Genomic DNA, 72,089 nt, shown 5'->3' on the forward strand with positions numbered 1-72,089 from the left:
AATACTGAACTTCTTATAATACCTGGAAAGACACAGAGAGGATGTGATGATTCCTTCAAGATAAAAAAAAATCAATGTATTGCCAACAGTGCCATCTATAGGAGAGACACAAATACTGCAAGCGCCTTACATTTTCATAGCAACTTGGTAAAAAAAAAGGAAAGAGAAAATTTTCCATGCATGTTTTCCATTCAATGGAGAATTAGAAGTTTGAAGTTAATTAGAAGAATTAGTTCACTATTACTTTACTATATTCTATATACTATATTATTACTATATTCACATAAAGGAATTTTACTTGCATTGCTTTATTGTAAAAAGAAGCAGCAAAAAACAAAAACAAGGGACATTCTTTAATTAAATATAAGAGTAAGGTATATACAAGTTCAAATGTAAGTATAAAACTAAGAATAGGAAGTAAAAGTAAAAACTGCAAGATGGTGTATTGGAAGTACAGAGGATGACACTGGCAAGATTAAATCCAGGTAGATAGATAGATGAGAGTATAAAAGAGAGGCCTTAAACCAGATCCGTCAACAGGCACAATCAACATACTTTTTGTTTGAGGTCTTTATGATGCAGCATCTTTCAGCAGGCTCCACAGAAACATCGAAGACTTCTTTAGGATAGGGAAGATTCCGGATTCTCCACTGAAAACTCGTATTTGTGTCTTTACGCGAGAATGTAGGCTAGATGTGAGGCAAATATAGCATATTCAGTAGACACATGATCAACCTCTATCTCCAGAAAAATAAAATTGAGCTAAAAGTCAAAAATTATATATATTTTTTGATCCAAAGAAATAAAATAAGAAATGGTACTACAAAACATACATTAGCACAGTTCTCCTTGATCCCTTCAGATTCCAAAGCGGCAACAGTGGCCGTGTGAGGCTCTCCGACCTCTGTCTGCCATTGGCCCTGAGCTCCCAGTGAGTTTTTAGACTTCCACTTTCTCACTGAAAAAGTGTGAAACATGAGGTATATGAACATAATATATTAAATAAAATTCAACTTTTGCTGTAAATCCACTGTACACAAGTGTACTTACAGTGTCATGTTTTTTCTACAACATAAATTACAACCATCAATACCTCAACCCTGAATTTTGATGCCGTATTGTGCTTTTATTTTACTAAGGCCTATTAATTGCATGTGTGGTTCAGATATTTCAAATAACAGTGTGTTTGATTTTTTGATTTGTGGAGATTATCTTACTGAATAAGACCTATGAATATCATCATAACTAAAAGAATGGAATGAGCCACACACTCATTGGCCCTCATTTATCAATGGAGCCCAGGAATCATCTTACGTCGAGGCTCACGTGTGATTTATCAATAAGGTGTATGTACCCTGTCAATCACAGCGTAAGAATGGTCGGCTGTTGATAAATGTGACGGAGCCTCACCCCGCAGGTTTTTCTCAAAGAAGCGGAATACTTTTTCCCATATGCCTACGTTGTTGAATGATACCAATCACATCGTCATGATTGCTATACATTAGCTATACATTTTTGGAGTGGATACATGTGTTCAGAAGCCTGTCAGATAGTCAAGACTATGCTGCACCGCAAGTCTGAGATGTAAAACATTTGCATACACGAGCTGAGAGCAGACGTGAAATTTGAGCGCACCGTACGCCCAAGTCAAAGTGATGATAGAATGATAAATCCCGATGAGGGCCATAGTCTCCTCTCCTCGCAAAAATATTGTTTTCTTAGGCCAAGGTTTTGACCCGGAGATCTTCATCAAGGCATAACCCAATATCATAAGCCTTTGCTCGCAACAGAGCTTATCTTCTTAATTTATCCAAAACCCAACGCCGTTCAAACACTGCAATATGAACCATAGTAGTATAAAGTGCATAATGCATAGTAAATCAAACGATATTTACTCATTCTGTGGATTAAAATGTAGAGAATTGTACAGAAGGCAAGTACAGATACAAGAACAGTCTACACACCGATATGTTTTATCTCACCACAAAGCATATGACATTTTGACCTACATGCTCTTCATCAGAGCAGTCTGAATAATGAGAGCTAAAGAGTGTGTGGACTCTGTTCTTGTTTCATGTATGAACTTTGTCTGGCACCTACGTTTTAGTTTAGGGTTTTCAGTAACAGACACAAACCCATAAACAAAGACATAATCCTCCACTCCAGCTTACCAATGAGCTCATCTGTTTGTAGGTCATACTCCTCTGCCATTTCTTTCCCATCTGTAAAGAGATAGTGGACCTTCCTTTTCCCTTGAGAAACAGATGAGAAAGACGGTTACACATGATTATAGATGAACCATCAAGCCATGACAAATAAACGCATGAATGTGTTTATTTTAAAGCAACAAAGAGTACAGGAATAAAAATGACATCGCAACTACAGAGCTTAGATTTAATAATTTGGCATATTAGTACATAATTAGCCAAGCCATGTTAAACATAGTGCATGTATTGTATGTCTTGTTGATGATGAATTGAGTACAATGGACCAGAGTGGAAACAATAATAATTGTCTTATGCTTTTAGCATAGATGTTTTGAATGTACTGCCATACTGTTAGAAAATTTGTAAATAGAGTATTCAATCAATCAATCAATCAATCAATCAATCAATCAATCAATCAAACAAACAATGTGGCCAATTAATATCTCCTGTTTCCATAGCATGAGACAGCTTGATCTAGTAGGCCTTCAACTCCAACAATAGTGGTGTAGCCATATTTATATGCTACACCAATATGCCAAATATATATATATATGTATATATATTTGTATTTATTTACACACACACACACACACACACACACACACACACACACACACACACACACACACACACACACACACACACACACACACACAGTTCTCTTGCAAACACCTGGAGGAGATGATCTCATTAAGTTTTAGGACCATACTTTGGCTTAGCCTCATCAGTTAATTAATCTATTGGAGTAGCTCAGTATGGGTGAGGTCACAGCTGGGGCTAACTGTATAGTCAGTAGTTGATAGCCCCAACCAGCGAATATTAGCTCTCAAAGGCAATTATGTCTACGTAAATAAGTAGATAGGTTTGTTACACTCAGTGACTCACCATCTTGTACCAAAGTTGTTTTCTTTGATGATGTTAGAAGATCAGTCCAGCACTGCACAGCCATGATGCTGTTGTAAAGAGACACTTCCTGAAACACTACGTAGCCAAGGTAACGGAATTAATTATTTTTATTTTCATTATTTTAACATGATGAAATAAATGTCAAACACGTGTAAGTAATGGTGGTAATATTGATATAGGTTAAATGGATACAACAAACGTGAACAGAACTTTTAAGTTTTCAAAGGAGAAATAAACAAGAAAAACATAGAGGGGTTGACCCGGATGTTAAACAATGATTACAGCTACACACCAGTGTTGCCAGATGTTGCGAGAGAAATAAGCAACATATGACATTCATTGGCTATTTGAAAATAGCCGATACTACGAGCTCACAGCGCGTCGCGGTGCAACGCCTTGTGAGCTTGTACATCTGCTATTTTATATTTTATATATATTTAAAATTTGACAAAATGTGGACTATTTCAACAACACATTAATGTGGTACACGGGTCCCTGGCACAACATATTTTCAGTCCGCTGACAAATGCATGTTAATTTGGGGATCCTTGACATGAAAATATTTGAGAACCACTGGTTTAGACAACATTTAGGAAACAAGCCCAAATAAGAGACTACACTTTAGAAATGAGACCCCAAAAAACGCAACCACTAAAAACAAGGCCAAAGTAGCTTATAAAAACGTACATGGCAACACTGCTACACACGTCACACTTGACCCCGCACAGTCGCCACAGTACACACGTGTATGTAGTGTGAGGCTTGTGGAGAGTAATGGTTATATGTTAAGTTTGTTCGTCTTAATATTTATCTGTCATTCCGCGTGGTTTAACCGTCTACAACACTATTTGAATACACTGTCTATATATTAGACACTGTCTATTTGAATTAGACAGCATGTCGGCCGAAGAAGAAGCTTTGCTGAATGAAAACACTGCGTCCGAAGCGGCGGCACAAGAACAGGAGGCCGACATTATTATCATAGAGCCCGACTCTCCTCCGCCGGTCGTCACACGGACCCGCAGCGGACGGGTGGTCCGGACCCCCTCTGCTCTCCTGGGCTCCCACACCCCCGCGAAGACCCCCGCCCGGCGTGCTGCCAGGAGGTCTACGGTCAAGGAGTTACCGGAGCCGGAGGAAAGCACAGTGATAGACCTAGAGGAAGATAAGTGCGTGGTGATACAGGCGGTGGAAAACAACGAGTCCACGCCGGAGACCAAGTCGGTAGCACCAAGCACAGAGTCCGAGTTAACGGAGGTACCGTTATGTCCAGAACCTGCTGCAGGTAGGACTGTCACTATAGTCACCATTATATAATAGCAATTATCCGAGATGGTAACAGGATAGGTGGGCACTATGTGGACATCTGGGCACCTCCAATGTAAAATTGGTTATTTTGTCCCAAATGTTTTTGTTTTTTTAATATTTGAAAAATGTTTTAACTATACATGTTAGAAGAACAAGCGTAAACATTCGACAAATAAGGTCTAATATTTCTAGAATTGCTGCAAATGGCTACAAAACCACTATCCTGTCATTTTGGGGCATAAACAAGAAGTTGAAGGATACAATTAAGTCTGATAATGATGTACCATGCATGTTCATTGTTCACATCACAGCATGTATACTTTACGACCATTTTCTACAAAATAGGCAATTTTGCATCTAGGTGCCCAGATGTTCCTAGTGCCCACCTATCCTGTATCCTTTGAGATAATCGCAATTATTTTGCATAATCGTTTCCATGTAGCAAAATGTTATTACATTTTCCAAAAAATGCAGAAATAGCAGATCAACAAGCTTAGCTTGTAGATAGGCTATTTCTGTTATTTTTTTAATTTATTTTTTCAAAGTATAAAATTATGAAATATGTCTAATTTCATTGTATATTCAAGTTATTTGTCATTCTCTTCCCTGTGTAACTTTTGATTTCAAAGCCTAAAAGGCCAACTGAAATTACGTTTTTATTCATAATGTTCAATGCCAAAAAACACGTTAATCGCAATTATTTGTGTGACAATTAATCGTCAACTTCAATTTGTAATCGTTAACAGCCCTAGCTGCAGGTACAGACGAACCTAACGGAAACAACAGAGAGACTGATCGATCTCCTACGCCGATGGAAACGGTTGAATCTCCTTCTACACCGATGGAAACAGTTCGATCTCCCTCTACACCGATGGAAACCGTTCGGTCTCCTTCTACACCGATGGAAACGCCACCTGCATGTCCAGATAAAGCCACTGCCAAGAAGAGGAAGCATTCAGAGTCCGAGGTGAAACACCAGAACCCGGTTATTCCGCTGGGGAAACCCAAGTCCGGACGGGTGTGGAAGGACCGCAATAAACAAAGGTGAGCGGGTCCATTTGGTTGCAGAGTAACAGACTATGTTACTGTAGCTGTGGTGTTTGTGTTGTGTGTTAATACACAGGACCTTAATGGAAACCAGTCCTGAGGGCTTATGTGGGTTGTCCTTTTAGCATTCTTTTGTATAAATATGTGCCACCCTGCCTGTTTTTTTGCAAACTGTTAAAGTATTCAATCAATGTGTGACATGGTATAGTTTTTGTAACGTTGCCACAAAATGGCGTCGCCCCGGTCTAATCAGCTGTCTAGGACTTTTTAACAAGACCTTCACAGTTTAACTTTATGATTATAGCTGGGAAAGCGACCACAGATTTTAAGATAATTCTATTTCTTAAGCTCCGGTGCTGTTGTGTTTTCATTTCAGGAGCACATGTGCTCTACTGAAAGAAATGCCACCATAGAGCTGTGCTGTTTGTTTGGCCTGATTAAATGTTGTTTAATTGAACAGGTTCTCTGCGATGGTTCAAGATAAGCCATTGCGTACTTCTTGGGAAAAGAAGATGGCAGCAAAACGAGATAGAGACCTGGTGAAAAAGTTTGCTCTGCAGCTTAAAGAAGACCAAGCCAAAGAGAAGACGGTAGGATGTTCAGAATTTATGCTGTATGCTGAACATTGCTTTGACCCCTTCAACATGCAATCACATGTGGTGTTCGCTCATTCTGTATTTCCTTCCACTGTAGGACAAGAGGAAAAGGCGCGAGGAGAACTTGAAACGACGTGCTGAGAATGAGCGCAAAGCAGAGATTGTGCAAGTGGTACGTCAACCCTCTGTATAAAACACATACACAGAAAAGCATGAAGTCAGATGCCACTGTCACAAACCACCAGGGCCATTGCTAGGAAATCTGGGACCCATGAAAAGATATAATGGCTACTGGGCCCCTTATAAAGCATAATCTAATGGGGTGCCTGCCTGGTGGCGCAATGCATTGACCACATGGTTCTTGTGAGTCGTGACCCGAGTTTGAATTAGACCGATATTGGCATTTTTGGACCATATCTGTAGTCAAGGTCTCTCTCTCTTCCCCCCTCCATTCTAATACTGATTTTATTTCTTGTATATAAACGAAACAACACAACAAATTTAGTAGATTTTTTATAATCGACTAAATCTATTAGTTTAATTAACCACAAGTATTATACTTTGTTGTCCAATTGTCGCATGCAAAAATAGCGAGCCCATAATATTTACAGTACTGATCTTGTCAGAGAACTTTGAGAGCAGTGTAGAAAAAAGTGCATAAAAGTTTGAACCTAGACTTAGCCATCTTGTCTACCTGTGTTGATGCTGAGGACGTCATCTTCTGTCTTTTTTTGTGGTTTCTCATTCACTCATTCAGTGTTTGTCATACTTCTGACTATATGATGTATTTTTTATCTCAGATCCAGAATACAACGAAGATTAAAAGGATGAAGAAGAAGCAGCTGAGGAAAATTGAGAAGAGGGACACACTGGCACTGTTACAGAAGTCGCAGCCTAAAGGACCCAATCGAAAGGAGAGACGGAGCCAAACAAAAAGCCAAACAAAAGTGGAGACCATTAGTGACCTTAGTTGAGCAGATTGTCTGTGATGTAAAGATTGTCCAAGACCAGTAATGTCTTACAGTATTTCTCCCTCTACTCCTCAATACACAAACACGGTTTCAGGTCTTACAGTTATAACTTGATTAAAAGTGCATACCTAGGATGCTGGATCAAAAACATGTTTGCCATGTAAGACAAATAAATAAAATCTACAACAAAATGACTCCCGTTTTGCAGATCTTTATTTTGAGTGACGTTTTGAGCCACCAGGCCCTTCCTCAGACTTCCTCTGAAGTGGTGGCTCAAAACGTCACTCACAAGAAAGGTATGAAAAAGGGAGTTATTTTGGTTGCAGATATGATCTATTTTGCTTATTTAAAATTATACCCATGAAGACTTTATGCTACTATATTTGACTTACTGCCAATAATGTTGTGTTAGAGGAATACATGGTGCAAAGATTACTCTGAATTTATGAATAAAACGATTTCTCCTATTGCTTGAATTATTAGTGCATTTGACTATTTCAGTGGTATCATATTTTAAAGTACCACCATTACACATTTTAAGTAGCATGGTTTCATCAGAGGCAAAATCTTTTATACTATGCCTTTAGCCACTAGAGGGATCTGATTCAGTCATGCTAATGGTATTACAAATAAACTAATACAACTAACACTATACATATATGTAAGTATGTACTTCTTATAAGGAATGAAGCTACTTGCTACTAGAAGTGTAAAGAAGTTTGAAGTGGACCATTACTGATTTTCTTTGTATTTAAAAAAAATCAAACGCAGGATTAGCATGTAACATGAGTGGCGTTCTGCTTAAAAAGACTGCCTAGATAGAACCATTAGGATAGTTAGATTGAGGCGTATGTGACCGGAAGGTGAATGAGCGTGGGATCAGCTTGACGTCCATGCCTGCCTGAACTATTGCGATGCTCCATTTTTGCACTTGTAAGTTATTCTGGATGAGAGTGTCTGCTAAATGCCTAATTATAAATGGTAAAACCCTGTCAGCAGCCCCTAGACCAGACTGCTGCTCCTTACAACCAAATGGAAATTGTTGAGGGTTCAGCCTGGAATCTGCCCAATAGACTGAGATATAGCCTACTGTGTGAAAAGCTTGATAGGTTGTGGGGTCACTCAAATTGTCATATAAGGGTTCATCTTCCAGAGAGAATGAAGTACACTCAATTCAATAAGGTTTCTAGTATTCCGCACATTATATTTGCAGATAACTAATTTATAAACTAATAAAGTAATTATTGAGTCAATCAAAAACTCAGAGGTTTCTAATAACACTGAGGGCACTGTACCTGATACTCTTATCAGCAAGGGATATTGGAATTAAATACAATGCTGCCCTCTTGTGGTTATGACATCAAAGTACAGGATTATAATAAACCACAATTGAGCTTAATTTCGTCTCATGACGCTCAAGTGAGTTAGGATTGATTGTCTCATCATGTGCTTGTTGATTCTGTGTAGCGCCATCATTAGTTCTGACTCTAATTTTGTTGGTGTAATGCATAAACCGAATGACTCTTGGGTCACTATTACTAACTAGGTTAGTAATAGCTAACTCATTTAATGTCTCCATGAATTGAGTACATGAGGACCCCCATTTGAAACAAGCCATTGCGGCTTTTCTGGGATTTTTCAATCCTATTTAGTTGACCTTGTATTGTGAACTGTACTTCCATGTGCTTTTTCTCTGCAAACTTCTAAGTATTCAATCAATCAATCAATCAATCAATCAAACTTACTTTTATTTATCCTTGGTCTGACTGAAATGCTTGGTAAAATTCATGGCACTGAAATAGCCTAGTTATGCTCATATAGTAGATACCGCTTTGGCCGCAGCTGTTCATTGGAGCAATACGTCATCGCGGCCTCCATATTTTGCAGGTGCAGCCAGGTGCATGTATGCCCCATGTATTTCTGCTGATTTCACGTGGTTTGGTTTGTTACAAATGTCAGCCATGTAGCTGTGTTATGTCCATATTCACATGGTGGCCAGTTTGGGAACTATATTCTTTGCAGTCCATGCAAATATAGATGTATTGTCTTATAGCTTGAACACTAGGACTGGAGGATGACTAAGCTTTAATAAGAGGTAATTTGTCTTCTCAGTGTTTGGCATTTGAATTTGCACAGCATTCTAAAAACAAATCTTTCACCTGATACACTTTGCTTTCAAACCACTTGCATTGTTTATGTACTGTATGGTTTTGGCATGCTCAACTGATGTGGAAGATAGACATAGGTACAACTAACTAAACTTCTAATGACATCCAAGACACAAATGTATGCAATGCAGACATGTAGGCCTAATGATTCAGAACACTTATTTTGAACTTCTCCAAATATGACATATGATATAGCTGATAGCTATATATATATATAGATATAGCTTAACACAATCTATCCAACCATTTGATGGTTTTTGTGAACTTACATGATGATGTGTGGACGATGTGTTTTCATCACATAACATAATTTAATCCGCTGGTCGAATTCTCGTCCTCATGTCGAGACAATTTTCCCTGCAAGGTCAGAAATTAGTTTTCCTAAAATCTACCAATGTCCTACTCTCAATTGCGTGACTATGAGAATAGGGTCAACATGTTAGGCTTCTTTTACACAACATTTACATTATTTCATACAGGATGATGGTGTACCTGCTAGGCCTTGGCCTGTCGCACCTCCAACGGTGCCGATGGAAGACTATGCATGGCAGGGGCGTCCGCTTCCCTGAGCCAGGCCTAAACCTGACCGCATACCAAAACAGTTGAGCTGCAGGGTCTTCAGCTGGGGACCACCTTTCATTGATGTTTCGCCCCTTACCCAGAACATCTCCTGGTGGCGGGGCAGTGAACAGGGACATCTCCCTGACACCCCCTGCAGCTCAACTTATTTTGATGTTCCCCCCCAAGTCTTGTCTCGTCGTCTCAGCCAGAGCCAGTGGCTTGCTTTCTCTGCTTCCTCTGATAGCTCTTTGGTGGCTTTGCTCAGTCTGGCTCCCCGTAGCCCCACGTCTCTGAGCAGACGTGACGTGGAACTGCCAACGAAGCCCCTGGCTCCCACCTCCACCGGGTACGTCCTCGCAGTCCATCCGCTTTCCCTGCACTCCGCAACCAGGTCTGCATATTTTGCCATCTTCCTTTCGTAGGCAGCTTCCAGACCCTCCTCCCATGGCACTGTCAACTCAGCCAGCAGTACTGACTTCACCGCTGCTGACCACAGCACCACGTCGGGTCTTAAAGTGGTGGTACAGATTTCCTGTGGGAACTGGAGCTGTCTCCAGCACCTCCTCCTCAGCCCTCCATTTCCTTCCAGTCGCAACTCTAACATTTGCTTCTGCCACTGACCTGTCTGTCGGAGGGTGATGGATTTCAGGGGTAGTTGTAGTGAGTTCCGACCGTATAGGCTAGCTGCTGAGAAACACCGTGGCAGCCCGAGCCATTTGCGGATGAAGGAGTTGGCTTTTGCGTCCATCCTGCTTACAGCTGATGAGGTGACTTCACACAGTTTCAGAGGCCACATCACTCTCGGGTACAGGGTGAAGTGATAGCACCACACCTTGTGCTTTCCGGGTAGCTGGCTTGAGTCGATCTTTGCCAGGCCTTCTGACAGCTGCTGAAGAATGGTTTTCCCCATGTCCTTGTCTGAGAGACCTGATGTATATAGTCTTCCCAGGCTTCGGATGGGCTGGTCCACGATGAGAGGGATGTCTTCCCCGCCTATGGTGAAGGCGACTCTATCATTCCTCTCCCCTTTCCGCAACGAGAGGCTCCTGGACTTCTGAGGCTTGAACTTCATCCTTGCCCAGGCGATCAGCTCGTCCAGCCTCTTTAGCAGCCTGGATGTGCATGGGGCAGTTCGTAGCAGGCAAGTGATGTCATCCATATAGCTCCTTAGGGGGGGAAGCCTCTGACCTGCAGGCAGTCGGACACCACCCACCACCTGCCTGGCCCCGATCAGGATGACCTCGGAGGCCGCCACGAAGAGGATGGGGGAGATGGAGCATCCCATTGCAATCCCTACTTCTAGTTGTTGCCAACCAGTAGTGACCTTTTTCAGTGCAAAGCACATGTACATGTCCTGAAAATAGTTCATGATCATGGTCTTGATGTTGTTTGGGATGTAGAAGAAATCAAGGGCATATGCTATCAGCTGGTGTGGCACTGACCCATAAGCATTGGCTAGGTCCAGCCATATGACATGCAGATCTTTCTTCTCCCTCTTAGTGGTCTGAATCTGTTCCCAAATCATTGAAGCATGCTCTACGCAGCCAGGGAAACCCGGAACTCCGGCTTTCTGGCAGCTGGTATCAATGTAGCTGTTTTCCATTAGGTAGGTGGTCATTCTTCTTGCCATCACAGAGAAGAATATTTTCCCCTCCACATTCAGTAGGGCTATGCTTCTGAACTGCTCGATGGTCTTGGCATTCTGTTGTTTGGGAATAGAGACTGCCACTGCCCTTTGCCACTCGGATGGTATGCTCTTCTTAGTCCATGTGACTCTTATCAGGGTCCATAGGAGCCTCAGCACTTCTGGGCAGTTCTTATATAGCTTGTACGGTGTTCCGTTTGGGCCTGGTGCTGATGCAGATCTTGCCCGCTGGACCACCTGTTTGACCTCACAGAGTTTGGGTGGTGATGTGTCAAACAAGGCTGATGGTTCTGTCGGTCTAGGCACATACCCTGGTGAGCCATTACTGCATCAAATGTAATCAACAAACTATACTAAAAATAGTCAAACATTGGCCAAATTGTCAAATAATATAAGAAAGAGGCAAATATTTTGATAATAGCCAATTTCACAATATTTATCTGTGGAACTGAAAATGGAATGCCTCGACTCCTACATTCCAAGTGCTTATCAGGGTGGGGGTGTCCCCAGTTTAAATATGATTATTGTGGGGGGTCACGGCCTGAAAAGGTTGAGAATCACTGACCTATACAGTAGTGATTCCGTGTAAGGGTTAAAGGGTATCTGGTGCATAGAAGGAATGTTCTTATGGAAGTTCTATTCAAGGTTGGCATGGCCTTTATAGGCCTATTAACAGCGATGACTGCATCCGTGCATTTTACACTGTCTATAATTATATGATTATATGGAAAGTTTCCAAGTTGCATACATACTTGGTATGTATGACACATCTACATGTAAATCAATTCCCGCTCACCAAGCACATAGTCATTTTGTGGACTATTCTCTTTGTGTGTCTTATTCTGTCTCAGAATTGCTGTAGTTGACCACATCAATATTTATTGCTATTTGCACTATACTGTTTTGTAGTGGTAAAAGCCCCCTGGATCCTGGCTATTTCAAGACTGTCAAACATCACCACTAGAGGTCGGTGTTGAAGCACATTGAGGTGTTAAATATACCGTTAACACTTGTGTACAGTTGTGTACAACAAAGATTCTCAGGAAACTTGCCTGCTTCAAAACTGTTAACTTATTGTAATACCATGTCTCTTGTACACAAGCAACTCCTTAAAATAGCATAATTTGTTACCAAAAATTCCTGTTGTTGAACCCACACTACTAGTGGTTCTTGCTGTGCCCACATCCAGGGTTGCCATCTCCTCTTATTATAAGCGACTTTGGGCTTGTTTTTCTGTAAAGTCGCTTGTAAATATTAGTAGTTGCGGGTTGCGTTTTTTGGGGCTTGTTTCTTAAGTGTAGTTGCTTATTTGGGCTTGTTTCCAAATGTTGTTTAAATCAGTGGTTCTCAAACATTTCCCTGTCAAGGAATGTAATTTTCCACGTATCCCCATCTGAAAACATCTTGTGCCAGTGACTCCCATACCAGATTTGTGTTGTTAAAATGTTTCAAAAAATATGTCAAATGTTTTTGAAAATAGCAGATCTACAAGCTCACAGCTTGTATATCGCCTATTTTCAAATAGCCAATGCATATAGGTTTAAAGTGCTCATGTGGCCTAGTCGCTTCTTTTGGGCTTGTAACCCACAGCCTGCCCACAGCCTGCACAGCCCCTCTCTTGGTTATCTATGTTATACTTGTATAACAATACAATTATCAAAACATAATGAGAAACGAATAAACTAATACTACTACTAGAAAATATACCGGAGATTTGGCAGAACCCATCGTCACTGACATCTATTGAAGTATTGCTGGGAGGGCCTGCAGCGTTCAACAACTTTGTTAAAGAGGGATTGACTGCTGTAAAGGTATTATGAGAAACCAAACACACAGTCCACAATTCCAAACCAACGTCCCAGGCCCAGGCTTGCACTGTGTAAACAGAAACTGTGCTCATGATCACTGGTTCTCATCCTTTTCAGGCCGCGACCCCCCAAAATAATCATATTTGAAGTGGGGTCATGCCCTTCTTTGACACTATCTCAGAGAGTCTCGAGATCTCATTTGAACCAACTGCACTGATGGCTATTTTTGGAATTTCTCTCCCTACTCTATCACTACCGAAGCACAAACCACTCTCTTAGCTAGGCGTTTAATTTTGATGAAGTGGAGGTCCTCTGCTCCCCCATCTCATCTTCAGTGGATTAGAGATGTACTCCACTTTATTAAATTAGAGAGAATGAGAAGTACCTTAAGAGGCTCTGTATCTCAGTTTGGGAAAACCTGCGGTCCCTTCCTTGCACTGGTAAACAACTTACAGTTCCAGATTGAGTATAAGCCTGAATTTGAGTATATTAAGACATGATCTCTGACACAGATGGGTTGTTTTAGTATGTCTATTATGGGGAACTATGTGTGGGTGTATTGTTATGTTCATTATATGTTTTGCTTTGTGGGGTGATCAAGCCATGTTTTGTTTTGTTTTGTTGTGTTGTGTTATGTGGAATATTGCTATTATTCTTAATTTATTTATTCTATCTGGAGTAGGATTGTACGATTGTTTTTAAACTATTGATACTGGGTTAATCTGCATATTTTTGTAGCAGTATATACTTCTGAATCCTGAAATAAACAAAACTGTAAAAAAAAAAAAAAAAAAGGCCAACGTTTGACTAGTTTTTATAGTATAGTTTTGATGCAGTAATGGTCTTTTTTCATTCCATTTCTTTTTTTATTAAAAAGGTCTAAAACGTCCTTAAATTGCCACTTAACTGTCATCTGGGGAACCCACCTAAATCCTGTGGGGACCTCCCTGGGGGTCCCAACCCACAGGTTGAGACCGTAAAAAATATGTTGAGAACCACTGCTCATGATGACTGATATTGTGTAGTTGTCGCAGAGGACCGACCGGTAGTTATTGTCTGCCGGTGATTCTAACATTTAAAATGACAGCAAGATTTACGGATTGGGCCTTTAAATGCTATTTTTGTCGATTTTTTTCGGGGGCCAAATAGAACCCTGGGGAGACAACAAAGTATTAGTACGTAGTGGTAATGTATGGCAAATTAAAATTATGATAGGGAAACATACATTATAAATTGTGCAGCGCAAATCCACAAATTGTCTTAATTTGTGGATGCCACAGACTGAAACATCTGTATGCTTGTCAACCCTTCATTCTGTAAAAACAACTTATAACACCTCCTCAGCTTCCAATCTCATCCTTGTGTAGTGTGAACCTGCTTTGTGTTTTGACCCAAAAATCTATATATCACACAACACAACATTTCATATTACTTCCAAAACTTGGAAACTTTATTTACAGTTCAAGTCAGTCACATGCAAGTTTTTTTAATGAATAAACGTGAAATTAGGCAAAAAAAGGCATTTTATTTTCTCCAAAATAGCAATTAAATATACAAAAATAGAGCTTACAAATACTGTACAGCAAATTGTCTCCAAAAATATTCTGCTGCAGAATTCTTAAAAGTTTTATAAACAATGTCTGTGGGGGTCCACAAACGGCATCAGTGTTACGAAAAGGGGGTCAGGGTAACATTGTGGGATGGGGGGGTGTTTATGGGACCCAAGAGAGAGGGATGTGTTGGTACAAGTGGGAAAGGTACTGTATGTTCATTGAAACATTCAGGGAGAAGTTATTTGAGGCTCAGGGATTGTAGGGCACTACACAGGGAATAAATACACACAATACAACAAGATACTTCAGTTTAGTGAGGCAGTGATAAAACCCAAAGACCCTCACTTAAGAAGGGGTGTGTACCAATGTGGAATTACCTCCTTTAAATGTAGTGACTTTCACAATTTTATACTTCCATCTTAAAACGTCAATTCCAAAGACCATAATACCAACTCATGCTCTAGTATTACTTGCTGGCTGTCACTTCAGAGTCTGTCTCATTCTACTAACAGAGTCAGTGAATTATTGGCCTCTTTCTGGTGTGGAGCGGGAACTCTGGATTTCCTTGTAGTGGTATTCCAGCCTGAGTTGGATTTCCTTAGTATTTCAGCCTGAGTGTGCCTATTCATCTATTTATGAAACGCTTTTAACACAGAACTAGCACTGATGTCACTGGTGATTGATAACAATTGGGAATAGATGACCATTTGTCATGAAAGCACATTTTCATTCAAGTTTTTGGCTGCAATCTGGCACTGACTATTCATTTAAAAGTGTAAAAGTTGATTTCTTTTAGCTAACACAACCCACAAGATAAAGTTAAAACCAATTCAGCCCCAATTAATACTTTCAAAAATGACCGAAAGTTTTTAAAAAAACAGCTGATCTACAAGCTCACAACACGTCACATTGTGACATGTTTTGAGCCTGTACATATTTTTATACATTTTGATATTTATTTTAAATTTAAATTTGGATATTTAAGTATATCAATGTAAATTAACCAATTAACTGGAGTAAGGAAATTGCAAAGTATTCAGAATTTGTTTGACTCAAAACATTGTCAGGGTTGTTGAGATCGTCAGCTAATTAATTTTAATTCCTTTGTTGGCACTTTGTCTTTATCCAGACTAGGACGGCACACTCGGACAAGGAATTCAAGGAGACGTCAACGATTAAATACAATACATTGTTGGGCAAATGGCAGGAAGTACTGAGCTGCAATGTCACCTCTGGGAAGGAGGCACCTTCCATTATATATAAATACACTATTCTCATTACTACTCTCTATTTACATTTAATAATGGTGTATTTCAGTGGCAATTTGCCTACACAAACTGTCATGCTTTCACATTCAGTCTCCGTTCATCTACATTTTTAATTATCCCACAAGCTAGACATAAATTCAAAGACAAACCTGCAAACACAACACCAAGCTTTAAAACTTGTGTTACCATTAGCCGTGTTTAGGCTCTAAAAGTTGCCATCTCCTGGGATAGTAGCAGGGCACTGCTCAGAAAATACTCAAGGGAGGAATAATGAAACCAGGTTTTAATATGCCTTTTTTTTTACCAGGTTCTACTATGACTTTTATTTTTTTTAATATACTCTTGATACCATTGTAAACAAGGTTCATTCCCCAATGGTTTCTTGAGGTGAAATAAGGGTTGATGATAACCTTTTTTTTGTTTAAAAAAGTTCCTCAGGAATAAGGAAATCAAATTCAGGAACATTTTTAAAAAAAGGAAGAAAATGTTGAGAATGCCTGCCCTGATTTAAAATCTCAATTTGCACATGCTACTTTCTTAGTAAGCTTGGATATATTTTAGGAGCACGCGTAGCAGAAATGTCTAATAAATCAAAGAATCAATGATGTTCTCAGATTGGTATCTCACTGCCTCTGCAAAGCTACAGACCAAGAAGCAATACGATCCCAAAATACCTAATATACTTAAAGATGGCCAGGCGCACAAGGTGTTTTCCTCTCGTTCAACTGTAAATCAACCCTTAACTACTGCAGTACGAACACAAAGGGAAATGGTGATAGAAAATCATCTCCTCCGTGTCTTGTCCCCCAGAAGCGCTGAACCACTCTCCAGCACGATTCTTTTTAAGGGTTACCACTCTACCTCTATGGGACAGAGTTGAGTGTCTCTATGGTTTAATTATCAGTGGGAGCCATTTGAACATCTTCAATTCACTTACATAATCATACAACCTCTGCAATTCAACCTCTTAATGTTTGGCTTTATAGCATACAAGCTCAATACTTCAATATACAGTAGCAAGGTGGTGTACTTTCCATTCTGTCCGTGTCCTTGAGAAAGACACTGAACCTCTCCTTGCTCATTTTGATATTCTCTGACACAACTATACACACCGGTCATGTAAATAATTTCATTTCTATCCTTTGTAAAAAAAAAAAAAAAAAGATTTGTGTTTCACATGGGTTTTACTCATTTGGGACACTTTTCTCTGCTTATTTCTATACTCAAACAGCATTTTAAACCACTGACTCAAAGAACGTACACAATGGCAAGGTTCATAGGGATCTGTGTGTTAGTGAACAAAACCACAATGTGTCGTATAGAGGAACACAGTGAAATAGAGGGGGGGAGAAAGCACCAGAATAAGGGCACTAAAGAGCAGGGCTGTGTGGAGATGAATAAAAATGCTGCCTCACCTTAACTTGCTGACCACTGCCTCTCTGTCAGCATAGCAAGGGGACTAGTATGCACTCATGTCCACTTATGTGCACAGTAGAATCCTCTGTGTTAATTCAACCTGGAGAGTACAGATGTAATCAAATTGACCCATATCCACTAGCTAGCCAAATATGTGTAGGTCCAGCAAGGTAGTTTTGTGTGAATAGCACCTTTTTAGGAGTTGAATTGCAAAGGAAGCAAAAGTGTCATTGGTTCCTGTCAAACTGATTTGCAAGCTATTTTCTGGCATGATGGGTAGTAGGCCTACATGGTTTAAGAGATTTGTGTTAGTTTGTAACCCTTAGACAGTCTAGAGAGATTATCTTTCATCTGAAGCATGTGACCACAAATTCACCACCACAGCTCAGCATTACATTTAAAATAATAAAACCAATAACTGTTCAGTTACTGCACATACTGAATCAATGTTAAATTTAACACTATAGCTAACAGGTTTTTGTTTAGTTAAACATAATTAAATGAGGTTCTGGGGAGATTTGGCAGATAGAGATTGGCTGTAGACATACTGTAGTCATGGATGTTTTTGTCTAATCTGATTCATGATTAGACTCATCCCCACTGGACTCCTGGATTGCGTGCTTAACTGTATAAAACCAAAACAACTCACTCAACTGTGTATTTTTACAAGACTGTTTTGATAGCATCATGACTAATGACTGTTAAGGAGGGGCAATGTTAAAGAAGGCCAAAAACTTATGTAACACAAATAATGTCTGATTGGCTGTCCCAAGGATTCATAGGAACAGCTGATTGGTTGTTTCAGGGAGCCATAAGAATGTGTGATTGGTTGTCATAATCATAGGAAGGACCCTTCAGGTCAGGTTTCTCCATTTCCTGCTCTCCACAACACAGGAAGTGACTACAGCCTGTGGTGTGTGTGTGTGTGTGTGTGTGTGTGTGTGTGTGTGTGTGTGTGTGTGTGTGTGTGTGTGTGTGTGTGTGTGTGTGTGTGTGTGTGTGTGTGTGTGTGTGTGTGTGTGTGTGTCTTCAGTCAATAATGTCCTCCCGAGACAAATAATTAGTTCTTCATTGTGTTTCTTTCTATATTCACAGTACTTTCCTAAGCATTGTTGCAATATGCCACTGCATTCTAGCATAATCCACACAACCAGTGATGATTAGTTGATTTGTTTGAAATGACAGACAGTGGCCATACTGTAAAAAAAAAAAAGAAGACTTGTGTAGCCTTTTATATCAAGTTATAAAGTCTTCATATGAGTGTGTGTGTGGGGAGCATGGCCCAAAAAAAGAAAAACATCTGGGTTACAACACATTCAGGCCTTCAACAGTAATTCACATTTAGTTGGACGTTGTGTCCCGAGGTTCTATGAGCTTTTTTCTGATGAGTATGTGATTGTGTATTTTCCTGTGTAATCAGACCACAAAACTTTGACCACATTTTCTAACATTTACACTGAATTGGATATAGTTGTCCCTTTAAGATAGATCTTTGTCCTTTAAAACCAAAGTTCACTCAGTAAAAAAAGAAGAAAAAAACCCTAAAAAATAACACGTGGCTCTGTACATATAAAGAAATAATAGTTAATAAAATATAAAATAGGACCTTGCTACTACGCTCACAAGCAATTAAGTTTGAGTTCTCATAAAGTGCTTGTTATAAAGAAAACAATAATAATAAAAGCTGAAGAAAATAATGCAACCTTTTTACATTTCAAATATTTGTAGTTCTTGGCTTTTGTGTCTCATTTTCTTCTTGTCTTCCGCTGGTGTCCCCAGAAAAGTGCTTTGGTTGTGAAACAATTGTTGCCCAGGCTTGGCAGAGGAGAAAACTAAGAGAACTCCTATTCTCCACTTGTCCATGAAAAGAATCAAAATGAAAAAAGGAGAAATAGAATAGCACTGTAGATGTATCAGCCAGAGCTGATGGCCATAAATCCTGTAATGAATCCATCAAGGCCAAAAGAGAGAAGAGAGGAAAGCAGAGGAGCAGATAAGATTCACTCCCTTGTGAGTCTCTGCATAGCAGCTCTACTTTCTCCTGTCTATCTGTTCTCATGCTCAGATACAAAGATGTGCAGATGTCCTCAGATGCAAATGTGACTGTACAGGTGGGTGACCAGGTGTTTTTTGGCTGTGTCTGTAGTGTGCAATGGTAACCGTGTATGTGTTTGTGTGTGTGAGTGTGTATTTGCTACACCAGATTCTCCACGCCAGGCAAAGGTTGCTGTATTGGCACTGGGGCTGGCACAGGATCCATGGGGCTGCCAGCTTGCTGGGCCAGCTGTAAGACTGGCATGTTGCACAGCGGGCACACCTTCCTCACCTCTAACCACTTAATCAGGCACCTGGACACAGAGACAGAGCGAGAGAAAGAGATGGAGAGGCAGGACTTTCAGCTGACATTGATATTTCATGACTTGGTGACTTATACCCTTTTTCAAATACATTGCTGAGTTGGGCTGAGAATCCGTTTCCATAAATAATACCTGCTTGGGCACAGATTCCAGTCATGAAATGTCAGCCCTTCTTCTCACCTGGTGCTGGGCTGTTTACAACGGGGTTGCGGAATCATATACAATAATTTATATAGTGCCTTTCATGAACCCAAGGGCGCTTTACATCAAAAACAATGAACAACCAAAAAACAAACAACCAAAACAACTATTTGCCATAAGCCTGAGAGAATAGGTGTCTTTTCAAGGCAGCCACTTGCCCATGATAGGACTGTCAGGTGTTACTCAAGCCATTCAACTGAAAGAAATGCTGATGTGAGTCACATCGACACTCGTTTGTTTTCCGTTGAGCGACACTGTAGTACTAACATCTGGATAAGTGATTAAATTCAGGCCCTCTTGTTAATTTGGGCTGACGCAGTGCAGGTATCCGGAAACAGCTGGACTCCAGCATTAGGAACACAGGCTACATTACTGTTAGTGTTAGCCGACTAGCATAACAGAAAACAGCTGACTACAGCATTGAGTTACTACAGCAGCAATGCATCATAGCAAAGAACATGGCCCCACTGGCCCCAATTGTAATGAAAAGACAACCGGTCTCAGCCGTGCTCAGCCCCTCACAGCCCTGCATGGCCCGTCACTTCATGATGGAAATGAGGTACTGTAATGGTGAGCATGACAGAAACATTTCTTAAATGACCAACATTATTAAGAGTGTGCTTCTAATCTTACATCTGAGTCCTACACAAGAGATTCACTTTCTATTCCTGAAATTAAGTGAAATAAGCCATTCGGTGGACAATTTAAAACAAAGCACCTCACAGTACATTCCATTAGCTAAACAGAGAGCTTCATCTACTCTGCGCCCCACGTCTCTATACAGTATGTCTGTCTGTCTGTTTATCTATCATATCATGTATGCAGCTGTGAAGCTAACGCAGAGAATGAAGGCAGTACCAGCGAAGTGTGACTAAGAGCAGCTTGCATGCTGATGAATTATTTACTGCGACTCCAGGATTGTGTATTTTTAGGCACAAAAGTCCCAAAGCAGCAGCACTAACTGAAAAATGGGACATGGGGACGTTGTGGAGTAATGTAACATCACTACCTGACCAAGGCGCTTGCTTTGGAAAACCACTAAGGTGTGTGTGTGTGTGTGTGTGTGTGTGTGTGTGTGTGTGTGTGTGTGTGTGTGTGTGTGTGTGTGTGTGTGTGTGTGTGTGTGTGTGTGTGTGTGTGTGAGAGAATAGCAGTGAGTTGTAATTGAGTGAGAGGGGTCCCAACCACAGTGTGGAACAAAACTAGGTCATAGGAGTGAGGTCCTTCACTCAGGTCAACAGCTGAGTGACCAGCTGTGTATGTGAAAACATGGGGAGAAAAAAAGCTCTCATTGACAAACTGTGAGTGTATGTGTGTGTGTGTGTGTGTGTGTGTGTGTGTGTGTGTGGTCCTAAACCGTGCTGAAAAACGAACATTTGACTATTGTGTGTATCTTTCTGTGTCCATGCTTATGTTGAGTGGACAAACTACCATAAAATCACATAGTAAATCCGAAGCATTAAAATAGTGTGTGTGGTGGAAGATAGCACTGGTTCAAACGGCTAGCGGCTAATCGCCTATTATTTTTGTTTCCCATAACCTAGACTAATAATCATGATTAATAATCATTAACACTATATTATCTACTCAACGTCCAAAAGCCACAAAAAAAGGCCTGTATGTATGGACTTCGCAATTTGGACTTAAATGTCTACGGAGTAGTGTGTGTGTGTGTGTGCGTATACGTACTTCCTGTGAAAGGCATGTTTGCACGGACAAATCCCCAGCTCATCTTTTTGTTTGAACTCCTCCAAGCACACTGCACATATCTGTTAGAGAGAGGGGTGGAGAGAAGGTAACAATCAGTTTCAAATACTGCATTGACAACCAAAGAGACACTATGTTACTGTGCCAATGAAGCTTCTTGGTTTGATCGTTGCGGTGTTCTAAACACCCACTGACTGAGGCAGGATGACAAAAAATCATATGGCCCATTAAGTATACAAACTTACAGAGTTTACTGCTACCAATCAACCACTGGCAGCAATGTATCAAGGTTGGCAGATTCTGTTGAATGGCAACGTCCTGGTTGGAGTTGATGTACCACAAAGGGGTTCACAACATGATGTGCTTGGTCTAATGTGCCTACGTAATGCACGGCCGGTTTATTTGTAAAGCACATTTTAACAACAAGGCGGAAAGGCTTCAAAGTGCTTTACAGAACACATTGTACACACACACACACACACACACACACACACACACACACACACACACACACACACACACACACACACACACACACACACACACACACACACACACACACACAGTACTGTACAGCCCCCTACATGCTTCAAAATAATTAATCCGACATAATAATAATCGCATTTTATAATGCCATTTTAAGGCTTCACAACACTCGTTATAAATGTTTATGAAGTGCTGGTCAAAATGCATTATAGGCTCAGTGGAACAGCTAATTATAACTACCACACATAGTCAGTTATAAAGTGTCTTTATACATAAAGAACCCATGTCTTTGACTGTACCAAAATAAATTGCCAGGGAAATAACAAAGAGTCATTCAAGCAAGCAAGTTAATAATGGGATGCAGCTTGAAGTCAAGCTCCATGGGGTAGACAGTGGTCAGGGTGCTGACAATGAGTGGGGCTGTGAATTACAGGCTGTGACAGTAATGACCAAACATTAAGCCTACTGTCAAAGCAAACTAGCGCAGTGCCAACCGAGTCAATCTACACTCTTTGATAGTAACACAGTGATACAGACATTACCATCAGCAACAGCTCCCTCTTCCCATGCAAGGAAGAACACACAGGTGACTCTTGTCACATTAAATCAACCAGTCACACGCCCTCGCCCAAGCCACCAGCAGGCGTCACTTTGCATGCTTTTGCATTCGGTCCTTTTCTTTTTGGCTGTTGTCTAACATTGCCAAAAAGCTTCCTTCAGGGACAATGGACGTACTTCTCTTTTGTCCTCTTCCTCTCTCTATCTCTCTCACCTTTTTCTCCTCTTCTCCTTTTGAATAGCAGGAGGTTCAGAAGGTTCAGGATGAAAGGAGCGGTGCCGGCCGTCTAACGTTTCTCTCCGGGGATTTTTTGTTTTGGGATGAGGAGAACAAGTCTTTCTATAGAGGGCTGCTTTGCTCTCATTCTCAATGCTAGATCAATGTCTCGGTTCTTTTCCATGGCTTGGCTCATGGGAGACGAATGGCGGCACTAGCCAACATTTTAGTTTTCACACAGTCTATCTCTCATCTGTCTTTCTTCATCTCTCCATCCCTTTCATTCACGGTCTTCTTTTCTGTGTTTTTCTATCCCTCTCCCTCTCTGTCCATCTCTTTCTGTGTCTTGCTCTCTATCTCGTTCTCTCTCTCTGAGAGTTTCTTTGATGTCCCTCCGGCAGATCTGAAACTAGAGCCAGTCAAATTCCTCTGTGATGGGAAGAAAACGTTGTGAACACTCCAGCCACCGCGTAGCCGGCAAGATACATCACCTGGATTGATTCAGTGTAATTTTTATTTAAAATCTGGGGCTAATTTGATCATACAGTGAACCCCTAAGGTGTGTTCCTTGTCTAATGACTTACTTAGTGGAGAATTCAAATACTGTCCAAATAAGGTACTCATTTGTCAAAATTTAAGCTTGTGTTTTGTGCTATACTGTAGCTTTTTGAACCGAACCAAACCTATTCTAGTCTGGATCTCTTTAGCTAAGCTACCAACTGCAAAAGACTTATGCAGATTTGACAGCAATGATGTATGCTTGGCCAACTAACAGTCAGTATTCAAATCATACAAAGTATTATGTCAATATTTAGACATGTGGGAGCCAGCCAGCTTTACGAAATATGAATCTGCCTCTGGCTCATATCTATTCCCCTGATATAGCATACGGACACAGTCAACACAGAGTCATAACAGCTCTACTGTTGATCATTTCTAGGCTCCTTTGCTATGTGAAATGTATAGTTATTCACTTGACTGTACAAGTTAAAATTGAAAAAATTAAGAAACCCCCCCCCCCAGCTGATTAATGCACCTTATAGTGCCAGATGAAATATAACAATGTTTAAGATAAAGAACAGTAAGCTCCCACCTGGGAAATATGGGAAGTTGAACACACACATTTTTAGATATACAACGTTACCAGGCCTTATATTAAAGATAAGGTAATTGCAGTTATTTACATACACGTTTACTCAAACGTGTGACACATTTACTCAAACGTGTGAGTGTTCAACTACTCCACTCAGAACAGATATCATGTGAGCTGATACTGCAGTGCGTCACAGGAGACACTTGGAATAATCCCACTGAGGCAGGGCTATCTGATGCACAGCAACTCCTTCAGCCCGGCGGCCCACAAAACATCAAAGGAGAAAATGGTATGAGGCTTGGCACCAAGACCTGAGGCTGATTCTACAAATGTCTTCTTTTCAAACAAAAAGAAGAACGTTTCTATGTTAGTGGTGCTCACACTTTTTCATGTCAAGGACCCCCAAAATTATATGTATTTGGCCGCCAACCATCTCCAGATATGTTGTTCCAGGGAGCAAAGATTTGAGTTAAAAATGTTAGCTTTAAGAAAATTAAATATTTAAAGATTTGCACACATTTTCACGATTTTTCAAAAATAGCAGATCTACAAGCTCATCTATGAGCTTGTATATCTGCTATTTTTTAATAGCCAAAATAATGGTTTAAGTGGTTACACAGATGCGTTCCCGGTTTGAATGGGTCATTGAACATAATACTGCTGTGTGCGGATGTGAACAGTGCTGCATGACAGCCTCTCCTAGTGTAGATGAACAACATAACATACTATAAAAGAAATTAGAGATGAAATATCCAGTGCATACTAGGATTATAGAACTTGACTTAAAGCTGAAATCTATAACCTCCATGTGACATATACACGGGATACAGACCTGGGTCTCCTGCATGAGAGACAGAATTTCTACCTCTCTTCCGAATAAGACATCCCGCTTGTTCAGAGGAGATATTGCGCTATGAGCTTCAGGCAGTATTAGTTGTCAACCAGTAGGTGTCTAAATGTGTCAATAAACAGTAGGGAAACCACCTCCAACCACTGCATACGTACAAATTATATTGTATTAACATACTCTACCATACATATTGGTTAAAATCAAGTTTTATTCATTAAAACACATTGGATTGCAACTTTAAACAGAGTGAACTTAGACTTGAAACTGTAATTTCATGTCTACGTTCACTCTGTTTTAGACCTAATACAAAAAAAAAGGTTTCTGAGGTGTGCTGGAATATTCATTCATGGTTCTTGCTCTAGTTGGCTCCCAGGTTGAGCACAGCAGTGTACAGGGTATTTATATTGTGGTGATACTATGAAAATGTTTTGACTGGCAGGGATGACTGCAGGCTCTTGGAAGCTTGTATCGCCAAATTTCCAATGGGGCATGAACTATATTACACTGCCTACTAGGGCTGGGCAATGTTACCATGTTGTTATATAATAGAACATTATATCAATATCGTCATATGAGACTAGATATCATCTGGGATTTGGGTTAGGGTTATAATATCTTAATAAAAGCGTTGCTTTTTCCTGGTTTCAAAGACCGCATTACAGTAGTGTGTGTAGACAGAGTGATGTAATACTGTGAACTTACCTGACTTCACTGTTCTAGCTGTTCTATTCTTTGCCTTAACCCACTTATTGGCTGTTATTATACAGGCATTACTGATTATTTATCAAACATCTCATTGCGTAATTATTTTGTGAAAGCACCAATAGTTATCCCCACAAATTATCGTCACAATATCTATAGAGAAATTTGGTTTTGTTCATATTGCCCAATTTGCCCAACCCTACTGCCTACACACAAGTTGTCTGGAACTGGAATTGGAATCAAGCTGCACTATAAAACCAAATTGGTTAATTAATGTATCTGTATAAAATACAGCAGCTACTGTATATCAGGTTTAGAATAAAGATGGTAAACTATACAGGACCTTACATTACATTACAGTCATTTAGCAGTCATTTACAGTCATTAGACCTTGTTACATATTGAGTCAGAGGTTGTTTTCTTACTTAAGTCTTGTGAGATTGCATGGTCCTACTAACCTACAGTACACTCGAAAGGTAAATTGATGAGCCCTACTATTCCTAGTTATGTTATTAATATATCTGCCCATATTTCTTTCAAGGAACTCAGTCTGTCATGTTTTACCGGTTTTCCTCTGCCTTGGTGGCTTCCAAAAACTGGGTCAACCCCCCTTAGGCTTGCTTGTGTGAGTGTTATTATTTTAAATGATGCCAAACAGTGTGGCTCCTTCTGTCCCACCCTGTCATCCATGTGACATTCGGTAGCAGTCTCTCACTTTCCAATGATAATAATAATAATATAAAAACAAAAAACAAAACAAAACATAGCAGAGCATAGCAGAGAAACTCGAGCTACAATGACAACATGTGGTGATCAATCGGGTGGCATAGTGCAGACCGCCACGCATACAGGCGCTATCTGCTAGTATTTCATTAACACAGTTGTGCTAGAGGGAGACTGTCCATGGCGGGGTGGCCTGAACACTACAGCGAAGATGTGTTAACACTGTTTTCACTCAAAGTGGGGAGTTAGACTTAATGGTTAACTCTTTAACTGCCAGAGTTAAAACATTGTCTATAGCTGGCCTTGCCAGCGAATCCGAGCGATTTTACTAACCTTTGAAAAATCATGGAATATGTTCCGTGATCGCCGTCCTCACGGCAATCGCCTCAATTACACGCACGGAGGTCTTGTAGAATCGAGAACTAAAATGTGTCCGGTCGTGGTAATCCGCTGCATAGTTGTGGCCAGTTGAATGTGGCTTGTTTTTGCCAAAAAGAAACAGAAACGGAGATGAAGCTATTTTTCCACAACGAATAAACAGAAAGTAACAGCGCCAGCTGGTGGAAAACCACTGAAAACCCCAAACTCGTCAAAGTCGTCCTTGGCACTATGGGCCGAACATGCTCGGTCAGGTTCCGACAGCTAGAGCCCGTCGATAGCCGCGGGGTGGTGCAGAGGGAGGAGAGAGGGGGGTAAACTACCGTACTGTAGATACCATATTCTCAACTCTCAATTCCTATACCGATTAACTCCAAAGCAAAGCAGTACTACGTCTCGTCTACGACTACAACAATGCTCTGTGTTGTTGAGCGCTGCAGGGTCCTGCAGACTACTGCCACCTGTTATTTCATGTGATCTCCTCTGACGCATGCGCACAACAATGTGCCGTCGGCCGACAGTTTGCAAATTCTACGCTGAACATTTTTACTTCCGAATACAACAGACTGCCAGTCTGTTGTAGTCTGAAGTAGTCTGTTTGGTGGTCTCCGTAGTCACCGTAAGACACTGGTCTTGTGTCCTCTCCCTAAGCAAGATACTGAACTCCTGCTTTTGTAGGTTAATCATCTACAAAAGACCATTGTCAAAAAAAGAAATATTGACTCACAGGAGTTAAGTAACAGAATCACAAAACAAGCACTATGTATGGTTTCAACAACCTCACAAAAAATGAGAAAACCTGCTAAACCCCTAACCAAGACACAAACCATATTCACTGACGCTATAACAATGGGTGAGCAGAACTGTGTTCATTGTCTGTCTTGCTCAAGAAGGGCAGTTTGACAAAAACTGAACTTGAGACTAGAACTGGACTTGAACCTGTGCCCTTTCCAGCTACAATGAGTCTCTCCATCCACTAGTTCCTAGTAGTATACCACCCATTCACCCTATCCGCACAATCGGCACATGCTTGCAGTATATGCCAAGTGTGCTTATTCGGACAGACACCCCAAACCCCAGCAGCTGGTCACAGGAGCTGGAACATGGAGCACTCGGCTGCTCTGGTTACATATTGCATAACAGCAATCTTGGTGCCCTTAGGAGGATCATTTCATTGGTCATCTATTAGCAGGGGTTGTGACTCATGTTGATACTGTGCCTTTAATAGAGTCACGACCTTTCAATCGACTATGTCAATGGTTTTCAACCTTTTTTGCGACAAGGACCCCCAAATTGACACATAGTATTAGCCCACAGACCCCTATTTGAAAAGACATGCCAGGGACTCAACCATTTTGATTTCTTGGGGGACCCCATCTACACTGTTATATCATCATCATCATCAGTGTTCATTTAACTCTGAGAGTTAAATGAACGTCGTTGTGTGAGTGTCTGTAACTGTGTAGATATGAAGTAGAGGTTTTGTAAAAAAAAAAGAGGAGATTTACATGTATAAATAACTGTTCAACACCCATGGCAATGTACAGTTAACAAGGGACTGGGAGGTGAAATAAGGGAGGAAAAGAGACTGAACACAAACCCTTTTCATGCAAACGGCAGACATTGAGATTAGTGCGAGCGTGACACCCATTTATGGCTGGTTAATCCAAAATGTGCAAAGACAGCAGCACACTATGTGCCAGTGTGACTACAGGTACAGAATGTTCCTGACCGCTAGGTCTGACTAAGTGGTGGTGGTGGTGGTGGTCATTCAACAGCTGATGATAGGAAACATGATGTGAGAGAGAGGATGATGTGTACTTACCTCATGTAAGTTTAGTTCTTTGACTTTTTCCTTCTGTATAACCTGAAGGGATACAGTGAAAGGTTAGATGAGAACAGAACAAACTTTCTGACAAAAATAACCACTTAACCCTGGCGTGCAGATTTTGGGCATGTCATCACCAAGACGGAACTATTCGACAATTTGATGATTTTTGTAAATGGCAGATCTGCAAGCTCACAATGTGACAATGTTATTTAAAAATGAAAATGATGCCCAATAATTAAAAAAACAAACAATAGAATGTCATTATGCATATCGTAGTGAGTTAGTGTATTACTGATAAGATGCTGTAAAGCATTATTCATTTGTTTAAAATGTATAGAGGACCACCATATTGAACAGCAGATCACATCAGTTACATCAGAACATGGCCACGTTGTAGTTAACATACAGTTTCTAATGTCAAGGACTTTGTGTGTGTGTGTGTGTGTGTGTGTGTGTGTGTGTGTGTGTGTGTGTGTGTGTGTGTGTGTGTGTGTGTGTGTGTGTGTGTGTGTGTGTGTGTGTGTGTGTGTGTGTGTGTGTGTGTGCGTGCGTGCGTGCGTGCGTGCGTGCGTGCGTGCGTGCGTGCGTGCGTGCGTGCGTGCGTGCGTGCGTGCGTGCGTGCGTGCGTGCGTGTGTGAAAGAAATCCGTCGTATCCCTTGAGGATCTGCTTGGAAATAATGCTTGTGTGAGGTAACCTGGTGGTCTTACATAACCAGCTCAGTAGCAACCCATGTTAAATTCACAGCTTTTCTAATTGGCCCGCGAGGTGGAGCGAGAAGGATGAGGGAATGTGAACGTGGGTGTGACTTAGCATCTCTATGCAAATGAAAGTTCACACAGAGAGAGAGAGAGAGAGAGAGAGAACACCAGATATTTGCCTAGCTTGCCAGGAAAATAGATGAAAATGTATACTTTTTCTTTTTTTATATACAGAGCCTTCCATAGCCCGTCACCTATCATATTAATATGCATAATAACACAATAATTATAGTGGTGAATAAAAACGGTGGTCAGAGCAGATTGTTAAGTCGGGGTAAAAATTAAAATTAGACTAAATAATTAAAACAAGCCTACTTGTAAGATGCATTGCAAGCATCACATTTCTTTTTCGGTTCCGTAAAAAAAAAGACGTCCAGGAAGTTAAAGGATAATTCATACCTGTAGATATTCTATTTTCGGTGTGCGACACAGCATGCAACCAAGTATAAATTAGGCGTAAGTGTTACAATGGCGGTTTTGTGCTGTGTTATTAACTGTCTATTAAATGTCTAAACGTTTATGTGCACATGCAAGCACAGTTAAAGTAGACAAGTGATGGATTATGGTGGAACACCATTAGTGGAACACTAAGACATTACTGGGATGTTGATGAGAACAATCTAGTGTGTCACCAAGTTCATTCACTTTTGTGCTGTCATGAGGCACCAAGGCTGATATTTTGTTTAAAATCTTACTGGCGCTGACTCTGAGCCATTAGTCAATATTGCATTGCAAAAAAGTCACCCGTGTTATGAGCCACCAAGGCTGATTCTTTATAGTGTGGTTGCCCTAACAGGGCAACCAGACTATAGTAATCTTCCCACTTTATTCTTTCATATTATTATTGTAGATAAACTTTATTTTGGACCGGATCTCCTCCCACAGTTTATTTAAAAAATAATAATAATAACTTTTTTTCCCTGGGTTCCTTGGGTCATGACGCAACTCCCCATATAGGCCACGCCCATTTGCGTCAGGATAGATTTTCCACCATTTTGAATTTTCTTCAAAACACACTTTTAGCTCCTCCTCCCACATATTTTGTCCAAATTTCACAAAAATCGGTACAGATGATCTCTGGACCCATGCGATAAACATCTCCAAGCGGAATTTTGATAGTCATTACCGTTCGTCCGAAAGTTAGCGGAAGGGGCCTGTTTTACAAAAAAGGCCAAAACTCACGAACGAAACGTCCAGTCAATCCCAAATTTGAATCACATGTCAAGGGTGGTTTACTCAACAAATCCCCAAAAGCATTTCCACTTTGATCCATAGGCGCCACAAATGCGCAAAATGTAGCCGTTTGATGCAAAAACATTATTTTAGGGGGGATCAATCCTCTCAAAATGAAACGCAAGTGATCTCAGGAGTGACGTGAGAATGTAATTTGCACAGCCTCCGACGGTATTCCTCCCGGCGTATTCCTCGAGTCCCGGCGGCCGCGACCCGCGTCGCCGCAATCACACTTTGCAATTGCCCAGAATTGCGAATATTCTAGTTACAAATCTTACCCCTGCTGAACCATCAGTGCTGATATTTTATTGTAAAAAAAAAGTTGCCCGTGCTCTTAGCCACCAAGGCTGTTTTTTACAAATCTTTGTCTTACTGAACCATCAATGCTGATCTGTTGTTACCAAAAATGTCACCCATCAAAAGTGTTGGGTGGCTTCTGAAATTGAAGGTAGCTCTCCGTCAAACAGACTACTATAGATTACTACAGGCTGGCAGTCGAATGAAGTTGGGAGATCAGTCAGTTGGAGGGTGTGAAAAAACGTTGCTGTGTTTGTTTGTTTGTTGGTCCCATATGGTCACATCTATTTGTCTTTAGGCTCATAAACAGGTCCACATACTGGTATTACATAAAAGCGCAGGTGTGTTGTTGATGCTCTCGGTCACTCTGCCATTTAAGGTCACTGTGACAATAACAAGATCAGTGACATTCACATTGTGGCCATTTTGCTCCTGTGACACACTCAGTGGGACTAATCTTAGAGGGGAGAGTGTAGAGTGGCTTTATCTACAGTATCCTCGTTCTCTTATTCTCCCACACTTATTCTTCGACGCTTTGTCATTGAACAGTATTTGAACAAAAAAGCCATTGCATGAAACCTTCCATGGCTGCCTTAAGAGCCGATGGGCTGCATGTGTGTGTGTCGGTCAAGGGGTTATTTACCTGTTTGTATGCATACAGCTCTTTGTGTGCCTGATGCCGTAACCTGGGGAGATGAAGAGAAAGAAAACATTTCTTTGATTAGTAGATTAACCACTTCAACAGGATCCAGCACTCACAGACAAACTGACAGATCAGAACATCCTGTAAAGGGTAGGGATGGGCATTAAGAGTCTACTAGTTGAATAGCTGGTGTGGAAAGGGTGTCGAGTCGACAACCAGTTTACGATGAATGGTATTGGTGATAGAAACACGTGCCTTTTATAAGAATTAGAAACATTGCATGTTAGGACTGGTATTTTTCTCATCTTAGACCCTTCATATCTGCTGTTTAGATTAAGATGAAATGTCTGTCTATTGGCCAATATAGCTGGTGTGGCTGGTTCATAATGATCGCATGAAGTCATTTTGCTCGAATTACAGCACATTGTCTAGGGGAGGAAAACGTTTGCAAAAATGTAATGATTGCTGTGTGAATAAATTAATCATGTCCTGACGAGGACCTCCGGATCATTAAACATGTATACTGTATGTTTGCATTGGAACTATGAGTGCGTGGCACATTCCTCTCTTCTGCCTCCTCCTTTCGCTCTCATACGGCACATGTTGGCACTTGTTTATTTATGTTCGGCGCCCTAAAAATAAACCAGGAAGATTCGTGTGACTAATCAACTCTGTGTGAAACTTTTCTTTACGACTCCACTCTGAAACAAAACTTAAAATGCCCATGCCTAGTAAAAGGAGAAGCTTTTTAAAAGACTGCATTTCCTTAGCACGTACTCATAACCTGATGCCTGTCTGTTCATCTACTGTATAAACATAATGATGTACTGTATAATGGTATGATATTTCAGTTATTACTGTGTGTTTTGTAGGACCTCAGACTTGTGACCCTCCATGACATTGGCTGCCTCTGTCCTAAATGGGAATCCTTTCACCTAATGGGGGAACCTCGAGCAATCCTGTTCTTTTGAATAGACTTTGTATGTACCTAGATTAAGGAACTACTCCAAGGCAGCTTATCTACCAAACATTTACTACTCATACTCATAATACATGAATTGGATGCTACTTTAATTCAAAACATTCAGGGGTGTTATATAAATATTGATTTGGATTTCTCATTTGGGATGAATGTCATATGCATGGGACAGCCCAAGGCCAAAATAAAAGCTTGTCCCAGACCCAAATAAATAACTTTTGTTCCTATATTTAGTGCCATTCCACTACATTATATGTCTTCTCCAAATCCCTACACACAGACCCAGCAATTGCAAATTGCACTATGACTGTGGTTTAGACTCATTTGAGTTGCAACAATTTTTAAAACGATATATCTATAGTTATAGTGCTTGGCCCTTTAGGTCTCATCCTCACTAGGATCCCTTTGCTGTGCATTGTTACAATGTTTGCTGAGACCAATCAATATAAATGATTTCCTTTAGTTTCTGTGGATTATGCTTAATTTTACAAGGGATTTCTCTCTAGGCTTGGAGGAGCATGGTTTATGTGACATTCAGCTCTTCTTTATTGTTAACTAATAAGACTACTACTCTACAAAGCCAAAGGAAAGTAACTTTAGGGTCTATTTTATGACCGCTTGTTGACATGGTTGCTCAACAGAATATAAATGCTATTTTTGTCAGGTAACACAGTCATCCTAACGCAGCCAGTCTGAGGCACTCTAGCCTACTGTATATAGCCACTGGGGCCATAATAATAAACAGAGAGATGACGTAAACGTAACACATGGAGAGAGAGAGTGAGGCATACTTCAGGGATAAATTCTCCAAGAGGCAGCCAAGCATGGTGAAGTACATCCACACTCTGTGTGTGTGTGTGTGTGTGTGTGTGTGTGTGTGTGTGTGTGTGTGTGTGTGTGTGTGTGTGTGTGTGTGTGTGTGTGTGTGTGTGTGTGTGTGTAAAAAAGTATGCTTCTATCATATCATATATCCATATCAGACTTGAGAAAGACTGACAGACATGAATTGAATGCGGTAATCTGAAATCTGACACCACACTTCCATTGTCTTCAGCTCTGTCAAATACTTCACTCAAGAGGTTTAGTGTAAAAATTGTAATGCATCTTAGGTATCATTAACAAGCCCTTCAGTCTTAAAGCCTTTAAGCCTATGATTTGTCACATCAAAGAAATGTTGACTGAGCTGTCAAACTCAAATGTCATCATCACAAAAAAAGAAAATAGTATAATACATTGTGGATAAGAAACCCATTCATGTGGGGTACTTAGGTACTCTTACCTCAGACAAAACACTCCTTACAAATTCAAAAGGAGAATACATATATTATACAGGTACAAAGCCACAGTTTGTATTATGTTTAGACCATGCTCTTTGGCACGAAGACAAGCAAAAACAAAATAACTCAGTGACTAGGAAGAGAATAGGTTGGAGGACAGGAGGAGCAACGATGTACTAGAAGCAGAGAACGAGTGTTGGGACAGGAAGGAAGAAGGTGAGAAATTATGATTGAGAACGAGGGAGAAAGAACGAGAAAGAACGAGAGGAGATAAAGAGAATATTGGTAGGTGTTGTGAGATTTACCTCCATTACTAGTAACCTTAACCTCTCGCAGCAGAGTGAGAGGGATCTGTAAAACAGGCAGCACAGTCTAGGAGACAAACTGACATTCTGAAAGACACCAGCAGGTAAAGGTGCAGAGACTCCCATGGGACAGGGGGTAAGGGTGTGGGATGGGGGCGGGTGGTTTAGGGGTCATTAAGTGGCCCATTTAGCACAGCGGTGAGAAGAAGCGAGTGGACCTCCCATCTGAAGAACACAGGAATCCAACTCGCTCCTCCTCTTGCTGCAAGAGTGTGACCAGGGTTCCATTGCAATTGCATTGTGTGTGCTAGAACATGTGTACACAATTCCTAACTCTGAGGTCAGATTGCTCCCAGGTACTAGATAGATGTTGGTAAGTAGAGCGTTGACCATGGAGGTTGGGGTGTAGTAATGGTCCTGGAGGTTGGGTAATGGGTATAGCACAGCATAATCCAGAGTTAAATTAACACTCAGAATTCTAATGTGTATAATTCAGCAAAACCTCAACTCAACGCTCAAACCTCTATGTCAGTGTGCTTATGAATTGACCATTCAAGACTTTGTTCGTTCGTTTCCCCTTACCGCCCATGCTCGATAACTATTTCCTAATACCTGTGTGAAAGTGTGTCTTTGCCAAGCCAGTGCATATTTCACGGGCCTGCGAGGACTCTGGGCCTGACAGAGGTACTGTGATGTTCAGTCTTACATCAATCTCTAGGTGTGTGTGTGTGTGTGTGTGTGTGGGTGTTTATCTTTGTCAGTGGGGCGTGTATTCACACGTCAACTCCAACGCACGACTCACTCGTACCTCACGTCCGCCAATCTACTCAGCACAGTAGCTGGACGGATAAAGACCTTGAAACAAACTGATTTAAAAGTGTAACTGGATGGATACAAAGTCAAATCATCCTGAGTGTTAATTTAACTCGGTGTTCAAATAACAGTTCATTGTATGAACACTGAGGACTTTACTGTGTAGTGAGTGACCTTGAAGGATTTCACAGTGTATATATTTTACCCAATTGTATTGTTGATATAAAAGTGGGTAGTATATTGCCATGAACCATTTACCACTTACTTATGATGAGGATTTAGATTAACCTTAACCGTGTAAAGGCCTTTGCATGCAAAAATAGTTACCATACAGTAGTTGGCTAGTTGACCGTACCCCTCTAATAATCTGATAATCTAATGTAAGTATGTAGACTTACATAGGTATATTAATGCCTTTTGGTGGGTGTTAAATTAAAGTACTATGTAGGCTTGTGAGGATGTAGGTGTCTTATTGCCTGTTGGTGGGTTATTATAATTGGTGATTTGGGAGACTGCATCTTTAGAAGCATTTTAGGAGGCAAATTTGCCATTTTTCTTTTTGCTTATAAATGGCTTCGTAATCTGGCCACCGTTCTGCCTTGTCAGTATTCTTTGTATTGCATCAATGTCATAAAATTTGCCTTTGGGGATTGAGGAGGGTGATAAGGGATGAATTTAGTTAAGACTGCTGCTTCTTGGTTGTGGCTGCCTTTAAGAGATGCTGGACATTATTTCTACTGTTGGGAGTTGCCAGTTGGTTCAAGGAGGTTCTTTGTTACATCTTGTGTACAGGTGCATAAGGGCAAACATTTTTTTGGAAACAAACACCATGGCAACAGCCAGGACAATTTTTTTGTACTGGACCAGACAGGTAGATATAAAGGCCATTCAGATGAACGGTAACCACCACTCCCCCTTTCTTCTTCGATGGAAGCAGTCAACGCATTATGTTTTAATAGGGATATGCACAGCGACTAATTTCATTGACGTTTAAACAATGGTGTTGAAACAGACTGAACGACTAGTCTAAAATTAATGGATCACTCAGAAAACTGAGCATATTTTGATCTACAAGGCCAAAAGAACATATAAAATCTGAAATATGTTGATTCAGCATGCATAATGGTTTATTTCAGAAATAAATTAGTTCTGAAATAATTCTCACGTGAAATCCAAGCAAGGAAAACCATGGCTAACTTCAACGACTTGAGCGAAGATTCTGATGCCATTACACAACACATGCTGGTTGTGTTTACATAGGGGAAGGTAGTTTTCCCTCCTAAATGTACCCATGATGAAGCCACTGCATTACAATGCTGAAACGCCATGATTGCTCAAAGTAACTCAAGGAAATACGTTACCTTGAGCACTTCAAGGTGATGAAGGAGAGCTGCTGTGTTTTGCAATTATGATCATAAATAATTATCTAAATTACTAGTACTAAAGTAGTAGTAAACGATTAGTAAGGGCAGCACCGTTTAATAGACTAGTCGACTATCTGCGCACATCCCTAGTTTTTAGGCACCATTAATTGAATTAAACTGTGCATATTAATAAAATCAATTTGGGGATAGGAAATGGACATTTACATAGTTAATAAGCAATGAGATACATTTCAGGCTTTGAGACTTTGCAATCAATACCTACAAAATAATAATGGAAGGATTGTATTTTCAATTCAGATTATCAAGTCAGAAATTGTAGTAGAGTAGCTATACCTTCTCCAAACTGTGCTGTGAAAACGTTTCACCATTTTGTGGAAGAACTCATTTATCAGGAGTAAAAAAAGGCAGACTCTCAAAAAAGGAAAAAAGCAACCAGCTATGGTTAAAAATTATAAAGTGCCATACAGTTCGTCAAAAGTATTGGGAGAAATACATAATTGTCCTGCATGGATTTTAAGAATTAGAATTAGTTTCACTTCAGGTGCTATTGCCATCATACAAAAAGCCCTCTAGAGATCATGCTGCTTTTGCCAAAATGTGTCAATATAGGAAAACCACGGGGGTCACTAAATTCATTAGGATTCATCCTTCAAAATACCCATTATTATCAAGAGTAGTAAACAGCTCCAGTTGAACGCAAGGTGCCCATGAAGTGAAATTAGTAGACTAATTGGTAGACTATAGAAAAAGGAGAAGCCCTTTGGCTTTCTTCAGGCACGCAGAGCCAAGGACAAGTTTAACACATTTTCATACAACCTGACACTTCCTGACATATATCTATTTCATCAAGTTTAAAAAGTTAACAAGATGGAACTCTCTAAGCTCATTGTTTAGCCAGTTTGGGAATGCACAACATTTGAAGATTGTCTGAATGGATGTGGTGTCGAATATATAGTGGGAGGCTCCTTCTGGTTGGTTGGCATTTCCATCACCACATCATCCATTATAATCTTTTAACAAACACGTGTCATGCATTATCCCTATAATATCAATAACATGGCCATTGCGCCCACTGAAGACAGCATGTTTTTAATGAATAGTTAAGTTACTAATGAAACCCCTGTATGGCACTTTTGGTTGGAAAACACTCAGCAGCTCAACGTACAGGTGGTCAATAGCCTTCTAAACATTCTAAACAGGGGAGGTGTGTCTGACTCTTTACCTTATCAAATAGCAGCAGAAGAGGAGACTGAGGATAAAGACAAAGATGGCGGTCCCAAACACCACAATGTAGATGTTAAGGGGCAGGTTCTGGAACCCTATGTTAGGCATTCTGAAGCTGTAGTGCTGGAAGTCGGAGCTCATGGATATTCTGTTGGACAGAGAGAAACAGAAAGATTATAAATTAGGAGCCATTACAAAAAACAAAAGAAAACATACTAGTTAGTGTGGTTGCCCAACAGGGCAACCAGACTATTGTTATTGATAGAAAGTGCGGTCCAATACTTTGGACCGCTATTTCTCCCACAGTTTTTATCCCCCAATGTTGTGCCATATGTCAAAATGACCGTCTAAATCGGGGATCGTGCGCTTGTATTTTGCTAAGAGATTGGTTAAATAGTTTAATTGATATTGATTTATTAGTGCATTAAATTTCCCCATCCGCTTTAATGTAAAAGTGAAAAAATTCACATTCAAGTATTTTTTTCTCAGAAACCGTAAGAGCTACAGTTACCACATTTGGAGGGAAAATTCATAATTAAGTCCCAAATTATTAAAAAAAATATCACACCATTCGGCCTCATGGTGGCGCTATAACAGCCCCCTTTACGTTTTGGCCCGTAACTCTTGAACCGTAGGTCCTAAAATCAAAATTTCTTTTCACCTGGATTCCTTGGGTCACGACGCATCTCCCCATATAGGCCACGCCCATTTGCGTCAGGATAGATTTTTTGATATTGATTTATTTGTGCATTAAATTTCCCCATCCACTTTAATGGGAATTGCAAAAACTCCCATTCAAGTATTATTTTCTCGGAAACCGTAAAGGCTACAGTTACAAAACTTGGAGGGGAGGTTAATAGTTTTTAGAAAAATTATTAAGAAAATAATCACACCAGTCGGCCACATGGTGGCGCTATAACAGCCCCCTTTACCTTTTGGCCTGTAACTCTTGAACCGTAGGTCATAAAATCAACATTTCTTTTTCCCTGGATTCCTTGGGTCACGACGCATCTTCCCATATAGGCCACGCCCATATGCGTCAGGATAGATTTTCCGCCATTTTGAATTTTCTTCAAAACACACTTTTTGCTCCTTTTCCTTCAATTTTTTCCCAAATCTCACACAAATCGGTACACGTGATCTATGGACCCACGCGATAAACCTATCCAAGCGGAATTTTGATAGTCCGTAACGTCCGTCCGTAAATGGCTTCCAAAGTTAGCGGGAGGGGCCCGTTTGACCAAAAATGCCATAAATCACGAACGAAACGTCCGGTCAATCCCAAATTTGAATCACATGTCGAGGGTGGTATACTAAACCAATCCCCAAAAGCATTTCCACTTTGATCCATAGGGGGCGCCACGAATGCTCGAAATGTAACCGTTTGATGCAAAAACATGATTTTTGGGGGATCGATCCTCTCGAAATGAAACGCAGGTGATCTCAGGAGTGACGTGACGATGTAATTGGCGCAGTCTCCGACGGTATTCCTCCCGGCGTATTACTGGAGTCCCGACCGCGTCGGCGCAACCACACTTTGCAATTGCCAATTGCGACGCGTCTAGTTTTATTTGATCTTGTGTGTCATGATAGTTTTGCGAAGGCTTTCGGTAATTTTCCAGTGCAAGCTCAAGGCACAGAAAATGCACTGGATTGTGTTTTGACATGTTCTCTGCAAAAAGAAAGAAAAGAAAATGCTAAAGAAAAGAATTTGCATTAAATATCAGCAAGGTTCCCTTTTATTAATTTATTAAACGTTTATTTAACCTTGAAAAAGAGATTTTAAAATCTGAATGAGTCTTTACAAGAGAAACCTGGCCAAGAGGGCAGCATAAACCCCCCCAGATACATTTAGATACACAATACTATCCATACTGTACGAACATTACAATGAAGTTTAGGGATTACATGGATAACAACTAGATACAAAGACCATTCCCAAAGCTTCCACATTCTAAGTCCTTTAAGATTGAACCGAAGGCATCATATGAAATCAGTTCTGGCAATATATAAATAAGTCTTTTTGGAGGGTATTCCAGGCAAAGGGGGTATCGTTTTAATTAATTTTAATTTGATGAGTTTATTTTGTTCAGGTGATCCTCCTTTTATGCCATCAACTCAGGAACTGTACAAAAGAAAAGTTTGTTTTACATACAACAATCAAATACTAAATTCTTAGGCGTTTGTATGGGATGTTTATTCAAAAAATCCCACATTAAAATAGCCATCCATCTGAAATGTTTGTTGCCTGAACCAGACCATTGGTTTTCATGCATGGATGATGAAATCCTGCCTTGGCTCCTCCACAGGTAACAGATTGTCAAACTTCCCATCTGATGGGATTCAGCAAACACAGAGTTCTTTGTTCTGAAACAGGCCATGGATATTGTTTACATAATATAAACTACAGCAGCAGATAACTTGTCCCCCTACCCCTCAACTCACCTTCTAGAGGGACTTCCTACAGTCAGAGAAAAAAAGCCTGCAAGCACTGCTAAGGACCACAATAGAACAGAATAGTCTTGCGAGAGATACGTTGCAAGACCTCCAGAGACGTCTCGGACAGTTAGCACAGCAATCACAAAGGCATCACTTGGCGGCATCAAAGGTTTATAGATCCAGCTTGTGTCACATCACCTCTCTACCGTCTGTGACTAGTGATTCCCCACTCTACCATCCAATAGTCCTTTTAAAAACTCCCGTGCGCTGGGATGTCTCGGTCAAGTTTTCCCTCTCCATAGACTAGATAGAAGGACATGACTAGACATGCCTGGGTCTCTCCAGAAAAGGAGGAGGGGACAAGAATGACTAGTGTGCTGTTGTTTGGGAGGCTGGCTGGAGCCCGGCGCCCCCCCCCCCCCCCCCCCCCCCCCCCCCCCCCCCCCCCCCCCCCAATACAAGCCCACTCATTCATACCTAGTGCCAAGAGCGTCACACCCCCTCCTTTCAGCCAGGCCATTGGGCACAACGCAAAGCCCTGCCTTCTGGACCTGGTTATGGCAAAACTCAATAGCAGGACTATCACTACCTCTCACATATAAACACATAATGCAAGCACGCGCACACACACACACACACACACACACACACACACACACACACACACACACACACACACACACACACACACACACACACACACACACACACACACACACACACACACACACACACACACACACACACACACACACACACACACACACACACATTCCACTGTATGTGCAAAAACATAACCGTTAGCACATGCACTACTCACAGACACCAGTGCACACCCCACTTACCCTAGTGGTGCCTTCATGCTGTACAGAAACCACGGTCTAATACAGGCCTTGATGTCAATAACAGCATGGTTGATCCTCCAGAGCCCCAGTCTACAGGTGCTGTGTCAGTCAGCTGAGCTGTTGTTGACTGCTCTAGAAGCTACCCTGCTCTGACCGCTCACAAAAGCTTTGTACCACCAAGGTCACACTGCCTCTCTCAGCTCTCTTTGACCCTCTTTCTTTTTCGAGTTTGCTCTATTTCTCTTCTATGTTCTGAAATTTTAAAATGTTCTCTCACTGTGACTACTATCGCTTCAGCCACAACAACCCTGGTTTACTGTCTCACACTTTCTTTCTCCTTCCGTCTGTCTGCGTCTCTCTCTCCCTCCCTCCCTCTCTCTGACCGTGTCACCGTCTCTTCCCCCTCTTTGTCACTCTGTCTCTCTCTCTTGGTCACTCTACAACGGTAAACTTTGCTTTCCCCTCTTCTGAGCGGGTACTAAATGGTTCTTTGACATCTACAAGCCACACACGTGTGCATTCAAACACACTCTCACACACGCTACCCCCCCCCCCCTCCAAGAAACCTGAAGCCTATGTACTGACATTCTGTTGTGTAAATTCTAATGTACATATAGAGCTCAAAGATTTAAGGCCACTTCATATTTGGCAACAGTTTTCCACACTACTAAACAACCTAGAGCAAGTTTTTTTTTTAAATCCCAATTTATTTTGTCATTGCCAATACAAATCAGATCAGGCTACATCACTAAGCAGTGGTAACAACTCTTTGAATGGTCACATACACCTTTTTTCTAAACCAAAATATTCAAAATGTATTGTGATTCGAAAAAACAATCCCCATATACACACACGTAGTCCCTTCCTTTGAACCAAACCTCAGTCTGCCTCTGTTGATTAGTATAGTTGTAGTCTCAATTAAATAAAGAAATACCATCTATCCCTATTCTAATACTGCCATTATATCCAATTCCGAAGGATCACAGGAATATTATCCGACCACTCCCTAGTATCATTTGCTTGAAATGTCAGTGATGCTGGAAATTAAGGGAACTGAAGAAAAAATGTATCGCATAAAGAGAAGGTGAAACCACTGTGTGTGTATGTGTGCGTTTGTGTGCAGGCCTGCGCCTTGTCTACAGTAACATTATATAAATATAGTATTAGACATCACAGCTATCGTCTCGCCCCTTCTGCACTCCCTTCAATGGCTTCCGGTCGCTACCCATATCCAATTCAAAACACTGGTGATGACCTACAACGTAATCAAGGGCAATGCATCCCTACCTCCAGGACATTATCCTCCCCTACACCCTTTCCCACACATTTAGCTCAGCTAACACAAGACATCTGTTCTTTCCTTCCCTACAACACCCTGGCCAACGCTCTAAGCGGCTTTTTTGTCTTTTCCCCTTCTTTGTCCCTTGGGCAAAGAAGTTCTGTTCAGCTTAACCCAGCTGATTGCTGCTCAGATGATTACGACTAGAACAGTTAGGGGTTAAGTGGACTGGGGCCGCCGCATGACTCTTATCTTCCTCCTGGCTCCCAAGTTGTGCCCCCCGTGCCAAACATACTGCAGACTCACTCCCCCCATCCACTGCAGTCCGTAAACTCTGATAGCCGAGTTTAAAAATAAATAAGTGTGTGCGTGTGTGTACATATTTCAACAGCTGTATTCGATTAACCCTTGTATGGATGTTATATAAGTGCTGCTATCATTGTCATATCTAGGGATGACCATTCTGAATTATTTTTGATAAAACGTGTGTGCTTCCTGTTAGGCAGCACCATGGGCAGCAATCATGAAGCTGTTGTAGCTTTGTAATGTGGTGGCTGCCTGCAGGTGACTTCTGTTGCACCAAAACATTAATTAATTTATCAGAAATAATGAACCGTTAACCATTAGTATCAACCGGTTACACATTTCCTAACTGTTCCCAGTTAAACGGTTAACCATGAACATCCCTAGTTGTATCCCCATATGGCCTGGCTCAGGTTAAACCCTTTGTAAAACATGAACACAATACATAAAGAGAATGAATGCCATTTTGACAACACATTGACATTTTGCTAGCTCTGACTAATGTTACACTCTCTGCTAGCACGTGTTGTTTGTCTGAAGTGTGAATGAGCCATCATAATGTGATAAATTCCATGATATCGGATCAGTATAGCATAGGCTTGTGTATCGCCGATACCTGATCCAGCATTTTAGGCTGTATCTGAGGCATTTCCGATTCTGGTATCAGTATCAGAACAACTCTACTGAAAACTCACATATTCAGACTCTCACCCCCTATCTCCTTTCCTTGTATCGATTCTTGTTGCCTACTTATAGATGGCAATTATACTATGCAGGTGTTGGTTACTTGTTCACAAATGCTATGCATATGCTGTTATTGCTGACTAGGGTTCATGCCATTTACTCAGATCTTGCACAGTCGCTCTTGATAAAAGTGTCTGCTACTTGCCTACATTTCAAATCGTTTGAGTTTGATTCCATTCTTTGCATGTTTAATCATTCAGCTGAAACTCTTATCCATTGGCTTACTGAGTGAGCAGGTAAAGTACACTTCGGACAGCACATGTGGATGGACACCTTGATTGTCTTGCAATCACATGTACAGATCTCATCCTGTAACAGCACTCTCTCTAACTTCTAGGGCCATCCAAGCAGCTCCAAGCCTTTTACCTGCATTTTAAAACAGACCTTCAGCAACAGCCAACAGTCTTCTACATTACCGTTCTGCTTTGGCCCAGGCTTATCTTTCAGCTTACAGAATCTCTATAGTTTCATGCATTGCTGTACATACCTCTATGAACTGGACATGCTTACATTCTCTGTCCTGGCTATGTCTTCAGCCAGATATTGTTGTTGAACAAGGAGCTGGCCGTGCCATGTTACGTTACATAATCTGGCGGGCATAAACGGCTGCTGGATGAGCTCCAATTAAAAGGGGGGCATTACTCAGATACGATCATTCTCTCTATAAAGGCTCTATTATGACTTTATCATAGTGGGAGGGCTGCCAGGGATATAGTAATCAGGGGCACTGGAAGTGGTCTGGGTTTATGGCCGGGATGAGGTGTCTGATTATTGCTCAGGATAGGTGTGTTATTATGGCCATGGTAATGTGTGTATACTGTGATTATTTCACCTTGATATCACTGATAATAATAGGGATTTGTGGTTGTAAAGCTATTTTGGTCCACGTTTATGTCCATGGATGACAAAGCTTTTACAGCAGGGTGATTTTCAGTTTGTTATAAGTATAACTAGTTCAGACTGAGATGGATACTGTAAGACCTTTAGTTAAGTGTAGTTCACAAATAGAACCCACCCCCAAAGTGTATGAGAATCAACAAGAAACCAGTTGAATTTAGAGTTGAGCGTGTGCAGTACAGCAGAAATGTGTTTATAATCCATATTCACAATTTTAGCTTCAACAGATTAATGATCACAACAACTATTTGTATTTACATTTCAGCCAGAAAGTGAATACCAGAGGACTTCTGTTCCTCTTGGGAATGAACGTGACTTGGGTCACCTTAGTGAGCCCCTTCTTGCTCATACATTTAAAGACATCCCAGCCCCCTCCTCTCCCTGTGCTTGTCCAACACTCTGCATGAGTATCAAGATTTGCTGAGCTAGATGGACGTGTTACACTACACCCAGACATCTAGAAACCATAGCCCTTTGCAGTAAACAACCCAACTGGCACAGAAAACACATCCGAGCTTTCGCCCAGACACCCAAAACAGCCTTCAACTGTAGTTCCTTCAACAAGGAACTACTGTACACATGAATAACTGTAATTTCAAAATAGGCAAAGGTGTGAAAAACCATAAAGTTACACAAATAAACCAAATGCATAGCACTTATTCAAGCATCAACTCACCTACTCCAAAAATGTATATGTGATGTTACCCAGTTACCAGATGGAATTCCACCCGAATTAATCATTGATTATTATTATCTTAAAGGTGGAAAGAATAACAAAAAATGGGGGAAAGAATAACCGGAATCAGGGCTTTTAGGCATTGCCTCAAATGACTTCCAAATGCCTTGTGTCTTTATTTCTTTCACCTCCCTGGTTACTATTCAAACTCTGCCCAGCAGGATGTGTCACAATCAACAGTCATCTCTACAGGAGGCCCAGGATGTGGAGAGATAGGTTGAGGGGAAGGTCATTCACGGAGACAAAAAAGGCATTTCTAATAGCTGGAGGGATTAATGATCATTGCCGACTGTGCCCTTCAAAATGTTCAATCCCATTCTAAGAGAACTCAAACCAGGTTGAGGGCATTCATGGGCCGACTGCAAAATGTTCTGATGAAGTTCAACTGAGCGAAAGCTAAGGCCAATAAATGTTTTTTTTTTAATTGATGGATGTGGGCAGACAGCTGTATTTTGTGCCCATACAGTATGATCTGGGTTGAACGTGACACCCCAGAAACAAAAACAGTAAGGTATACCCGTCTACTGTCAGTTAGAAAGGACTCTGTCATGAAAGCTCACAGTGGAACACCATGTTAAGACGTTACCTGACATCATCTGGTATCTCATGACTAAAGTCAGCACAATACAGCTTGGTCTGTAGAGGCCATTAAGGCAGTGCTCATTGATCCAAAATAATGGGCCTAGTGTGATGTAATTTTTGCCCGCGGAGCGAACTCACCATTAGGATCATGATGAAATAGGCCAACTAAATACACTATCGATCAGTCAGCTGTAACTGAGGAAAAACAGAACACAAATCCCCCATTGTCATGTTAGGAAAGCAACATAATGTGTCATGTAAAAAAGAAAGTAGGAGAGCGCCCAAGGAAAGTCCCAAGAATCCGTCTAATCAATAGCCATGGCATAGTAGAGAGCCCATCTCTCTCCTAGTTAGAAACTCAAGGCCCACTCAGCTAGCCTGACATTTCATCAAATGAAATGTGGTTTACCAGGCTACCACTCAGCATGCGCAGCGCAGCAAACCAGTTTGGTTTGCAAATAAGACTTGAGGGGATAAAAATGGTATGTAGCCCTACAGCGAAGAAACTTAAACAAAGCTAAACGGGGTGTCATAACCTTTGATTACATAACACTGGAGAACCTATCTGAACAGAGACTGTATGCATAAACTTGTTTAATCTACAATATTTAATCTGAATGAACAAAATGAATGATGTCTGTGCACTAATAACTGATGGAGCATTATTTCGTCACCCGCTCTGTCCCACAACTTCTTCTTCCATCTCTCTCTCTCCCTCTCTCACAATTTTCACATCCTCACACCCTATTACATAATTAACCGGCAGTGTGGCAGAGCGCAGCGAGCGCAATGCTGCATTCCTCAGAAATGACAACGGCTACCAGTGAGCAAATTGCTCTTCTCACATACTCACATTACGTATTTCCTCTTTGGAAATGTAAACAAAAGACACAAAAAAACGAACCGTTTTCATTTCCTGTGTGAGAGATGAACAGGCCAGCTGTAAAATGTTTCACCCATAAGTAAGCCTTACCGAGCCATGAGGCCCACGGGGCAGGAGCCTATCTCCTGTTTTTGTAGCGTGAGTCAGCTTGATGTACAAGTACACCCCCTGGACATGATGCTAGTATGTCCCAGGGACTTACCCTCAATCCAACCCTTGATGCGGAGTGCCAAGCAGGGAGGCACTGGGTCCCATTTTTCAAAGTCTTTGGTATGACCCAGTGTTTCACCCATAGTACAGCTTAATTACACAGTAAAATCATTTTAATTCAACTCTGAGTGTAAAAATGGACCCAAATAATTACGGGAGCATTTTTACAGATGAAGGTTTAAGATTTTACAGTGTATGCTCCTTGCTAGCCTTTATTGCCATTAATTGATTCTGTATCAAGTACAACATGCAATTGAAAGCAATGTTGAATATCTTTGGTAGAACCTTCAGGTTGTACAGAGACCACATCACCCCAGTCCTCCACAACCTTCACTGGCTCCCAGTCAAACACAGAATTACTGATCACCACCTACACAGCCCTCAACGACCAGGATCCCCGCTACCTCTCTGACCTCCTTCAACGCCACGCCCCCTCCCGCTCCCTCAGGTCTGGTGATGCCAACCTCTTGGACATCCCAAAAACAAATAAACGCACGTGGGGTGACAGGGCTTTCTCAGTTGCAGCCCCCTCCCTTAGGAACTCACTCCCATCTCACATCAAAGCTGCCCCGCCCCCCACCCTTGCCCTGTTCAAAGCCTCCCTCAAAACCCACCTTTTCAGACTCGCTTTCCCCGCCTAATTCAAATCTCTCTTTCTGCCTTTTATTATTAGCTTAGTGTATTTCTTTTTCACTATTTCTTTTTGTCGTTTAACTTTCTCTCCTAATAAAGTTGTTTATTTTGTTTTGTTTGTTTGTAAAGCAACTTTGGGTACCAAGAAAAGTGCAACATACATTTTGATGTATTATTATTATTATTACAGCTGAGCAACCTGACTAAAATATAAGTGTAAATGTTGTTGATCAGGGAGCAGAGATAATGTTTTGCCCCTGTGTGTCTGTCAAGCTAATCTGGGACACCGCAGGACCAATCGGTGTGACATTTGCACACACACTCCCAGTAGGCCAAGGTAGAACCTCCACCTCAAATTCTTCAAATCATCCTCACGTGGCGTTCTAACAGGCCACTTCACGTTTAACTCTTGAAGTTTGCTACTAGACTAGTCCTACAGTCCTATCCTGCTAAATAGTCCTAGACTAGTCCTATCCTGCTAAATAAATAAAAATGACTACAGATTTTGTCCAAAACTCACACAAATCGACATCATCTCAAGCTCTTGAAGCTCAAGATGTATCAGTCAGATTTTTTATAGTCTATTCCGATTGGCTTCCAAATTTGCGGGAGGTGCCAAATAATCATGATCTACCTGACATCACACATTGAGGGGTCTCTAAACAAAACATTTGTTTCACCCATAGGGAGTGCCACAAATATCCCTTTGCTGCAGAAACATGAACTTTGTTTTCCCCCCACCAAATTAGGCCCACATACAGTATAACTTTTAATCTGGTCCTCGTGTGCTGTCAAATAAAAACACGCTAACCGCCTACATAATTCTGAAGTGGATGAACCAAAGTATTTACTGGATATCCTGAGTGAGGAACTCATGCATGGGCTACTTTATGCAAACATCCGCACACACGCACGCACATGCACAACACTACTACACTCAAATGCAAGACAAGTAAATACGCATGCACATGCACACACTGAAGGACCTTTTAGGCATTGCCAAGCAACCTGCAAAATTACAAATCAAATGAGCATTTTCCTGCTGTTTGAACAGCATTCTGCTATTTGACAAATCCAAATGGTCAAACAACACATCACAGTAATTACAAAAACGTCATTTAAACACAGTCATGCTCATGCTTTAGGAGGTGGAACCTGTAAGGCCCCACCCACACTAAAGCTTAATTTAATTTAAGTACAAATTAGGCTATTTCTGAACTACTAGCCAACATACTGTGAATAGCAGATTCTTCCAGTGAATCCTCGATTGAAGATCATCCATTTGACAATCTGACAAAATGTGACAAAAACAAACAAATCTACTTAGTTCTGACGGACCTGTTGTGAGGTTGTCCTGACCAGGTAAAAAGTTAATAATTCTCACAGTGCAAATGAGGCAAAGGCTAAATGTTCTTCATACTATGAGTCAACACATGGTCAAATTGATAGAGGTAGGCCTATTTGCTTCTAGAATGATGCATCACGTTTGTTTACTTTTTCTTAAAACTAGGCCAGGATATTATGATGGCCCAGGTTATCACCCTCACTCACTTATCTTCTAAGATAGATTGCACAGTATACATCTGCTGCTATGCTCACTCACATTTATATCTTATCTCAGGTACCATGTGTAAATATGTAGATAAAATGTTTGGTTTTTCTTTTGTTCTCTTGTTTGATCTCCTTTCCCCTTGCCCCCCCACCCCTTTCTTTTTTTCATATGGAAATAAGCAAATAACGATACGATGGGAACTATGCACGAAAACTAATTTCACTCACTTTTTTACTTCTGTAAACCTGTGATATGACAATAAATTCTGATTCTGACCTACTACAGCCCAACACAAATTAGTCATCAATTGTCCAAACAACACCAGGACATTCCCCTGTATAGCACACTAATATTTTTGACATAGTACTGCCTTACAAAGGTGCCATTTATGGATACTTGCTTTTCCCGGACCACATTAGCCCGGTGCCCACCTGGCACCGGGCCAATGTGGTCCGGGAAAAGCAAGTCTCAGATTCTCTGCTGAAACTGCTATCTCTGCGACCTGACTGCGATTAAACAGACTATGATGGATGGATAGATGGATGGATGGATGGAATTTTAATTATCACTTTATACATCGTTTATTTGTAGCCTCTAAGTAAAATCTATCCTATGCTTACCAAACAGCAGACTTGCCATTAGATCACACATTCAACAGAGAAACAATGTCTCCCATTAAAACCTCAAACCATATGAGCCTGCATCCTTTTCTTGTGGGGCAACCAGATTGGCATTCACATGGAGTCAGCACACTTTTAATACCAAGAGTACAGACTTTAGTTATGACGTAAGGTACAAACTTCAGCTCTAGGGATGGTTCAAGCTTATTCAGCTGCTTAGTGCTTTTCTCTGACATCTGACAGAGTAACCCAGTAGCACATGGCCTCAGTATTGACACAGGGCCTGCTCAACTGAACTCTCCTCCAAACCTACAAGCCCAGCCCACTGCACAATAGAGCCAAGTGACCCCTAGGAAAGATCAGCCCTCTCTGAATCATTCCAGTAATCTTCCATTTGCACTGGGGAGGACCTTGGTGAAGCAACCCAGTCTCATTTCAGACATGTTCCCAAAATGTCAATGAGGAAAAATAAAAGTGACGAAGGGGAATTTTCTTTTTAGGCCCTATTTTTTTGGATCAATTGGACCATATACGAAGGGTGGGTGTGAAAATGAAAATGATTGTAATTTGTCAATTTGTCCAGTGAGTTCCACTTTCCAGAGGGGCAAGCCGGTAATTCAAACTAAATGCTTTCATTTTTTTATATTCTTTCATTTGTCTGAAAACATTATTCCAGTTATAATGTGGGGATATCTATTGCTATGAAGTCCCATGGGAGTTGAATTGTTTTGCTGGAAGGGGGAGGGGGTTCTTCTGGGCAGAGGATTCTGTTGTTTAGCGGAATCTCTCAATAGTCACGTTTACCACTATTTCCAGACTCGCATTATAATTTTCACCCAAGTTCGGGCACATACTGTACATGAGGAATTAGCATCTATTTGCTGTCCCCATTTATTTGAGCTAGAGAGAAGTTCTACACAGAGACGCAACAAGCAGAGAGGGGAGACTGCTGGTATTTTGTTTACTACAAAAAAAAGACCAAAATTAAAAATTGGTTCATTTTGCGCATTTCTAAATTGTGCCATCAATTTGAAGCGCAACACTGTGCTTCATTTTTCATTATTGAACGATGAACGATAAACGCTGAATCAAAACCATCAGGTCTGCGTTGCTAGTGGCCAATTCAAGAACGATTATTACTGCTAGCCAAGAGAGAATGGGAAAGAAAAAAAAGCAACTTCTCCTAAAGAAAATTTCCATTCAGAATAGAGATACCGGTACACACATACAGGACAGGCTGTATCCCAGGTGCAGCCAGAGTTGCAGCATAAATCTTTCAAAGGAAGTATGAAAGATTTGAAGTGCAGTGTTGCAAGTTGCAAGTGTGGAAAATGAACTGTAATAAAAAAAACACACATGGCACGACGCTCGAGTCCTCTCCAATGGCCGAAATCCCCCTTTAAGTGGATTTTTTCCCGAAAACATATATTATACTATTAAATTATTTGTTGGCTCTGTATTTATTTGTTTTATATTACAATGCAACAACTATTTCCTCTTCTTCAAAATTGAATAGTGACCAATGTTTACAGATACTGGGAGAAACTGCTTCAATTGCAAATTACATGAATGTTTGTACTGTTAGTGAATTAGTCATTCCAGGATCACAGGTATATTGTCCGGTCTGATCTAGGAATAGAATATTATTTTATCTTTCACAGTGGTGTTTCTGTCACTATGAACATGCCCTATATCTCAGTGATACCAGTAGAGCTACAGTATGCAGCATGCTGTCTGTTTACATTTTTCTCAAGATAGATAACCTGTGAACATGACATCCCAACCACAACATATTGAACCGTCATCTGCGCAACGCAGCCCCCGCAGAGACCTCTAGGCCTCACTGTTAATCAATATTGACTACGCCAGCAATCAATAAATCACGTGGAAGCATGGTGACCTATGAACCGGAGGTTACATTTCATACAAGTCACTCACAAATTGCTCCATCAGTCAAAGGAGACAGCCAAGGGGTCATTAGGTTTCTATAGACCCAGACAGTCTTGACAGTGGTGGAGGGAATAGAAATTCCTTCAGAACGTTCAACCTGCAAAGATGAGAGATAAGAGCAAATACTGATAGGCTGTCAATTAAACAGACAAAACAGCTGTGACCGTCCATGGTCAAATGGTGAAGTCCCCCACCTCCGGTCTGGAGTCTTTCACTGGCCTTGGACCAATTTCCACTAGTGCATACCTCCTGTGTCTCTACAACACTATCTCTTTGTTTTGAGCTTTGTGTACACTATATCTGATTGTGAGAATAAATTAGAGTGAATTGCCCACACCACTCCTTCAGTAGAAAAAACAAAACAGTACAGTATCACTATGAACTAGCATACCCTGTGTCACCCTGTGTCACGCCCTACCCTAAACTGAACCATACGCCCTACCCTAAACTGAACCCATGAAGTACCCTGCCTTGACCCAAGTTGTTTTATTTTTGTAACCCTCTCCCCTGTGCCAGACTCACTCACTCTCACACACACACACTCACACACACACATCCTGGTGAAATAGCTGATTGTCTGTCTTTCACAGTAACTAATTAGCCGTGTTAAGTTCAGCTTACTTGTGGAAATCCCACCACTCCTGAAACAAAGGCAGCCATCTGAATCTGAAATGGAAATTTCCACTGGCAGCTGTGGCCGGCCGGGAGATTTGCACATCTGAAACTTAATATGCCAAAGGGCAAAAACAAACCCCTGGGCCTCCACTCAGAGGCAGGGAGCAGAGCACAAGGATTCTTCAAAATGTGTTGTCTGTCAGAAAGGGGACCACCGCCCACATTCATCTGATGATGGTTTATTGACCTAGTATTTTTCTACATATGACTGTAATGGTCATCGTTCCTGGAGATTAATCCATGTTTGCCTAACGCACAAATTTATTCTACCAAAATAATCGACGTTTGTTTGGAAGGTGAGTTCCAAGTGTATGATTTGTGACTGAGTTATGAAGCTAAACTGTGTTTTCAAAACAGACACGAGGGGGAAATATAAGCCAGTCAGAGTGGTAAAGCATAAGCCTGACCTACAGCTGAGATTTTGAAAGGGAGATGTAGGGGGGTTGATAGTGTTAAATAGGCATCCCATCAGTTTTGAGGAAAACAACAGCAGGCCTCCCACCCTCCTGGGCTCTGCAATATTTTGAAGAAAAGAATTCAAGAAAAAAAGGCTTGTTTTTCCAGAGTTCTGCCAAGTTCTAGAATAAGTAGGTCAGTGTAACTATAACTGTAATTATGGAGGGAGATGTGTATAAGGAATGCAGTACTACAGTAAAGCTTGCAGGGTCAATCTTATGACATGAATTGCTCAAAATAGAACTCAAAATTGGGGTATGAGCTGGCATCAGCTTCACATGCCACTGTAACTATTATTATCAATTTGCAATTTAGGCATTTAGCAAACGCTCTTCACTTTCACTAGTTATATCTAGTTAATTGCACACATTGCAGCGATCACCTCTGTAGGTTCACATTCGACCACTTCTAAAGGATCAGACCATTCCTCAACAAGGAATCTGCACAGCTCCTTATCCTTCGATGAGATCCACTTTGTCTCTTGTGAGTGGCATCCTCCACGTGTTTGTCCCTGCCCCCCCACCATGTTTTTAAAGTGGTGAATGGGTGTTGCATGTTTAATGGACCACAATGGAAGCAAGCCTTTGGCTTTTTTGTGTCTCATCCACTAAAATATTCAATCAAAGGCCTTAGTCATCTCCAGGCTTGACTATTGCAACTCCCTCCTTATTGGCCTCCTGGTATGCTCACTGAAGCCCCTTCAAATGATCATAATTGCACCATGCCTGGTTGCTGCCCGCACCCAGTACAAAACACTGGTGATTGGACTACACGGCAATTACCTTCAATACCTGATCACAGGAAGTCTTTTTGTCCTTTCCCTAAAACACCCTGGTCAAAAAATAATTCTCAATTTCAACCCGAGCCTCACAGGGCACAAAAATGAATGCAAATTGGTATTTTTTTCGGGTTTGGGTCGAGCCGGGCTCATTATTCGACGTTCTGTTTGGACTCGGGTGGGACTCGGGCTTCAACTCACTCAGGTCAATTCGGGTCAGGTTTTAATTTTCAGGCCCGTTGAGAACTCTAGGTCAATGCTCCAAACCTAGACTCAAGGTGTGAAATAAACTTCCCCTTGCAGTCAGAACGCATACTCACTCTCCATTTTCCACTGCAGTCTGAAAACTCAGCTCTTCAGACTAGTTATACCAAAAACTCATGATAGGATCACAATAACAAGTCCACAATACGATACCACGATATTTAGAGAAAAAAATCGAAGACACAATTTCCATCACCCATCTGTGGTTAATGAGATGCATTCTGCTTGTTTCGCAGTGCGTCATGTTGTGAGCTTGTAGATCTAAAATGTTCTGTGTGAGACTCCGGTGCGTAACCAAGTATAAATCAGGCATAAAGTATGACCGTGATGGTAATTAAACACAACATTTTCCCAATGGAGGAGGGGGCGTGGATATTCTCCCTATAGTCTTAAAAAAACTGTGGGAAACCCTGATATTTATGGTTTAAGTATCCATACTTAAACAATAAATCTAAATTGGCCAACTTCAAGTGCATACAATTGAAATGAAGAGAGACTTTCTTGTGATCATACCATGCTTGCTCCTTCAAATCGCCACCCACACACAATCTGGCCACGAGTCAAGAAATCAATTCCTGGTCCCTCCTCCTTCTGCTCGATTCCCTCATTCTTCAGGGAAGTCGGACAGTAACACAAGCTGGGATAAACAAGACTGAATGACATGTGCAGCTGTCTCTCATAGCTCTCTCTTGTCTTCCTCCTGTCCTGTGCTATACTTTTATTCAGGCCTTTTTCTGCCTCAGCTCCTCCCCCGTCACTTCATAAACAACTGTGACTGTCTTGACACCTTCTTGTTATTGGCCTTTTCCATCAACATGCATGTTCACACATGACAGCAGTAGATAAGAAGATAATTTAAGAAGACAGCTAAATAAAAGCAAGGTTAATTATGCTCGTCACTGAGCTGGTCATTCGAGCTACAGTAGAATGAGGCATAGTACTCCAAGTGATAAAATGAGTTGGAGTACCTGAGAATTGTCTTAGCATTACTTCCCACTTTTGGGCTGAGAAACAGGACCCTTGGCCTGTAAAGAACAGGGTCACTGCAGCTAAATAAATCCCCTAGTCATGTGAGAGTGAGCTAGCCCCAAAGCATGAAAACAACGAGGCATTTCTCAGTTAGCGCACAGGCACATGGCCTCAGCTCAACACAACTCATATCAGTGCCTGGGGTTATCATCAAGCACTGACATATTGGGATCAATGACTAGTCTAACTTGTAATACTTGTCAGGAACTGAATAGGTTCAAGTGCATGACATTTGACCCAGGGCAACATATTACTTATACTGTTTGTATTATTTGCTGGAAAAAATAATAATCCAGTATATGCTAATTCAACAAACATACACAGTACTTTCCAATCATTGTCTTCAATCCATTATCTTCAAAGAGATTACATAGTATAAAAAGCTTTCTTTCTTTTGTTTCCGTAAATCTAGCCAAGTACAGCAAATGTTATAGTTAACATTATTTGCTAACCATATTTAAGACAACCCACAAGCTATTTTCTGTTCTTGGAATTGTGGAGAGAAACAATATTAGATTTTGTAGTTTCACTTCCGTATTAACTGTCATCCATACAAAGAATTGTCACTGCCAGCTTAACGCATTCAGGACTCTGTAGTTTAAAGTTGAGATTTGCACAGCCAGCATATTGGCCAGGAAAATCAAGGCAAAACATAAGCATTTTAAGCTCTGCTTGTATGTATATGGTCATTAAAAGCATCAAGACTTCTTACTAACATCTGCTTAACTACTAAATAATTGGACTATATAATTGGGGGGGGGGGGGGGGGGGGATAATGCTCCTTAATTTAGATATTATTATTATTATTGGGTCTAGGCATGTAGGTAGTGTAATCAGAAGTTGTTTTTACTAATTATTTCTCCCCCATTGCACCCTTCCTTGCTCTGCCTGTCTGTCTTGATTCATTGTCTTGGCTGTGTACTGTAAATAGCTTCACTTCACTGTTATCCTCACACATGCACTTCATAATTACATAACACTGGTGGCATACTTGACTATTGTCCGGTCCACCTTGCAACATTTTGCTGGTGTTGTATGACCTCCCCTCCCCTTGATTTATTTTTACATTTTATTTGAACTTAAGCCATTCTTTTCTTGGGGGCATTTTCTATTATTCAAAGGAAGTCAGTATATAAGGGTTTGTCAATTGCCTAAGACATATAGCATGACAAAGGCCTTGAGCAATAAGGATTTACTATAGTTTAACTAAAACCAGTTTGGCTGCATAGCATTTCCCATTCAATCCACCTACCTGCATTCATGGCATGTTATACATAAGCCCCATCCCTATTAGCCTTTGGCCATTTTGAATTTCAATTATATTGGGTTATTAAGGGTTTACAACTAAACCTATGAGCTATAGTTCTATTAGCTTTAGCTTTAGTTAGGGTCAACACATCAACAATGTTAAAATCATATCACACAATCTTCAATTGGACAGTTTAACCCCTGCCCTCACTGTATGACCATGTAACATCCACCAAAATTCCCTCACAAATGTTGAACTTTTTGTCTTCTTCTTAACATTGCATAATGGGAATTAACGTCATAAGGAATCCCCTGTACTTTAACAGGTTGACTGGCGGCAGGTTTGGCAAAGCAGCCTGATCGCCAGAGAATTAGTATACATTGCACGGATTTGTGCACGTCATTCCGTGCATAGTCGCCTAGAAACCCCCAAATTCCGTGCATATGTACGGGGAGTCCCACGGTGGGCGTAACCAGTCGCAACCCGGAAAAAACAGGAAGTAGAGCAGTCCCCACAACAAAATGTACGATTCTGTGCCTATCGGTACGTAACTCAAACGGCGCTGAGTAGGCTCAAGGGAATGTCGCAATGTTCAGGACGGCAACTCGCTCGCTTTAGCTCGCTCGGTGGTCCTTCACACGGCGACAATTCCCTTGAGACTGCGCGCCTCCGAAATGGTTTAGTCACAATGGGGGAGATGCGAGGCGGCTATGCACGGAATTTGTGGTTTTCCAGTAGTCTATGCACGGATTTTGAGAAACGTTGAAAAACGTTCAATGAAAACGTTTCCTCTGGCGATCGGGTTGGGCAAAGAGCATTGTTTCAGGGCCAAGACTCTCGACGCTGAGGTCGTCTTCCTATAGAGAAAACCCTTTCATCAGAGCATGGCGTTGCTATATTCACTGACACTGGTTCTTCTTAAGAAGTACTGTCAACCTCTTCACTTCTTAGTTCTCCTTACAGCACAGATAACTGACATCGTTGTACATTGCACAGAATAGCTGCCCCCCCACCGACTACTGTACTTCTTAATAGCGTTTGGGGAAACATACAGAGTACAACTGGGTGGCAGACAGTGGCTCAAGTGGTAGAGCGGACGCTTGGCCTAACTGCTCCTGATGAGTGTGTGCATGTGTCGTGTGTATGTAATGCACATTGTAAGGCCCTTTGGATAAAGGGGCTATATACCGTACATGCAGCATTTACAGTAAACTGCCACACTTCTTTTGTAATAAGATATAAACCACATGACTCACTTCTATCAAAACTCATCCAAGATCACTTCATTCACCACCCCATGGTGGAGCTAATCATGATGTAATGGCGACCTTGGCGCAAGAAAATGCTGACACACCAGATCTCACAATCACATTCAGGGCAATGAGACAGTGCTGAACAGTTCAATTAGACAATCATAATCATTCCAAAGGTATACACTAATAACTCAAAACATTTAAAAACTATTTTACTATCCACAGGAAACATGTCATCTCTTTCATTCAATGCCAATGTATCCACAAGCATTCTCTCACACACACCTGGAGAGCTAACTGCATGTAGCAATGTTTACAACTTTACATGACTGATGGAAACATTGTTACAAGAGGATGTGTAACCTTTTAGCCCTTCAAACCAACCATACGTTTTTCCTGCTTTTGTGTGTGTGTGTGTGTGTGTGTGTGTGTGTGTGTGTGTGTGTGTGTGTGTGTGTGTGTGTGTGTGTGTGTGTGTGTGTGTGTGTGTGTGTGTGTGTGTGTGTAGCTGGTTAGTCCATGGGGAGAACTATCGTCATCAGGTATAACGCACAAATGGTCAACCAGTCATCTTGGCCACAGGGTGGTTGTTACCTCATCTATGGACGTCAGATACAGGTCTATCTGGGCGTAGAGGCTAGCTCGCTAGCATTTGCTTGTTACCCAGCTAACAGAAATTGACTCACATCGAATACAGATTTTTGGGCTTGTTTCTAAAGTGTATAGTTGCTTATTTTGGGGTTGTTAACTTGTTAAAACCACCTTTCATGTCAAAGACCCCCAAATTAGTATGTATGTCTGCAGACCCCCATCTGAAAATACGTTATGCCAGGGACCCCCATACAAGATTTGTGTTATTAAAATGTTTCAAAAATATCCCACAGTTTTCTTCAATATTTCTTTGAAAATAGCCTATCTACAAGCTCACAGCGCTTCGAATTGCGAACTTGTAGATCTGCTATTTTCAAATAGCCGATGTATTTAAAGGTCTCATGTAGTCAAGTTGCTTCTTTTGGGGCTTGTTTTCATAGCCCTGGTTGCTTATTTATCTCACAAGACCTGGCAACGCTGGTAATCATCACGTAATGTATTAATTGTGTCTTTAAAAGGGTTGTGCCACACTGCCACTAATCACAGCATCATGCTGGCCAATCCATCATCAGAGTAAACGTGGCTACAACATGAACATGAATGTGAGTAAAAAAGCAGAAAAGAGGGCGAAGCAACACTCACCAATACAACCCTCAGTGCCAATGTCTAGTCTTCTGGTCTCTGCTGCTTCTTCTCTCTGGACGCGCACTGCGTTAAATGCGCTACAGCGACAACAAGGCGATAGAAACAAGGTGACAGTTATTCTATCGATATTCTATCGTCCTTATCTTATTATCTCAAGGCAAAACAAGCCCTGCAGCGGGACTTCATGTCAGCCTCAGCCCGGGGTGTTTTTAGATGGATCTGAACGGGGGGTCGGTGGGTTGGAGGAGCTGCACGCCGCGCCCGTTTCTCTCTCACCAAGCGGACAAAACAAAGCAAATGACGCCGTTCGTTCCGTGAAAACGAGAGGAATCCTTCCTTTAAACAATTATACTTGGTGTGGATGTGTTCAAGTCGGGAACTGAACTGTCCGTTGGGATGTTTTCTGTTCTGAGTGGTTCTTCTTCACTTCGTAACGCAGCTCACTACGACCAGTCAGTCAGTATCCCACCTCCTCCTCGTCGGTCGGTTCAACACACCAGAGATAGATAGAAGCGAGTAGTAACGTTGTGGTCAGTGTTGCCAGGTTGGCCGAGAGAAATAAGCAACGAAGTCTATGAAAACAAGCGCAAAAGAAGTGACCTAAGCCACAGGATTTAAATCTATATTCATCAGCTATTTGAAAATAGCCGATCTACAAGCTCACAACAATGCCACGAGTTGTGAGCTTGTAGATCTGCTATTTAAAAAAAATAATCTTGGAAAAAAGTGGAAATGTTTGAATATATATTTTAAAAAAAAGACAAATCTGGTATGTGGTCCCCGCCTGGCATAAAACATTTTTCAGATGGGGGTCCGTGTGGACAAATACATTAATTTGGGGGTCCTTAACATGAAAATATTTGAGAGCCTTCTGGTTTAAACAACATTAGGAAACAAGCCCAAATAAGCACAACCCGCAACTACCAATTAAAGCAATTTTACAGAAAAAAAAACTTATAATAAGCGGACATGGCAACCCTGGTAGTACAACGTTGTGGTTTACTAGTACAGGCTGTACGTTACGTTACACTGGTAGCTATGATGCGAGCACATAGGGGGAGGGGCGGGATGGATGATGCTGCACATGGTCACGTAGCTGCCCGGTTACAACACAGACACAGCGTGTCGCTGGTGGTACCTAAGTTATGTAATAATAATTGGTACATAGGTGTTAGGTAATCTAACACCTATGTACCAATTACTATTGGTGCATGCATACTGTACATACTACAGCAGAGGTAAGTATAAGCTGCCATAGCATGCATATGGATTGATTGTTGCAACTTCACATAAAAGTGCACCTGTAGGGGTATGTTGTCAGATTGCCAAGATAAAAGCCTGTTCAGCCTCCAGGTGGAACTTATGTAAGACTGCTTTCAAAAAGTTGTAAATCCCTTTTGAGAGTTTCGAGTGTGTAAAATAAATAATGATCTAAGCCTGGCATACCAGGAAGGGACAAAATAAATGTCTCTCTCAGTAGGCCTACTGGCAAACACAGTGATTTTGTATTAGCTTTTGGTCAAAGAAATACAAGTAATCACAATATAAACTAGAAAAAGTGCTCCTCGGAGCACAGGTCTCCGCCAGGTCAGGTAGGCTATTGTGGCCTCCTGGTGGCGCTATAATAGTCCAACGTGAAAAGGGTGCCATTTCTTCTTAGGCCTTGCACGACAATCGGACACTGACTGCATTCATGATTTGAGGCATTTTGTTAAAAACATTTGTTTCACTAAATTAGACCAGCTGGTGGCGCTATAACAGGCCAATATTAAAATTGTGGCATTTGTTCCTCAACATAGTGTGAATGTGCGTGCAAAGTTTGACCGCAATCGGACGGTGCGTTCATGATTCGCAGAATGTTGTTCAAAACAAGCCAATAATGCAAACTTTAGATGTCAATCTTAGCCAATCAGTATGGAATCAATTTGAATAAAAATCAAACAGACAATTAAACCCAGGATAAACATATGAAAGCTAATGAAACACTTGTTTGCAATGTGGACCTGTGAGTGAGTGATTGAGAGTGAGTGTGAGTGAGTGGCAGTGGTTCTCAAAAAGTTTTGGCTTCTACCTCCTTTGCTGATTTCTGAACCTAAGGACCCTCCTTACCCAACTACATTTCCCCTAGACTGTAAGAGAAACCCATTATTAGTATATACAATACTATGAACAAATCAAATTATAATCCACCTTTGAAGAACATTACAATGGAATAAAATAGTCAATTATAGTGCCTCCTGAGTCCTGAGCAGATTTATTTTGAGTCCAGTTTTCTGGTTAGAATGTTCAAAATAAAACGACATAATGGTAAATAAGTAATATTACTTTCCATACAATAACATTTGCGCTAATCAATTGTGTTTTTTAGACCCTTTTATGGGCAGCACATTTTGGATTGATGCTCATTGGGTTAGGCTGCTTTCATTTAATTTTTAACAGTTTGGTATGTCCGAAGATATGGTTTGTTTACTGTCTGGATTAGTATCATCTGTGTTTAAGGCAAGGTCAGTCTAGTTTCGTTTTGACACTCATAATAAAAAGGCCCTTTCATTTTCTCTCCTTGTGGGAATGGATAAACATTTTCCAGGGCAGTTTTGGTTTGACACTTTCATTTTCTAATCTCCTTAATGGGCCAGCAGGGGCTCAGGAGGAGATACTGTATCACACACCCTAGAGCCAGAGCCATTCAAGGAGAGTTACTTCAGGCCAGGTCTTCTACATAGTGCCAAAGCCCTAAACCGTAAGTTTACGGAATGCATTGGAGTCTATGGGCGTTTGTAACTATTTCCAGTTTACATGAACCACGTGACCGACGCTGTTTCTGCCCCCTCAGTGGTGGAACTCTCTAATATAAGGCTCTTTCATTATTTGCCCCTGGAGGTGTGCCCGTGGGCTAAAATTGCTATCTTGCCCACACACGTTTGGGAAAGAGCATAGCGGATTCTAAAACCACCCGCTATGCCAAATTTGTTTGGTAGAGCGAGCGCCTGCAATGGACATGTCGGGAGTCGAGCTGGGCGTACAACGGCACAACATTCAGAGGTCTCCTTCTCTCCTAATTCCCCACGTATCTCTGTGATTCAAATTTTCCTATAATCAGCAGAAGTGAGAGTGTCAATTCCTTCTGTCAATTGTGTTTAAATAAGATGATAGTCTATTCAAAGCAGACAATGATTTGTGTTGTGCGTCACGCGATGCCATTCGTTCCGTTCAGTTTCATTAATCCATTGCCCAGGAAATAATGAACGGATTACAATAATATAAAATGATCTATAATCAGCAACATGTGGGTGATAATTATGTCAATCAAATGTAGTTTTATTCAAAGGCAATCAAAGGCTACAGCGTGTGAAGCAAACGTTGTGTATGGTGCCCAATGTTTCGGCGTCCCAGTGCGGCTCCAGAGTTTGTTTGTTTAATCCAGAACACAAGCAGATTGCCTTCATTTAAAGTTCTCTAACCAGCACTGTGTCAGTGATAATTCTGTGTATCAGATATTCCAAGGCAACTTCGCTCTTCCATGGCCATGGCACATTGGGCAGAGAGGGAGAGAGCGTAAAATTGCACTTCTCTTAAAGGCAATGGCATCTGGCACGTTGATTGGCTTTATCATTGTAACTCCCAAACCACACCTATGCATAATGTAATGGGTAGCGCCGGTGTTTTGGGGATAAGGCTGGTGTCCGAAGATAGCAACTCTTGCATGGGAACACCCCTTGCGCAATGCTAAATCCCCAAATAGTGGCTAGAGGATCTTCGGCCGAAAATAGGGCTGTTAACCTGATTTCGGATGGTAAATGTGTCTTCTTGTTGTATTTATTTAGTTAGTTTGGCAATAGCTTCCGTATAGCCTGCTGTATTTTAAACTGTTCTTTTCTTACTTTGTCAAATAAACTCATTAGGGCGTGCTCCCACCGCACTTTTATTTTACCTCTGGGGCAGAGTCTGGCAATGCTTTGTCAATGTAAATGCGTGGATTCACGCAAGGGCGGATCTTTCCGCCTGTCGCGCAGACCTTGCGTTTATCCGCTCTACACAACTTGCCGGAGGCAGGAGCTGATTTTCCCCCTCTGTCCAATCGGGTGAGTCGAAGGCGGACCGTCCCAAGACTCAGGAAGCACCATGGTGCTCAAGGCAGAAGGCGGTGCGGGCTACGGGGAGGGTCCTGAAAGTGAGTGACAGGCGGGTCACTCCCGTTTTTTAGAATCCGCTGGCTGCAAAAAACTGTGGCCGCGCACAACCTGCGTTTAACGCTAGCCGACCATGTTTTGGTGGGAGCGCGCCCTTATTATATATTTGTTTTGCCTTTTGCTGTGTTTGGGAATTTAAAGAACAGTCCCCCCCCATAATAAGCTATATTTTGTAAACAAATCCCCCTTCCCCAAAACTGCATTTTGCACCTTGTTATTACAAACAATGTGCTAGGTTACACATTTAAAGGGCAAGACCACTTTGGTAGAGGTTTGGGTTGTGTAGTTACCTTGCCATGATGTAATGCCAAAGGTGGGCAAGAAATCTAAAATAATTTCTCCATTGTCTAGAAATTGATAATTCAAAACATTGACTTGCATTGTATGGCAAAAACACTCTGGAGGAGCTCTTTTAAGCCCGTAAATGAATGCAAACAAAGCAGATTCTGACAGTATAGAACATCACCAAACCCAGTACTGTTTTCCTTTTTTAATAAAAGTGTCAACTTCCTGTTGATTTTACTATCCAGATCCGCGGATCCAGTCCGGGTTTTCCTCCTAATAAAAATTGCAAAATCAATAGGAATTTTTGACATTCTTATTAAAAAAAAAGAACAGTACAGGGTTTGGTGATGTTCTAATCTACACTGTCAGAATCAGCTTGGTTTGCGTTCGTTTGCGGGCTTACAAGAGCTCCTCCTGAGCCTCTTCACCGTACAATGTAAGTCAATGAGGAGCATATTTTAAATTATCAATTGATAGACAATGGAGAAATTATTTTTGATTTCTTGCCCACCTTTGCTGTTACATCATGGCAACGTAACTACACAACCCAAACCTCTACCAAAGTGGTCTTGTCCTTTAAACTACTATTCAATGCCGTACCTCCTGGGGGTTACATTTGGTTCACATAGCATGCGTATGGATTGTTGCACAGCGACTTCGCAGAAAAATGCACCTGGGGGTATGTTGTCAGATTGCAAAGATAAAAGTTAATATCGCTCCGGGTGGAAATTATGTAAGCTGCTTTCAAAAAGTAGTAAATCTCTTTTGAGAGTTTCCGTAATACTTATACTTAAGACACATATACAATTTAGGGTACGTAATTAGATAATTAAAATGAATGCTTAAGACACAGATATATACAGATATATCAATTTGCACAGGGCCATACTTTCTTGCTGGCCCATTTGCACTTGGACTCAGTTCACTTGCATCCATTTGGAAAGAGCATAGAATTGAAGTATCAACTGAAAGAGACTGCCCACCTCCATTGAGTCCTTTAAGTACAGGGTCAAGACTCACTTGTATTCACTAGTGTTTGAATCCCCATAGACTCGTTTACCAGCCTTTTAGAACCCCCATGACGTAGCAGATTTTTGTTATTGTTTTTTGTTGTTTTTACTGATGATTATTTATGCTTTATCTTTTTTATTGCTGATTAGTATTTGTTCATGCCTTTGTGCTGTATATTGTAGTTTATGGTTAAACATTTTGTGATTTAATGTCCTCCTGGTCTGTACAGTACTTTGGTCACGACAGTTGTTTATCCATGTGCTTTATGATTATGAATACCTTTGAATTGACTTCCCGCTTTTTCCCCCTGCATAAAACAAGGGAGTTATGATGTGCTTTGTATGGTGTAAACAACAGGTGTTTGAACCAGTTTCTATATAAAGTTCTATCTGTCTTCTTTGTCTCCTTATTATAAGCCTCTGTTTTCTTTCTCCTCTCTTTTTTTTTAAACATTTCATGGTGAACAACATTCACCACACAAAGGTTGTAACTCTTAAAACCCTTAGCCTATTAAACTCTTTAAAATAAAGGTTGTTGCTCTGAAAAGTAGGCAACATAAAATTATCCACACCATTATTGACAAGTGGCATGTAAGAAACATTTCTGTGGTTAGCTAACAATCATTGTGAGGATCAAGTAAATAGACATTATACATGTATTGTAAGTCATTCAAACTATGATTAACTTGGAGTATAGGCCTAGGTAAACACAAAAACATCTTAGGTCAGCTTGTGGAAATAGCAGTAACTCAAAAGTTGCCAAGTCAATAACTAGCTCAAGTTGAAAAGTGGTCAGATCAGCAATGAGTATACACCAAAGGTCCAATATCATACAGTATTGCAGCAAGCACAAATAAAAGTGGAGAAATCTGTCTCACACAGGTACACAAGTATACTCGCTCAGACGCTGTGATGATTAAGCAAGACTACAAATGATGATCATTCTCACAGTTTTTTTGTGCAAATGTCATAGTTGGAAGTTGTCTTGAAATAGATGGGGAAGTCTTTGTTATTCAAAGGTGATTCCTGGGTTCTTGTTGTCTTTCAAACACACCTCATAAACACCATGGTTTCAAAAACCACTGCAGTAAACAGCCATAATTAATGGCTTTAGTAAATCTAGACTGGTTGGAGGTCTGTTTTATGTATCCACTTCATTACAATTATACCCTACAAAGACAAATATATCTTGTGTGGTTTAAAAAAAAGGATGGACCTTCCAAGGGCCTGCACACTCCAGAGAACAGAGATGGACAACTTACTACTGCATTAAGTGATTTATTAGCACAACGCGTTTCCCCCAACACACACACACACACACACACACACTAACACATCGAAAATTCCGTACAATGACATGATAGCAACGTCTACAGGAAGCCACACTCCTAACACTCTGCCTGCCACCATCTCCAGCCCCTTCTTCCTTTGGAATAGCACAGCGCACATTCCCCAGTGGGCATCACTGCAAGTGCATGTCAATGAGGTTCAAATGACAGGGCTTTCATTGTGAGACTGGGTACAGCGTGGGCATGCCACGTATCGTCACTCTCGGGTGGAAACCTTGTATGTCCAAAACAGTTCATTTTTTATTATTATTTTAAAGACATAAAAAAATAGCTAAAATAGCCTATCTCTACAAGATCACAGCGCGTCGTGATGCGACTCGTGGTGAGCTTGTAGATCTGCTATTTTCACTACTGTTGTGCAACACTCTTGTATGATGTTATTACAGGGAAAAAAACTAACATAAAAAGTTGAAATATGGAGATACAAGGTTTCTGCCCGACAGCAAAGATATACCATCATGAATGGGCAACTTGGGGGTGTAATGAGAGGAGAGGGAAGGATGTTGGTGTTTACAAAGATCCATTCACAGGCACTACACAAGGTACTAGATTGGCTTCCCCTTGCTGGCATGGCGGGTGTGAATGAATGCGGGTATGGGGGTTGGGGGGCAGAGGAAAGGGGGGCTGGTGACTGGTACTGACTAAATGTAGGGATTCTTTTGGACGAATTGGAGAAAGGAGGTTGATTACCACTGTTACACTTCATTCAGGCTGCTGGCAGTGGTGACAGTCATTATGTCTAATTCATTGTTTGGCTGATCATTATTTCTTATCCACATGGCCTATTATGGACTATTGTACTTTGGTTGAATCTTCCCAAGCTGCTCTTCATCTAGACTGGTGACTATTGTGCTTGGTTTGGTTTTGCACATGCATTGAGTGATGTCTACTCTTCCACTGTCTTGTCGTTGTGGCCTATGGCATTGCATTGTGCTGAAAACACAACAGTGTCCCCTGTTGTGTTTTCAGCACAATGCAATGCCATCAATAATGAAATGACATTCATTATGTATTGAGCTTTATTTTCTGTACTCGGTTATGGGTGAAAGCCCTGGGAAGTGTTAATTTCTATGAGAAAGGCAGCTTCTCATGATACAATGTATGCTGTATGTGACTGTAATTGCTCAGCCACAGACACTTGACATGGTAGGGAACAATGGAAGTTGGGAATGCCCAGTTAATACCCATTGTCAGAGTAGTTAGTGCAGTATCCATTATCATAGTACTTGGAGGCCAGTCTATGATGCCATCACTATGACGTCACATTGATGATACCAGGGATCTCCATACATGGGCATACAGGGGACACAGACAGATTTTCAGTTCTGGACAACCGTTGGTCAGACCAAATTTCCACTCAACACGCAGCAAGTTTGAAGTCAATCTGTCGGACGGTGCTCGAGTCATGCACGAGAGATACATACAAACATAGAATCTGAATCAACTTTATTGTCACGTCACAGGTTACAGATGTAAAGAATTGGGTGAAATTTGTTTTTGTGCAAGCTCCATTGTTTTTGTTGTTTTCAGAAAGAGGAAAGAAGAGGGGGATTGGGGCAACAGGGCAGTTTAACTTAAGCCATGTTTTTAACTGTCTAGAAAAAGACTGGTAAGTGGTTAGGGTTAGGGTTAGGGTTCCGTAATGTTGGATGGTACAGCATTCCATTCTTGTGCTCCTTTAATTGAGAAGGCAGATTGACTGAAAGAAGATTTTCTAAGTGGAATGATAAAGTCTCCTCTTGTGACTCCTCTTGTAATCTGATTTCCATTTACGTGTTGCCTAACGAAGCAACTGCGTGGGAGAGAAGCCATGGCATCTACAGTTATATATATATCATGTAATTCAATCTGAAGAAATCAACAAGCTTTGAATGCTACTGTACCTTACCCAGAAGAAAATCTCTTCCTACTATCCTACTATAAAACAACTATAAATCATATGATACATGAAACTGTGAATGAACTAAATGCCTTCAAATATGACTATTACATGACGTATTCTATTTGAATAGTTATTTCAAGTAGTATACCTATAGTTAGAAATATTGAAGTTTCAGTTGATTTCCCTTTCTGCCTTCCATTCAGGTATCCAGGAACTGTCTGGTTAACAAGCAGGTGATGGAAGCCAGTGATTTTGAAATGGCCAAGAAGGTCAGTGGATGTCTATACCATCTAACTTGTAAAAAGAGAAAGTTGAGCACTCATCAGATGAATAGTTCACGTGTATCAGTATCGGGTGTACGGTTCTGGCAGAAACTCAAACGTCTGTGTGCTCAGATCACACACGTGTGGGTACACGGGACCGCCTGGTGCACCGGGTGCGCCTGGGGTACCCCCCGGAGGTCTTGTGTCTCAAGGCTGTTGGCCGAAACGTCCCTGTGTGATCTGCTGCTGGGGCTTTCCACAAAATAACACGAGATCCTAAAAGGGCCAAGTGCTGGTGATCTTTTCAAAGATACTGTCTATACCATCTACCACTACCACTGTGTTAAAGGTATATTTGATATTAATTCATTTGGACATTCTTGCTGAAAGATACAACTTCAATGATAGATGTGTGTGCATGTGCGTGTGCGTGTGCGTGTGCGTGTGCGTGCGTGTGTGTGTGTATATATACACACACATATATATATCGACTATATGGTGCTCTGAGGTCTCTGGGGTAGTTATGTAGTCTCATATGATCCTCCTGAACGTTTATATGACATGTTCCTTTCCTGTGGTGTTTGAACAGTTGTCGTGCTCCTGTATTTTCTGCTACCATCTACTGGTAACTTTAATGCATCGCAGTTACAGAGAGATAGGTATTTAATCGAACCCAGTATTAACAGAATGGCCCACCACAGCACAGTGGTTTGGCCATTCTGCCTTATGGCACGTGTCTAAGAAAAAGCTAATATGCGTGGCTAACAACGGCATGATGTGCAGACGCTTTTACATTTCTTTCATGATTGTCCTGAATGTGGCATTGTATGCACAGTGCACACAGCTTGCTGGCTGGTGGAGTAGTAAAAAACTAAAATAAAAACAGTGTACAAAGTATGCCATGTTATTAGGCCATTGTGTTGCTGTTCTTTCTGGATTTTACTGAGTTGTATTAAATAATATATGGAACTAGTCTTCTCCTGATAAGTGCTGTTGACTAGGATGACATCATTGACATGAATAATGAACTCTTATTTGCCCTTCAAATCCTTACTGCACTGAGCAGGGATGGCTTTGGTAAGAAACAGTTTCCAATTCAGCTACAGCGAGTCCTCTTATTCATAAGAGTCTGTTAGAGTATTTATGTGTCCTCAGTGCTGCTCCATATTTCAATACTTATTTTGTATGAAAATGGAAAGAAAGAACTGGTTACAGCAAGCACAATACAGACATACAAACAAAATCCTTTAATCCTGGGCAGTGTGATTTACACTCAAGTACTGTACTCAATTACAACTTACTTTTTCTTTTCTAATCTCAGAGGAAAATATTGTTATTCTTATTTCACTATAGTTATTTGACAACTTAGTTACAAGCTACTTTGCAGATTTAGATTAATATTATTATTACAAAACATGCATTTACTGCTTAATCCCTATTTTATAGGCTACAGCCGATTTACAAGCATAAGTTCTACATAGTTGCATTGTACTGCAATAAGTTGTGGCCTTGTGGATTGTCTTTTACCTATTTTCGGTGCACAACACTGGCACAGCTAAGTATAACTCAGGGTGTCTTGCTCAAGGTCGCTTTGACACAAAGCCAAAGGAATCGTGCATCAAACCAGGGATCTTCTGGTTCCGAGACAGCCTCTCTACCTCATGACTCTGAGACATGCCGCCCTGGAATTGAGTTTGTGAGGTCTGATGCTGATGCTCTACTACAGGGGTCTTAAGTGTTTTTCAGGCCAAGAACCCCTTAGCTGATAGAGAGATGAAGCAGGGACTCCCTACAAAGTGTAGGATGCAATGTGTCCGTCACTTGTGGAGCCACAACCGTTACAAGCAGTATCAGTTCACTTTTGTGTTGTGTAAATAATAATAATAGTAATTATTATTATTATTATTATTATCTATGCTGAGCATATGGCTGTGATATCACAACCACCTCTAGAGGGCAGAAGGTGCTTGCTGACCGCCCAGAAGGTGTCACTCACTTCAACAAAAAACAAACCTGAAATCACATTAAAGCAGGATAACTTGGAATAGGGCTCTGCTTTTGGGTTTATTCTTTCTTTCCCATGCATATATCAGATTTTTTGTTTGTCTTATAATTTGGTTTAGTCCATTTGCTTTTCTGTCTGATGGCTCTGTGTTTGTGCCCCAGAACCAGCTGCCTGAGGGGCATGTTTTCTGGATTTTCTCATTTAGATGAGAGCTTTGTTATGGAGAGTGTCTGGGTCACTTTCTTTTGTGTGGTTATGAAATAAACAAAATACTCTCTTTAAAATGTTTGATAATAAGTGGCCATTGTCCTAATTCTGCAGTCTCAATTTGGTGTTTATTCTATTTGTCAAGTTCTTGGTTGGACCCCAGATATCGCAACCATAGAGGGAAATTGGTTTAGTCAGGTTTTAATTCGGAATTGGTCTTTCCTACTCTCTCAGGTCGTTCACATCTTTGTTGAAGTTACCCGTGTTGCTGGTGTTTAGGCCAAGGTATAGGTATAGTGTAGTGCAATCATATTTAGAAAGAATGCTTGGTGCTGATGGCTGGGTCTTTTTTGGAATATCATAATTTTATTCTTGGTTAGATTCAGTGTCAGGGTCCAGGTCTGGAAGAATTTGTGCAGGAGATCAAGCTGCTGCTGTAGTCCTTTGGTTGGAGAGAGCAGCACCAGATCATTTGGAAAGAGTAGGAATTAGACTTCTGTGTCTGCTGGGGGATGCCAGGTGCTGTTCTTATGTTTTTACCAATTCACATTTGCCACCCACCCCATTCCCTGACCCCCCCCCACGCCTATCCTCCACCCCCCCCAACTTACATACCAAGTAGTTAGACACCCCTACCCCATACCCTCCACCCCCATTTTCCATACCCAGCCTAGTTAGCCCCCGCCCAGCAGACAGGCTACCCTGTTGATTTTGCTGCTTGTATTCACTATTTTATCCTGTGCATTCTTGTCTATAAAAACCTTCGCACACCTAGATTAAAAAGTTTAAGAGCAGGCGAATAGGCAAAAACCAGTAGACGATATCAACAATAAAAGATAAGCCCACACACTGCCACAAGCAAGATTAAAGTTTAATGTGAAGAAACGTTTCGGCCGCGTAGACCTTCCTCTGGCATGATGACCGAAACGTTGCTTCACATTAATCTTTACTCTCTTGTAAAGTGGCAGTGTGCACGCTTATCTTTTATTGCTGATATCCAGTGTATCCTTGAATTTGATCTTCAGACTGCCATATAAACAGATAAGATAGATGAAACTATGAAATGAATTCCTTGTAGGAAAGTGTGATTGTTATCAAGGTATTCATAGCTGACAACAGGTTCCACCTCTTGACCCGATGGTGCTCTGAGTGGGAGGAGGATAGCGTCTGTCCATGCACATGTTTTTTGTCTTTAATACATTGAGTTGAAGGGATGAGATTTGCACCAAAAAATAAGCTCAGGACCATGACTTGATTCATCATCATGGAGGAGACTGATTATACCTGAGTCAAACCTCAGGATATTTTAAACTGGCTCTGACAGTCATCTGCATAGACGGGATATAGTGCATCAACCACATAGAGCAATCGCAACATCCCCAGTTCCATTCTGGCGGGAGAGCTGTGTTGCAGCATCATGTCCCGAGGGCAGAGAGGCTGTCCGTTTCGTGTCTCTATACTATCCCATTTAAATACAGCTTGAAGCACCAAACGCCTTGAGATGAGGCCCATCAGATGAGTTATTATGCAACTTGTGTGTAGTTGTTGAATCAGAACATGGACAACTACAACTATGTCCAAGAAAAAGAGCATTTGCACTTGAACCTATCCAGAATAAATGAAGCTTAAAGAAGTGAGTATATATGAAAACTACTTGAGTCAAACCCTACGTACACATACTGTAGTGTGTCTTCAGGCGATAACATACTAGGCCCAGGAAGCTGCACAGCCATCCGATGTTGCAGGAGACTGATCAGTGACTTTTGTTGCAATGTCTATGTGCCTTTCTTCTGTCTATCCAGTGACGGGTAGAGACTGGAGACACCTGCTGTAACGGCTCTTCACTGTCCCCATCATCGTCCCCCCCACTTGGCTTGTATGACATAGGCAAGGTCAGTTAAAGCATGGATGGTAACCAAGCCCCCAGAACCCAGTGGTTTCATTGAAGCCAAATGGACATGCTGGCCATTCACGGTACTGCAGCTTAGGGGCTCCTACACGAACGAGCGAAAACGGTTTCAACCAATGGGCTGCGCGCTACTGTGATGCAAAACGCGCAACAGAAGTGACGCACTGGGGCCCAAAATAGGCCGCGCCCACCAAATTTCCAACCCGGAAGGGGTGATTTAGGCCCATGCGCTGGGTGAGCAACTCAATGCAAGTGGATGGGAGGAGATTTCGGGCGCCCTCTCTATTATTTTTAACTCTATGATGGTAACATGTAGTATGGACTCTTAAGCATTCTGCTTCTTTGAGGGCATTGGGACATGGATATGCTCTCTAAAACGGCCAGGATAATGAGTCCTTGAACAATTGCTTGTGGCACCAATGACATGACGCAGGAAAGTGTGATAGCTGCATTGGATTAGTCCATGCAGCTTGGTACCATAGGCTCCTATGCTCTACTTGTCTCCTCTCTATCTACTGGACAATCATCCCCGAAGGCAGACTGGCCAAAGGCTCTTCTGGTCTGAGGCTGGTCAGTGCGTAGCGTCTGTGCTTCCAATGCCAAGGCAAGGGCAGCTGTTTCATTGTCAGACCAGCCATTGAGTTGAGCCCCTATTTCAACCTGGAGGCAGTAGGCCCATTTCCGTTGTAGCAAGGTAGCATGGCTCCTCCTCTAGGTGGTGCGCTAGCAGTGGGATCAGCAGCAGGGAGTGGTGACTGTGAGGGACCCCTGGTGCTGCGGCAGCAAAGATACCTTGTTGGTGATGCTGAGCAATGAGGCCTGGGGAAGGACCGTAACCACCGGTGTTAAGGAATACTTAGTGTTTCCTCAGCACCAAGACTCAGGCGTTCTACAGTGTGATTC

General features: G+C 41.3%; 3 protein-coding genes across 6 annotated transcripts in view; 1 reads left to right on the plus strand and 2 right to left on the minus strand.

Moving 5' to 3' along the window:
• The window catches only part of dpcd (deleted in primary ciliary dyskinesia homolog (mouse)), a 5,167-nt gene extending 1,845 nt beyond the window's left edge, over positions 1-3,322 (minus strand). The window contains exons 1-5 of the mRNA XM_084080026.1: positions 3,093-3,322; positions 2,172-2,252; positions 834-958; positions 556-689; positions 1-22 (exon numbers count right to left, since the gene is read on the minus strand). The exon at positions 1-22 is cut by the window's left edge and continues 81 nt beyond it. Of these exons, the coding sequence (XP_083936152.1) occupies positions 1-22; positions 556-689; positions 834-958; positions 2,172-2,252; positions 3,093-3,156 (426 nt within the window). The 5' untranslated portion in view covers positions 3,157-3,322. The remainder of the gene's footprint in view (positions 23-555; positions 690-833; positions 959-2,171; positions 2,253-3,092) is intronic.
• A 518-nt stretch (positions 3,323-3,840) lies between these two features.
• ccdc86 (coiled-coil domain containing 86) lies at positions 3,841-7,511 on the plus strand. Of its 2 annotated transcripts, none has more exons than XM_084074611.1 (5): positions 3,841-4,398; positions 5,168-5,465; positions 5,929-6,058; positions 6,162-6,236; positions 6,865-7,511. In XM_084074611.1, exons 1-5 carry the CDS (start codon positions 4,011-4,013, stop codon positions 7,036-7,038), a joined length of 1,065 nt encoding a protein of 354 aa, XP_083930737.1. In that variant the 5' UTR covers positions 3,841-4,010; the 3' UTR covers positions 7,039-7,511. The 2 variants fall into 2 exon arrangements, with proteins under 2 accessions (XP_083930737.1, XP_083930738.1); XM_084074612.1 differs by having other exon boundaries at positions 5,174-5,465.
• Positions 7,512-18,659: 11,148 nt separating this feature from the next.
• rnf24 (ring finger protein 24) lies at positions 18,660-58,566 on the minus strand. 3 transcript variants are annotated; one of them, XM_084080818.1, is made up of 6 exons: positions 58,084-58,566; positions 37,472-37,621; positions 31,491-31,533; positions 28,552-28,593; positions 21,702-21,781; positions 18,660-19,802 (listed from the first exon to the last, which is right to left on the minus strand). In XM_084080818.1, exons 2-6 carry the CDS (start codon positions 37,612-37,614, stop codon positions 19,649-19,651), a joined length of 462 nt encoding a protein of 153 aa, XP_083936944.1. In that variant the 5' UTR covers positions 37,615-37,621; positions 58,084-58,566; the 3' UTR covers positions 18,660-19,648. The 3 variants fall into 3 exon arrangements, with proteins under 3 accessions (XP_083936944.1, XP_083936943.1, XP_083936942.1); XM_084080817.1 differs by lacking the exon at positions 58,084-58,566 and adding an exon at positions 40,758-40,978; XM_084080816.1 differs by lacking the exon at positions 58,084-58,566 and adding an exon at positions 39,919-40,205.
• Positions 58,567-72,089: the final 13,523 nt, after the last annotated feature.

The sequence above is a fragment of the Gymnoscopelus microlampas genome, assembly GCF_963454915.1.
Source record: "Gymnoscopelus microlampas genome assembly, chromosome: 2".
NCBI classification, from domain to species: domain Eukaryota; kingdom Metazoa; phylum Chordata; class Actinopteri; order Myctophiformes; family Myctophidae; genus Gymnoscopelus; species Gymnoscopelus microlampas.

Excerpts from the sequence above, each read along its gene's own strand:
- ccdc86 (XM_084074611.1), top strand. The coding sequence starts at position 4,011 with ATGTCGGCCGAAGAAGAAGCTTTGCTGAATGAAAACACTGCGTCCGAA. Across the intron at positions 4,399-5,167 it reads ATGTCCAGAACCTGCTGCAG|CCCTAGCTGCAGGTACAGAC; the intron begins GTAGGACTGTCA and ends AATCGTTAACAG. Across the intron at positions 6,237-6,864 it reads AAGCAGAGATTGTGCAAGTG|ATCCAGAATACAACGAAGAT; the intron begins GTACGTCAACCC and ends TTTTTATCTCAG.
- rnf24 (XM_084080816.1), bottom strand. The coding sequence starts at position 40,076 with ATGCCGCCAAGTGATGCCTTTGTGATTGCTGTGCTAACTGTCCGAGAC. Across the intron at positions 37,622-39,918 it reads GTAGGAAGTCCCTCTAGAAG|AATATCCATGAGCTCCGACT; the intron begins GTGAGTTGAGGG and ends TCTGTCCAACAG. Across the intron at positions 21,782-28,551 it reads AAGAACTAAACTTACATGAG|ATATGTGCAGTGTGCTTGGA; the intron begins GTAAGTACACAT and ends TCTCTCTAACAG.